The following is a 72,089-nucleotide window of genomic DNA, read 5'->3' on the forward strand; positions in this document are numbered from 1 at the left end:
ATAGGACAAATTGAGCCGTTAAAAGCCCTGGGAATAATCAATCCTTCACTAACTACGCTTCCTCTATAAGTTTTCAATCCTTCAAGGCCCTGGGTGATTTATATTGGGCCATATTAACTACTTTATTTGGGTGCTAAGGTCCCTGGGTCCCAATTTGTCAAGCCAATTTGTAAGTGGCAGAGACTTCATTTAATTTTAACTCTGATCACTTAGCTCTGATCATTGGTTCAGAACTCCTCAGCTCACTATGGGATATTTTATGAGGATGGGTGTTATGACCATGGAGAATTTAGGCAGGAACACAGTTCTGATGGCTAAAGATGAAATACTTGTCCTATTTGTCCTCCATATTATATTCTTTAACACCCCTAAGATGATCAGGGGCACCTCCCTTAAATTTAGTGGGATCCCAGGTGGAACTGTAATATGACACCTAGCACCACCAGGGTTGGGAGACTCCCCTATAACAACTGAGCTTAAGTCAGGTTTGAACTAATCCCTTGTGTCACAGGGGTGCCATGGGTGTTGTCCCCTGCAACCCTGAAGGTCAGGATCCTTGTGGCAGTAGAGGCAGGGGCAGCAGCAGAGGTACTGAAGCGGCCCGGGGAGCCCTCTGGTGTCAGGAGTGTGGACTCAGCCTGCCACCTACTGCCTGCCTTTCCCCTCACTTCTCTTTTTCTTTAAGTGACAGCTCTTTCAAGAGTGAACATGTGATGGACCCACCTCTTGCAAAAGGTATAGTCCCTGTCTACCCCCATCCCTGGAGTATGTCAGGGTCCACCCAGCCTGTCACAGCTTCACTCTAACACACAGAAAGATCCCACCAGAAACACGACCCAGGACTCATTTAAGGAGGCCCCAATCCATAGTCCTCTAACCGAAAGTTCGGTCTCTGAACCCGATGCCAATGCAAATAATGAGAACAGAGTCTTGAGTGGAAGAGGAAAGGTTTTTACTATGCCAGGCACAGGGAGCAAAGCAAGGGCTCATGCCTCAAAAGTTGCTAGCTCCCGGATGAGGAATGGGTAGGGATTTTTATTTGGGGTTTTGGGTAGGGGAGGGGGGAACATGTAGCTTGTGCAGCTCGGTGCTTTCCCACCAGCCTGCTTTTGGCCTTGAAAGGCTGCTTGCAGCAAGGCATGGGGGGAGGGTGAGATAGGAGGATGGCAAGTGGGCGACCTTCGCCGTTGTCTCCTCTTCTTGATTGAGGCGGGTTCGAGCACTGGGAGTCGAGGAGTTGAGGTCTGGGAAGCCTCTGCTCCTTGATACTCTTGAGACAGCAGCTTTCCTGGCAAACTCAAGGACTTTAGCTAAACTTTAGTTTAGTCCTTTAGCTAAACTTTAGTGTGCCTCCAACTCCAGCCCACCTGGGCTTGTAACAATGTGTAACTCCCATTTAGTTGTAAACTCAAAGAGTCCAAGTTTAAAGAAACAAGTATTTACATATGAGTGGAGCTAGAGAAGCAGCAAAAGGGGTGGGGGGTTTTAGTTTTCACCCCATATACGCTGGGTTCAATGTGGGGAACTGATATCAGGGCTGACATTAAGAGCCTGTAACAGTCCTGCTCCCAACAGCCTATAAATTCTTCAAACTGCCAGCACTGGGCAGCTGAACCTAGAACTGTGGCTTAGAGCTATAGGGTCAGCAATGCAACATGGGGCCACTGAGCTCACAGCACGAGCTCCCCAGCAAGCTGCACCCACAGTGCCTGTCACCACAAGGCGGCAGAGCCGGTAAGCAAGTCAGAGCAGAAGACAGACCCATGGGTGGGGTCATGTCTGGACATGCTGCGCAGGGTGCCAACTCTTATGGTCACCTGCAGAGGGCTGGTTCCCTTGTTGACACTGATGCCAGGGTGGCACACACACACACAGACAGGATAGGAAAAGGCTCAGGACTCACATAAGAGAGGTCTGAGGGGAGGGCAGGGCCAGCCTCTCAAGCAGCTCTCACAGGGCTCAGAAAGCAAGGAATGGAGTCTGGCCTGGGGGTTCACTGGCCCTGGGGGTGGGGCCGGGGCAAGAGCTCTGCACACAGGCAGGGGCTGGGGTGGTCGGAATCTCCTGCCTGCTCTAGAGGAGAGAGCACCCAGCCTTCCTCCTCAGCTTGTGCAGGTCGGGGCACAAGGGGAAGAGGGTGGGTGATGCTTCAGCTGTGAGCAGTCACCCAAAATGTAGAGTCTGACTGCTCATTACAAGGACAAATGTGGTTAAGAAAAATATGCATTCCCATTGACCTATCTAAAGAAACACTGACAGCAGTCTCTAGAAATGATCAAGGGTCGGCCCCGTGGTCGAGTGCTTAAGTTCGTGCACTCTGCTTTGGTGGCCCAGGGTTTCGCTGGTTCCGATCCTGGGCACGGACATGGCACCACTCATCAAGCCATGCTGAGGCGGCATCCCACATGCCACAGCTAGAAGGACCCACAACTAAAAATACACAACATGTACTGGGGGCGTTGGGGAGAAAAAGGAAAAATAAAATCTTTTTTTTAAAAAAGGGAAATGATCAGAACTGTATTTGGGGGTGGCTAGATTAACAGCCATGGAGGGGACAAGGCTATATTGACAGTGAGTCTTCTAGAGTTTGACTTTGCTATCTTACAGATTCATCTCAACTAAGCAAATGTATGTATATGTAGGGGAGGAAGACATTTCCACTACCCACTCTAGGTCCTTCTGCCTGGACAATGAATTAAATTCACATGAGACAGAATAACAGGAGACAATCAAACAAAGCTTTATAACACGTAGACACGGGAGAGAGCCAGAAAAACTGAGTAGCTCCCCAAAATGGCAGAGTTTCTCACCTTAAATACCCTCCTCAGCTGAAGACAAAGGAGGATGCTGGGGGTGGGGAGAGTGAGTTTTGGGAGGTTCCCAGAAAAGCACAATAAAAAAGAGTAACGTCATTATGCAGATTTGAGTCCTTGTCTTCTACACTGAGAAGAGTTTCTAGAGAGAAGGTCATCCCCCCTTCTTCCTGGTACAGAGAGGGAGATACCTTTACAGATGGAGATTTCCTTTACAAATGGACATGTCTCTTACAAAGGCTAAATTCTACTTTTCAGAGTTTCTGAAAAGTAACTCTGATGTGACAGCATTTGTATGTTCTGAAATGTGAGTGACCATAATTGTGACTGGTGCCTGGAGAATGTCCCTCCAAATCGATGCTCTCCAAATTGTATGGCCTTGAACGTGAAAATTGTCCCACTTCCATTGGCCCAACCAAACCACTAGCCTGTTAGCAACCACAAATGGGTCAGTAAATATGTGGACAAGAGGCTTGTCATGGGCAATGGCACTCTGCACAGCCATTTGTACTGCCACCAGCTCAGCAAGCTGAGCCAACCTTGACTTGCCATTTTTTATGACTGACACCACTGGCAGGAAGGTACACTACTGCTCTCCATCAGGCTCCACCATGTCCAGGTGTAGCCCATTCCTGAAGGTACCATTTCCATTTTAACAAAGAGGCATTGGTGGCCATGCCAAGCCACTGTTGGGAGGCATCCCTTATCCATGATGTGACAGGAATGTGGGCATGCAGAGACCAGGCCCCTGTCCTGTGAAGTCCTCTGTTTCTAACAAAGCCCAATGAGTGGCCAGAATTTGATGTTCCAATGGGGTATAGCAGGCAGCTGGGGGAGGCAGCCCTCTGTCCTAGAAGCCCATAGGCAACCAGGAGGAGGCATGTTTAGTCCAAGGGTCCAGGACGCATAGTCCATGGTGGCCAGGGCCTCCATCTGAAGGAGGAGCCAACAGCCCGCAAGGGGAGAGCTTGATGAACTGACCTTTACACCAGCTGTGAGTCTTGCTGTTGAGATTCTCCCTGATGAATTGTGGGGGATTGTGTGACTGTGTGAATGAGTCTGAGAGTGATGGCTAAGTGCTGTGTGTGTTCCTCCAAATTGTGAAGAGACCTAAGATGTGTTGGGTTTGTAGCTTGATGGGAGGCTGAATAGTTGAGAATTGATGTTCATTTGCAAGTGAAATTTCCCAGCCTTGAGAGGACCCATGAAGTCCCAGAAATTTAACAGTTGTGGCTGCCTTTGAATTTTAAGTGGGGCCATAGCTCATCCTCTACATTGTAGGTGGGTCACCAGCTATGCTAGGCTCTCATGCACCACATCCTCTGAAGGGCCCTGACTTACAATGTCATCAATATAGTGTCTGACAGTGGGAGGGGACACTGTAAGGGCATCCAGGTTTTGCCAGCAAAGATTGTGGGCAATAGCCTGGCTGTTAAGATCACCCATAGGCAGCCGGGTAAAGGTATGTTGGGTCCCTTCAAATGTGCAAACAATTTGACTGGGACTCCTTGGTGATCGATACTGAAGAGAACACATTAGCTAGATTGATCATGGCACAGTAGTCCCCTGGAGCCCTTTGGATGTCTTCTACTAATTGGACAATGTAGGGAATGGGAGCCTTAATACGGGGCACCTGAGCATTTAAATTTCCATCGTGGACTGTGAGGCCCCACTCCACAGTAGCAGGCTTCTAGCCCAGCCAAATGGGAGAATTGAAAGGAGACGCAGTGTTTCATAAATCTTGAATTGTGGGCCATAATTCCTCAGTCCCCTATTGGAAATGATACTGGGGGTATTTACTATCCTTAATCAGGAATGGTAGTTTACTGGCTCCCAATGGGCAGCTCCCACCAGGAAGGCCAGGAATGTGGGTTTGTTCCAGATGGTTTGGTGGCACCTTGAGGCGTCCATACTATAACAAGAAAGGGTATGGCCAGAGAGGTCGCCACCACTAAAAGATTTTTTTTCTTTTTTAGGAAGATTAGCCCTGAGCTAACATCTGTGCCCATCTTCCTCCACTTTTTTTTAATATATGTGGGACGCCAACCACTGCATGACTTGCCAAGCAGTGCCATGTCTGCACTCAGGATCTGAACCCGCGAACCCTGGGCCACTGAAGCAGAATGTGCGAACCTAACCGCTGTGCCACTGGGCCGACCCCAAAGGTTTTTCATGCAGATTGTTTGGACAGTAACATCCAATGGAAGTTGAATGCCGTCTCCTGTCCCACCTGTTACCCCTGGTAATTAAAAGGGCGCCCCTGGCTTAGGTTTGGAGGGGTTCCCAGGAAGCACTGTAACTGGCACTCCAGGGTCAATGAGAGCAGTACAAGGTTGTTTCTTACGTGTGTCCCAATAGATAATTAAAGAAGTCTGCGGGTGATTGTCCCGCAGGTGAGAGACACTCTCTGGGGAATGGCCAGGTTCCTAGCACAGGGGCCTCGATTGCTGCCACTGTCAGAGATCAGGGGACGGATCCCGGATCCTGCTGCCAGGGCTGGGGCATTCTGAGAGTTGACGGCATCTATCCTTGGGTTGGGGGGTCGGCAGTATCTTGCAGAGCCCGCAGTGCCTGAGCAAATGCTTCTAACTCGTGGCCGGGCTGTCCTGAAATTAGGTCATTCGGGACCCATGATCTCCATAGCTGCCAGTGCAGGGAGACCTGGTGGTCATCTCATGAGACAGATGGGACAAGGTGCCACCCCTCTGTGGTACCAATAAGGAGTCTGGAAGCCCCCATATTCCCCAGGGACCCTCTGTGGTGTTTCTGGGGAGGGGGCAGTGGGGCCCATTCACCTTTACTGGCAAACAAGATCTGGAAAGTTCTCTGTTCTGTGTCCAGCTACAGCATCGATGCAGTCTACTGCCTGTTGTACTGTAGCTGTCATTTCTATGAATTGTGACAGCATGGCCTTAAGAATAGCAGACCCCCTTTAAGAAGTACTCCTGAGATGCTGGCCTCAAGGGTGTCTCCTCTGGGGTGGAAATGGTCAGGGGCTCTGTGGGGGCCTGGCTCTCAACAGAACGATACACCCATTGAACCATCCAATTTGATGTAACAGGAGGTGCGTGTCAGGCAGGGTGTTCCATGCACAGTGAGCCTTCGCTGTGACAACCGTGATGGAAGGCTGGGCTTGGCGCCAAGCCATAAAAGTCCAAGTCAGGAGAGCCACCGTGTCTCCCCCTCATCCCTGTGGGCTCCAGAGCTTGGGGGGTCTCTTCTGCAGAGTCCATTTCCTCCTTTCTTTTGTCTGCATCTTCTGCCCTGGTGGCTCACGTCTTTTGGGAGTGTCCTCGCTGTGCTGACAAGTTCGTGGTGTCCCCTAGGGTATCTGTAATAAAACGGGTCCTCAATACCTTGAGGTTTTTTTTTTTTTCTTAACAAATTGTGAATTCTGCGATCCTTGACCAGTCCAGCCAGCTGGCATGACTCAGTCTCAGTGAGCAACAGCTCGGAGCTGGCTCCAAAGACCTGTAAGAGCCAACAAGTGCCCCTCTACCCCTCCCTTTGGACAATTTTTTCTAAAAAACCTTGCACTTCTCTCAGGATAATTATTATAGTTACGTGTCTCTGTCTCTCATTTCTGCTGGATAGTGACGGGGAAGACCTGAGCATGTTGCCTCTTCCCGACTCACATGCTTCCGCCTCCCATTCTAGTGTGTCCGCGTCATCCCCCGGGGGCTGGAGCCCACCTCTACCAGTGCAGTTTAGCTGATGCACTCAGGAAAGCTCCCAAGCCCCGAGAACGGAGCAATGGTGATTTGGCCTTTTGACGCACCACCACACTCAGTGGAGCCCAGGCCATTGGAGCAGGGGTCTTACAAGCATCTGGTAGTTTTCCAACCTCCTCTGGGGCCTTGGGAGGACCTGGTACCATGTGCTCAGGGGCTTTGCTTTTGGGGAGAATTCATTCTGCTGCACCATGTTAGGGGTAGGCCTCCTGATGTCCCCTGGGGTCAGGGATGATTTGTGACAGCCGAAGGAATGCAGCACCATAAGAAGCACTTGCCCCAGCAGCGTACACCCGGGAAGCCTACCAGGATACCCCTGGGAGAGTTCCCTCTGTTATGGTGTAGTTCTGGCTGGCCAAGCTCAACACCCTGATACTGACCACTGACACCGTGGACCCAGCAGCCGCCTCCCCTCCCAGCACCGATCTAGGTGAACTCTCCTCAGCTCCAGAACCTGATGGCCCTGGCCCCTGGTCCCTGCCTGGGGCAACGGGGCAGAGCCTTACCTTCCCAGTCAGCTCTCCTGGGCTCAAAGCCAGGGCTTCCTAATGTGATTACAACCCATCACCTCCAGCCCTGACACCCAGGAGGTCTCTCAGAAAGGAGTGGGAGACACACCCACCTCAGACTGAGGCCTGCAGGCCGGTCTCTGCAGGGCGCTCTGACCTACAGCACTGACACTGTAGGGCGGGAATCCGAGGCTTCACCCGGCAGCAGTTTATGCAGCAGTGGAAATCCCCACCGCAGATCCCAGCAAGCGGTAGTTCCTCCCAGAGAGACTGAGCGGTCCAGGAGAGGAGGTTAGTAAGTCCTTCACAGCTCCAAGGCATCGAGTGCATACAAGCAGCCCAAAGCCCCATCCCCATGGCCAATTGTGTGCAGGAGCTGGAGCTGGTGTACTGAATTGATAGGCAGATTATGACGTGGTGAATGACGGGGCACAGGCCACCCACACAGGGTCAGCAGGGAGCTCCCTCAGCATGCGAGCTCCCACTGTGGGGAAGTGAAACCCACAGGCTCATTTTGATTGAAGGGGCAGTTTCAATGCACCCACCGAAAGGGACAGAGTCACAGGATTTATTACTCACAGGTCACAGAAGCGGGGGCTGAGGGTGCAGTGAGCCGGGGGAAGGGTCGTCCTCTGTCCAGGTCAGGAGCGAGCAGGAGACAGAGAGCAGGGAGCAAGCACCCGGTACCTTGAAGTGCGTTGTGGCTGAGGTCACTAACTATTCCCGGGCTGAACTCTAAGTGCTTAATTTAAAAGGCGCCCTGGGAAAGTAAAGCGGGAACTTAGGGCAGAATCCTAAACTCAGGTCCTTTTCTAACTGTTCAGATTCTGGGTGTGAACAGGGGCCTCAGACTGTAACACTCTGAGGCAGCAACTCAGAACAAAAGTTGTTTCTCACCAGCCGCCATACAGAGTGAAACCTCTTCCCCAGCTCCTCAGGTGGGCCCTGCTCTGGGTGCGCCCACTGCTGTCCTGGGGGACAGTGGTATTGCCAGGGCTCTCTTCCTCCTTTAGGGGCCACACGCGGTGGTTCCATTCAGTTAACTGCTGCCTGATTGCTCTCCTGTTTTCATCAGGGTCCTGGGGGCATCATTGGCTCTACCAGTTAGTCCAATAACAGTCTGCTCCTTAGTAGAAACACTTCCTGAAGTCACTGTTGCATATTTGTTCCGACCCCTGCAAGCCCATTCCGAGCAGTCTAATTCTCTGGTTCTTTCCAGAAAACCAGTCAGCCCACAGTCTAACCTGTATCTTTATGAAATACACAAATCTACTCCTAGTTGCCTTTTACCTCAACTCCACTTCTTTGAGAGCGTCCTTTCACTTGCACTTTTCATGATCTCCTGCCAGCCATCTTAATACTTTGGAAAGGGATGAAGAGCTATGTGTTTGATGGCTTGCTTCACCCCCACATTCAGGAAAAATCTCTGTGCCAGGACCCTGGAGTTGTCTGGAGGACAACGGGAAGCCAGTTTCTGAGTGACAATCCCACTTCAGGAGTTGAGTGCTCAGGGGAGGGGAGAGACAGCAGCCAGAGTTCTTCTTCATTGTGTCTCCTGGCATCTCATGGATGACTTATGTTCCAGCCACCTCAGCAGCTGGGACAGGGTTACCGGTGCCCCAGGATTGTCAGGTCACCGCCCCATAGATGTCACCTCATTTCCATGTGGAGGGAGTGAAACGGTGTCCCAACTTTTCGAGCCAATTCGCCCCGCACTTGGTCACTTTCAGCAACAGGCCATGGGGGCAGGCTTTGACAATTTGAAGTCCTCTCCTTTCCAGGAGGAAAGCCCTTGGAGTGGCAGCTGGGGTGACAGGGCTTGAGTTTGTTTTTGCTTTATACTCCACATGAGGAAAACATACGGCATTTTTCTTTCTCCTTCGGACTTATTTCACTTAGCATAACACCCTCCACATCCATCCATGTTGTCACAAATGGCAAGATTTCATCTGTGACAACACTGACTCAGTAGTTGTTCAGCAGCCTGTTGTTTTCTCTCCACAGATTTGTGATTTCTCCAGCTTTCTTCCTGTAGTTGACCTCTGGTTTCATACCATTGTGGTCAGAACAGATTCTTGCTGTGATTTCAGTCTTCTTAAATTTGAGACTTGCTTTGTGTCCCAACACAAATGTTCTGCGTGCACTTGAGGAGGATGGTATTCTGCTGCCTTTGGATGGAACGGTCTGTATATATCTAGGAAGTGTGTCTGTTAATGTGTTTCATTTAAGGCCAATGTTTGCTTGTTGACTTTCTGCCTGGGTGACCTACCCACTGATGTATGTGGGGAGTTAAAATCCCCTACTATCATCGCATTGCTGTCAATCTCTCCCTTGAGGTCTGCTAATGGGTGCTGTATATATTTGAGTGTTCCCGTGTTGGGTGCACATATATTATTAACTGTTATGTCTTCCTGATGGGTTAGCCCCTTTATCACTATATAACGTCCATCTCTGCTGTTACTGTTTTGGGGTTGGAGTCTATTTGTCTGATGTCAGCATGGCCACACCCCCTTTCTTTTGGCTGCCATTTGCCTGGAGGCTCCTCTTCTGCCCCTTCACTTTGAGCCCGTGTTTGTCTTTAGAGCTGAGCTGAGTGTCCTGGAGGCAGCGGAGAGTTGGGTCATGTCTTTTACTCCACGTGGCCACTCTGGGCCTTTTGACTGGTGATGTCAATCCATTTACATTTAGGCTGATTATTGATCTAGGAGGACTTACCGGTGCCATCCTGTCTTTTGTTTCCTAATTGATCTATATCTCCATTTTTCCTTTTCTCTTGTGCTTCTGTCTGCCATTTTACTTTGTGGTTTCCAATGATGTTTTTCTCAGTTTCCTCTTTTTTAATGCTTGGTTCCTCTGCTCTAAATTTTTGTTTTGTGGTTACCATGAGATTTGTATAAAACGTCTCATAGATACAATAGTCCTTTTTCTGCTGATACTTTCTTGTCTTCATTTGCCTATACTGCTTCTAAAAATTCCCTACACTGAGCTCCTGTGCATTATGAGAAAGAAATTTTCCACGAGTTACCTTCTGTATTGCGGTTTTGCAGGCAGGATTAATACTCTACCTTCAGATCAGACGTCAGGACTATGTTGCCACATGCAGTAAATTAATACAAAAGTTTACTAATCCAAAATACTTTCTAAAGAGAACAGGCAAAGGGGGAGCTTGTTCATGTGCCTTGTGCAAAGGACCACAGGCTGGACATTTAACATGTGTAGGTTTAGAGGCTTCAGGATTTACAGCTCTTATACTCCCATCTGCAGACACAAAAAGCAAAGGGGCACGTGTCAACCTTCATAACTTGTTTACCATCTTGATCCTGACAGGGTGAGCAGGTGTCTACAGCTGACTGAGAGTCAAATGTCGAAAATGAGGTCAGTGTCTTTATTAGTGTTCACTCCTGAGGTTGGTTGACTGAATGATGCCACTATTCAAATAAATTTGATTTGAATATTAATTAAACAGCTATGTGAAAACTGCAAACATATTATATTTAAGATGACAAAGCCTCAAAAAAAATTTGAAGAGTCATTCAATGTGTGGAGGGATCCAGGAACGTGTAAGTACGGTTCCAGAACCCTGTTCAAATGTTTAAGTGATATTATCCTTTTAATCTCTTGTCTCATTTGTTGTGTTATTGGTGGCACCTTCTTACCCACATACCACAGGCAGCCCTCGTAGGGGAAGAGAGCTCTCCCTGGATGGGTAATAAGTACTTTAAAGCCAACTGGTCAGCAGCTACCACGGATGCCAGGCGGTTTTCCTTCAGGGAAAACATCTCAAACACTAGCTGTCTCCTACACGAATTTTGAGTGTTTTGGACATTTCCTGATTGGCAGGAAGGATGTTTGTTGAATGACGTCATGTGTGCCCAGGTCAGTAACAGTAACTCCCATGACAATGAGCACGTGAGTACAAATGGTAGGAAAACAGCACATCTGTATGTGATGAGCCACAGGGGTTTTGAAGGAGGTGCCCCAAATGAAGTATTGACACGCAGGGCACACAGACCACAGGCGATGTGAGGGGAAGACTTGGCAGTGGGATACGACAGTGGTGGCCAGGGAGCACTGTTACAATAAACCAGAGACCTGTAGGAGTAACCGTTCTGGCAGGAATGTCCAGCAGGGAAAGGCCTCTATTTATCAGTTGCCACTGAGCCGGACGATAACAACAAAGCAATGAGCCCCGAAGACTGGGATTGAGTCTAATCAATGCCTCCAACAGCAGGAAGGCCCATTGAGAAGAAAGCAAATTGGCCTGAGGAGGCCATTAGACCATCCTAGGAGGGGTGTAGCCTGCGGTGGTAGAAGAGGGAAAATGTCCACTGAACAACTTATTTGAGAGCCCAGTGTTTCCTCTTTTCAGAATTGAGATGATAATGTCAATAATTGAGAGCATCTTGGCGACTCCTTGCATTTTGGCTTCAGCAGGGTAATGTATGATGGCATGAGTAATTTGTCATATCAAGTTCTACCATGGTCTGAGCACAGCAAGGAGTCCAGGGGAGGGGGTGACAGACCTACCAAGTCTACTTGCCATCAGCTGGAGGGACCCCTTCCTCATCCTGCCAGGTGTGTCCATTGATGATATTACCAGTGACTTGCTTTTTCACATCAGGTTCACTGGTCCATCACTGGGTTAACCATGGCAGAGGAGGGAAATCACTTGAATTTTGCCTAGACTCTTAAGATAGAGGTCTGTAAGTGGTTTCACATTATGTGGGACCATAAGGCCAAGGTTAATACCATCTGGTCTGAGGTGTTGATATGTCTCTCAGAAATTCAAGTCAATTTATCACCCTGAGCAATAAATATCACCCACTGCAGTCTGAGGTTTAATACGGGCAGAGTAAGGAGCGGCCAGATTTGTAGTTGGGCATTTGAGAGGCAAGATAGTCCCGGAATTCTTAAGACATAGTGGGCAACACTGGATAAGCAGTTGGTGCTATTCGTGGCACCACACAGCTAGATCATGGGTAACGGCCCAGGATCTGTAAAAATGTACAGACGGGTTGGATTCTGGGCTAAGAAAGTTTCTATTCCTAACATGACTGCTGTTTGCCTTATCACTCTGAGGCTTCAGTCCATTCTTTGATCAAGGATGGCCTGTGTGATGTAGCGACAGAAGGCAGCATCTCTGCAGTGCACTCTGGCCGGTGTGGTGGTGCACACTGTCTGTAAAGTTTATGAACACCCTAGTCACGCATGAGCTCCTAAGTGACTCTCCAAGCGGCCAATGTATCTAAAATGGAAATGATCTCCTCAGAATGGATCACATCAGAGTACGGAACACTCCTGACTGCTCATGGGATACTCCACAGGAGCAATGTTTGACTCCATGCTGTAAATACCCATCTCTTCAATAAGGAGGCTTTTGTTAGAAAGCCTGCGAGGGCCTGCATTCAGGACCCAAGGCAAAATGGGAAGCTGGCTTGGAGCATCATCCACTCAGGCCATGGAAGGGCCTCCATTTTCATAAAGACTCTGTCAGTTGCCAGCAGTAGCATCTCTAATTGTGTGCAGCACCCGGTGAAGAGAATAGTTCTGGTACAAGAATGTCTTGGGTAATTTATGTCCACCATGGGGGTCTATAGACGCTTGGATGCTCAATGAGAGGCTGCTAAGGCATCTTTGAGAAGGACTGTGGGGAGGGGGACACTAATGGAATGTTATTTCAAAGATTCCACAGCCTTTTGTTTCCCAATTCAACGTACCTCAATTTCTAAGTGTCGAGTGAATAACTAAGCAAGCAGATCTGATAAATTTGAGATGGCTGAGTCACTGTGGGTAACAGAATGTGCCCATGACATGGTTTCTACCACTGCTTCTGTCACGCTCTCAGCTCAGTCCCCTCCTGTTGCCTCAGAGAAAATGTACAGTGAGACATGTGTGGATCTCTAAAGATTTTTCCAAGTCAGCAGGCACAGAGTAGGCTTGAGTTGGGAAATGAAGAGCTGGCAATGGCCTATGGATGGCACCAAAAACAACTGATGCTAATGCACATGGACGAGGATGTCCCCAGGCAGATTCTGCTTGGGATACTTTGTTTATGTTTCTGACCTCAGAATTTCCAAAGATCTGTCCACGAACCTGATTTAAACTCAAAGACAAAGTCTGGGAGCCCTCTCACTTCACTCTTAGTTAAGAGCCTGAGCTGAGGGCAGGTGCAACCCTAGAAGGTGTTTTTTAAAATTGAGACAGGGGTGCAAGAAAGGCCCGTTGAGGACTGAGTCCTTCATCTCAGTCCTGCAATCTTCCTAGGAAGGATCCCACAGTGGTGCCAACGTTTGACGACATAAAAATCAAGGTTCAGGAGACCTTGACATTCTTCTGGCATATGAAAGCAATTATATTTTTCATTTTCTATATATAAAACACATATATAAAATACTTAACTGCCCTCATGAGTTTTCAGAAATGTTAGGAATATTGCCATTAAAGATGAAAAGATCCCATCACCTCAAAAAAACAATCCTGTGGTGTCCATTTGAATGAAACCCAATTCATAATTTACTTTTAAAAAAAAAGGGAAAACATTCTGTTCCCTTTGCTGTTTTACACCTTGAAGCTATTATTGCTCTTCCCCAATTTTCCACGCCATGTGCTGGACGTCTAAGCATGTAGAAAGGAAACCTGTGATCAGCCACCTGGGCTCTGGGGCTTTCTGGATCATTGAAATTAAAGACTCCCAGCCACTCCTGTGATGAAAAGATGTTGAAAATTTCCCATTTCTCCTCTTACACTCGATTAGGATGTTACTAAAAATCATACCTTCGCTCTCCAGCTCACTCAATTATTCCTGGGATGGTTGCCTCTAACGACCCAGAGCTCTTTGTGCTGTTTCCATGGGGAGATGACAGTGGACTCACAGAGATGTCACTCTACTCATAGAACTCACTCAGGATGAGCTAGAACAGGGCAGGTGAAGGCAACTGTCTCTCTAAGTGGGAGGAACTCCATGGTTTACTGGGGTGTATGTTGCACACTCCAGTCTGTAGAGCAGCAAAATGGAAAGGCCAAATACGCTAACATGTTAAATATTTAATGGTAATGTAAAAATCCTCTCAAATGACATTAAAAACAAAGACACCACAAATACCTGTGGCTTAGATCAATAGGAAGTCTCAAGTCCCAGATAATAATGACATCCTCCCTCACTCCTACCCTCATAGAAAAGATATAAACAGACCTCAGCCTATTAGCTCAATGCTATTTTTCACTTTTCTTCAAAGGACTTATTTGTATTCTATAAAACAAAGCTTCACTGTGTCCATCACTTCTGCTTTTCCACAAACATGGGGGAACCAGGACTGCCAGACCGCCAGAACTTGTGTGTTTCATGCTCTGTATGCAGATCCTACTGTGTCTCAGCTCTGCTACAGTGTGTACACTGACTCCACACTGCATGGCTTGTGGGGGACGCTGAAACGCTACCAGCAAGAGCACAGTCTTGGAGAAGGAAAGGCTTCAGATTCGCACAGTGGTCCTATTTCCCTGCCTGGGTTTCACTGTCTCACAATTTACCTAAACTAAAAGGCCTCAGCTGAGTCTAAAGGAGATATTGAAAATATTATGTAGGATTCTAAGAAGAGAAGTTATGTATTTCAATGAGGTACTTCACAGTAAACAGGGTCTAATTCACCATAGGAAATACATCGGTGTTTTGACTATAAGTAGGGAAGGCAAAGCTGTTCCAGAGGACCAGGAGCTGGCTGCATCCACTGCAAGGCCAAGTCTTACTCTGCTGAAGAGAAAAGTGTCCGACAGCTTGTTCATTATAAGTACAGTTTCCAAGATGAAACTAACAGTATTTTGTGACCACAGGGGTAAAAATGATAAAGGATAAAACTCTAGATCATAAAAATGGCCATTTTCCTCCTTCTTACAAAAACGACTGACTGGAACTTCTTAAAAATTAACCTACCTTCACTACGTTGTTTTTGCCTTCTGGAAAACAATGATTCGGTTCACAGAAAAAAAGTTTACAGAAGTTAGAATTAAGTACACCTCCTCACATCATAGAATACAGAAAATAACCTGCCTCCTTGAATAGCAGTCAAATCCACAAATGCAGGCCAAATCTTGTAAGAAGTCCTTTGAGCACCATTACTGTTACACCTCAAGGTCCTTTAGGTCTGTGGTCATTCTTACTAGAATTCCTTACACCCCTCTCTGACTGCAGGTGCAATCCTGAAGGTCATCAGAAGAGGGTACTGAAGGAAAACATGGTGGTTAATTTTTGGGTTAAAAATGAATGAGAAATTATTTTCATGACAAAAGTTACACTGTAAAAGAATAAGAAATACAGTTTGCCTCATGAAGAAACACCTGAATTGTTCCACACACGATAAAACTGACTCAAAACGTTTAATGATTACATGAAGAACCTTGCAAAGTACATCTGAAAATCCATAATCAAAAATCGCTATTAACATAGTCTGTAAAAATGAAATCCACAATAATATTAACATAGGATGCACTGGAACAGTTGATAAAATATATCAATGAAACAACTACAGAAGTGTTCATTTCCCAAACAGATGGACATACTTTTATTGCCATACACTCAAAGGTCGTTGACAACACATTGGGGGAATACGTTCAAGCTACGAGTAACAAGAAACACACACAGTCTTCCCAACATGAGAAAGGTGATTGTTCTCACATGGGAGAACTGGGTCAAGGCAGCTGCTGCACAAGGCAGCAGAGAAACAAACTAGCAGGTGCTTCTTTTTACATCCCATTGTAGATGCCATAGTGAAGCAGGAAAACGTGCTCACTAGCACTACGAACAGCAAAGGTGTTTCCTATACACACTGGACTTTACTCAATTATCATCTGGAGAACAGGGGAATCAGAGAATACTCCCAGCACAAAGGTCTGAATTGGCTTCCTGGTTGACACGAGGCCTTCCAGAAAGATCCTACCTTGAATGGATCTTTGATGTGAAACTGGTGGAGAATGCATCTCTAACAAAATGGAAATCAACTAATTCTTGGTGGTTTCCACAATACTCTTGACAAGAAGGGCAAAGAATCCAGAAAAAGGGATGGAAGATGGTGTCCTTGAAGCTCCTATGTAACTATCTCCCTCCCTGGGTGATGGCTCGAAAATCGGCCTAAGGCCTTGTGTGCTTCTGCCTTCCAAATGTCATGCAAGTAAGGCCATTGTGGAATTCCAACAAGCAACCATCAAGGGGACACATTCTTAAAGATCTAGCTCTTCAGATTACCCTCACTGACATAATGCAGTACAGGGGTGATGTGTCCAGCTCTAGATTTTGTTGCCCTGCCACAGGCCTCTACTTAATTCAAAGTCTATTCACCAAATACCAGTCAGAAGGAAGGACAAACAGCAAAGGCACAAAAGGGAAAATAAGAATTCACAGGAAGTACACTCTTGGATAAACTGGCCACACATAAATTTTTTCCCAACTGTTTAACAGTACAGAAAATAAAAACAGGCTCCTCCACCCACCACCCCCAAAAAGAAGCTTTCTCTGAAACATGTACAATATGTACAATGGATGAGGCACATGCAGCAACTGTAATACAAGGCCAGTAAGAAAATCACAACAAATACAAACTGTCATGTTTCAATACCGCCTTCACACAGAACAATTAAAACATTATTTAAAAAACTAAAGATAAAAAATTAACTGACTTAAGGGAAATGCACTACCTATGAATCTTATTTACTATTTATGAAGGATGACTAGCAGAATCATCTCACCTCAATATTCATTTCTGAAGTAATTAATAGAAATCCACAGTCTAATGTTGCACTTTAAGAAAGGCTTGACAAATACAATATATTTACCACTTGGATAGCGACTCTTTCCTGTTGAAAGTTTTCTAGAATCTCATGTACAAATTAATTTCCATGAAGCTTTCTCATATGACTTATGTTTACATTTCTTTTTGGTGGGAGTTTCACATAGAAGGGTGTAGGCCAACTGAAGTCTTTCTCATGCTCTGAACATTCAAGACGTTTTGATCCAATGAATCCTTTCTGCCTTCAAGAAAGAACTGGGATGAGAAAAGTCCCAACTTGTTTATATCTACCTGGTTTTACCTCTAGTGTGCGTTCGTGCATATCCTCAAACGTTTGCATGGGAAGTAAAGCCTTTCTCACGTTCCTCACATTCATAGGCTTTCTCTCCAGTGTGACTTCTTAAAAGCACTCAAAGATATTTGGAAGCAGTGAAGGCTTTGCTGCATTCTTTACATTCATAGGGCTTCTCTCCAGTGTGAGTTCTTTCATGTTTTCGAAGAGAACTGGAACAAGTGAATGCTTTACTGCAGTTTTTACATTCATAGGGTTTCTCTCCTGTATGAGCTCTGTCATGTACTGAAAGAGAACTGGTAGAACTGAAGGCTTTATGACATATTTTACATTCAAAGGGTTTCTCTCCAGTGTGAGTTCTTCCATGTCTTTGAAGAGAAGTGGAAGAAGAGAATGCTTTACTGCAGATTTTACATTCATAGGATTTCCCTCTTGTGTGTGTTCTTTCATGTTTTGAAAGAGAACTGGTAGAAATGCAGGCTTTACCACATATTTTACATTCAAAAGGTTTTTCTCAACTATGACTTCTTTCATGGACTCGAAGATAACTGGAACAAGCGAATGCTTTACTGCATTTTTTACATTCAAAGGGTTTCTCTCCAGTATGAGTTCTTTCATGAACTCGAAGATAACGGGAACAAGTGAATGCTTTAATGCATCTTTTACATTTGTAGGGTTTCTCTCCAGTATGAGTTCTTTCATGTCTGTGAAGAGAACTGGAAGAAGTGAATGCTTTACTGCACGTCTTACATTCATAGGGTTTCTCTCCAGTATGAATTCTCTCATGTCTGTGAAGATAACGGGAACAAGTGAATGCTTTACTGCATTTTTTACATTCAAAGGGTTTCTCTCCAGTATGACTTCTTTCATGAACTTGAAGATAACGGGAACAAGTGAATGCTTTAGTGCATCTTTTACATTTGTAGGGTTTCTCTCCAGTATGAGTTCTTTCATGTCTGTGAAGACAACTGGAAAAAGTGAATGCTTTACTGCATGTTTTACATTCATAGGGTTTCTCTCCAGTATGAATTCTTTCATGTCTGTGAAGAGAACCGGAAGAAGTGAATGCTTTACTGCATTTTTTACATTCATAGGATTTCTCTCCAGTATGAATTATTTTATGGATGTGAAGAGAACTGGAAGAAGTGAATGCTTTACTGCATTTCTTACATTCATACAGTTTCTCTCCAGTATGAATTCTTTCATGTCTTTGAAGATAACGGGAATAAGCGAATGCTTTACTGCATTTTTTACATTCATAGGGTTTCTCTCCAGTATGAATTCTTTCATGTCTGTGAAGAGAACTGGAAAAAGTGAATGCTTTACTGCATTTTTTACATTCATAGGATTTCTGTCCAGTATGAATTCTTTTATGTATGTGAAGAGAACTGGAAGAAGAGAATGCTTTACTGCATTTTTTACATTCATAGGATTTCTGTCCAGTATGAATTCTTTTATGTATGTGAAGAGAACTGGAAGAAGAGAATGCTTTACTGCATTTCTTACATTCATACGGTTTCTCTCCAGTATGAATTCTTTCATGTCTGTGAAGATAACGCGAACAAGTGAATGCTTTACTGCATTTTTTACATTCATAGGGTTTCTCTCCACTATGAGTTCTTTCATGGATTCGAAGATGACCGGAAGAAGTGAATGCTTTACTGCACTTCTTACATTCATAGGGTTTGTCTCCAGTATGAATTCTTTCATGAAGTCGAAGATGACTGGAAGAAGTAAATGCTTTACTGCATGTTTTACATTCATAGGGTTTCTCTCCAGTATGAGTTCTTTCATGAACTTGAAGAGAACTGGAAGAAGTGAATGCTTTACTGCACTTCTTACATTCATAGGGTTTCTCTCCAGTATGAGTTCTTTCATGAACTTGAAGAGAACTGGAAGAAGTGAATGCTTTACTGCACTTCTTACATTCATAGGGTTTCTCTCCAGTATGAATTCTTTCATGAAGTCGAAGATGACTGGAACAAGTAAATGCTTTACTGCATTTGTTACATTCATACGGTTTCTCTCCAGTATGAATTCTTTCATGTACTTGTAGAGAACTGGAAGAAGTGAATGCTTTACTGCATTTTTTACATTCATAGGGTTTCTCTCCACTATGAGTTCTTTCATGTGGTCGAAGCAAAGCAAGATAAGTGAAGGCTTTCCCACATTTCTTACATTTATATGGCTTCTCTCCATATTTTTGATACTCATATGTTTTATGTTCAGTGTGACATCTAATGTGTGTTTTGAGGGATGAATGATGCATGAAGACTCTTCCACATGCACTGCATCCCCATGGTTTAGCTCCTGTAGTTTTCTTGTTCTCACTGAGATTTGGAAGAAGGCTGAAGTTTTCTCCACATTGACTACCTTCTTCACTTTCACAGAGTCTCCCTACCCTGTGCTTTCTGTAAAAATGAGAAGCATATTTTTAATGATTTCTCTATTAATGATTTTATACTTCTTATGTTTATTATGATTGATAGGAAATGTTTATGCTTTCTTCCTTCTGTGAATTCTCTGAAATTAAATATACTGAATTTTCTGAAAGAGGACTTCACCCTTGTTATTTTCCAAACAGCGATATTGATAGATAAGGTTCACTAATACTATTTCTAAGTGAAATATTTTGCAAAAATTGAACCTCTACATCACATTTCAGAAAGTATATTTGGTGAAAATTTTCTAAGAATAGCTAAATTTGAAGCAAGAGTTATCTGTTTTGTTTGTTCTATTTTTAAACAATTTCTTAACATACAAGAATTCTCACATGAGACAGAGCTTTCTATTGTGTGACTCACCTTACTTTTCTCCCCTGGTCTTTGCAGTGATCTTCAAGATCACAATCTTCCCATGTTATTCCTGAAATGCAGATCCAGAAAGTTTATTCCAAATATTAGAAATTAGACAAAAATTTCTAGATTCTAAGTCTATGATAATCTATGGCCATTTCTACTTTATTTACTAACAACCTCCCCTTTCCACATTCTACATCTTAGAACACTGATGATGGGCAAGAACCACTTGTTCTTTCATTGATGATGTGAAGGAATGTCCTCATTCTTACCTACTGAGGCCAGGTGTCTGAAGGTTTCCCACATCACATCTCTGTAGAGTTTCTTCTGTGAGGGATCCAGTAAAGCCCACTCCTCTGGGGTGAAGTTCACAGCCACGTCCTCAATGGTCACTGAGTCCTAAAACACCACAAATGTGTGTAGAGTAGCATACATGAGCCTGACAGCACTGGGGATCTACACTGCAATTCTAGGAAGGTTAGACGGGATTCTATTCTCTCCAAACATTTATTCTATGTGTGATCATCACAAGCTCCCTCTTTTCTGTACACAATGCTCATCAATTTAACAATATTGTGAACACATGGAAATACACATTTTCACTGTGATCACATTCCATCCGATTTCTCTCTAAGAACAAGTTCCAGAACATGTTGGGAAATGACTCAAATGCTATACAAATGAAACAAATATCACTTGTGGACCAATGATTCTTCATAAGAAAAGTTCTTTCATCTTCTTCCATATTACCCACAGGTTACAGCACTCCATGAGGCAGAGGGTGAAATCTATGGGATGTTTCAGTGAATAAAAACATAGTGAACGGAGCCGGCCCGGTGGTGCAGCAGTTAAGTTCATATGTTCTGCTTCTCGCGGCCCGGGGTTCACCAGTTCGGATCCAGGGTGCAGACATGGCACCACTTGGCACGCACAGCTGTGGTAGGCATCCCACATATAAAGTAGAGGAAGATGGGCACGGATGTTAGCTCAGGGCCAGGCTTCCTCAGCAAAAAGAGGAGGACTGGCAGTAGTTAGCTCAGGGCTAATATGCCTCTAAAAAAAAAAAAAGAAAAAAAAACAGTGAAGAACTGAAAGCTTTTTGATCTGATCCAATCAGCAAACTGAGAGTCCAGGAGACCTGTGAAATCACACTTTGACCAAGCCCAGCTGCCAACATTGTCCTAAACTACTCCAGGCCATTACAGGTAAGCAGATACAGCTGCCTGAATGTAAATATTCTCGTGGTGAAACACTGCTTTTCACTTGTGTAATATGTATCATAGACTCAGTTCTACCTTTCTCACTCTGGAAGATTTGATAGGGCTGGAATTATTATGAACTGATGGCTCAGGCACAAAGAAGAAGCCATGAAAACTTAGACCATAAGATCACTATGCTTATGGGCCTCCTAGCTACTTCTCACCAATTTTAGCACACATTGTGAGATAATAATGTGCCACAAGAGTTCTTTCTGGTCAAATGCTAACAGTGTACCAGAGCTTGGCTCCCCTTGAGGAGTAGGTAAAGAGCTGCAGATTGGGGCTAGCCCCGTGGCTGAGTGGTTAAGTTCGCGCACTCCACTTTGGAAACCCAGGGTTTCACTGGTTTGGATCCTGGGTGCGGACATGGCACCGCTCATTAGGCCATACTGAGGCGGCATCCCACATAGCACAACCAAAGGCACTCACAACTACAATATACCACTATGTCCTGGGGGATCTGGGGAGAAAAAGCAGAAAGAAACCCACAGGTGGATTGGCAACCATTGTTAGCTCAGGTGGCAATCTTTAGGAATAAAACAAAATAGCTGCAGATTGCAAGGGAGTTCCTTGAAGTCCACAAGGGTTTGATGTTAAATTTGCCCATGATTATAAAATACATGAAGGATTTAACAGTGGGTTCCCCCCAAAGAACATAAAATTTCCTTTGTCCAACATCAAGAGGAAGTGTTTCCTGAACAGTCACTCTGGATGATGCCCTGCTGACTTCTGATCCTGCGCCTAAGGAGCTTAGAAGCTGTCATTCTTGATCTCACAGGAAGAAAATGAACAACCCTTCTTAGATCCAGGAGAGCCTTGAGGTCCCAGGACAAACCAGAGTCTCCAAACTTGGGAAAGACAAAAAAAAAAAGATGGCATTTTGAAATATGCCCCACATATTCTGTTCTTAATAAGGCCTGTTCTAAAGAAAAAAAAAAATCTATTTCCCCAGAGTCTAATGCAAGGGCAAAAATAACAAAAAAGACAGAACACAATTTCCACAAAGCCTAGGACAAGCCTTTGTAAATGAAGGCTTAAAATACAGATAGTGGGAAAACCTGAAGGAAAAGAGAGAGACAGAAGAAAACATCAAGTAATAATCACCAAATTACTCTAAAATTAATGATAGCCAGCACACTGTCCATCCAGGAAGCTCATGGAACACTAAACACGATAAAGTACAAAAGTGCACACCCAAGGGTATCACACTGAAACTAGAGAAACATCACAGACAGAGAATGTGTGGAAAAGTGCCAGAGAAGAAACACACCTTCAACAGAAAGAAACAAAGATTTGAATTAAATTGGACCACTTCTCAAAAACCATGCAACAACAGCAGAGGAGACTGAAAGAATTAGAGTGTTCAAAATAAAACTCACTTGCCTAGAATTCGGTCAAGGAAAATTATCCTTCAGTACAAAGAAGAAATAAGGACTTTCTGAGACAAAATTTGAGGAAATTTGTCCCAAGTACACATACTTAGAATGAAATTGTTGGAAAGTTTATCAGAAAGAATGTAAATGATAAAGGTAGGGGATTAGAAGAAGAAAAGATGAGGGGACATATCTTTTATGTTTCTTATAATTAATACAACAGACGACACTTTATTTAAACTACTGTCAGGAAGAATGAACTTGGTAATGAGAAGCTAATGGACAAGTGACATAAATGACAGCAATGTCACAAGACATAGGGAAAGGAAAATTGGGGACAGTGTGTTAAGAGGTACTTGCACACAGTGAAGTGGCACAGTGTTACTTGGCAGAGGGGTGGGTTAGTTGTAAATGTATGCTGAAATCTCAAGGGCAACAACAAAAATGTGTCTTTTAAAAAATGTGTAAGTGATATGTTAAGAGAGGGGAAAAAAAGAATTACAGGAAATGCTCAATTTTAACCAGAGAAGGTCTCAAAAAGGTAGAAGACAAAAACAAACAAGGGTAGAAATGGAAAAACTAAAATTTTGGTAAATATTAATCCAACTGAATCATTAACCACTTTAATCATCAATGGTCTCATTACAACGGAAAGACACAGTAACAGAGTTCAAAAAATTCCACTGTATGCTGTCTACAAGAAACCCACTCTATGTATAAAGTCAGAGGGAGATGAAGGGTAAAGGGATGGAGAAAAACAGACCATGCCAACACGAATCCAAAGGAAGCGGCCAGAGGAATAGACATCATAGACAATGCAGATTTCAAACTGAGGAAGATGCAGAGATAGAGGGGCAGTAGGTACTGCTAAAGGGGCCTATTCTCTGAGAAGGCACAGCAACGCTGCAAGCATGTACCTTAGCAAAGAATAAAAAGAAGAGCAAGTTAAACCCAAAGCAAGCACAATAAAAGAAATAATAAAATAAGAAAGGAAATGAATGTCATTGTGCGAAATCAATGGAGAAAATGAAAAGAAAGCAGCTGCTTGTTTCACAAGACCAATAAAATTGAGAAACATGCACTCAAGATAAAGGGAAGAAGGACGACAGAAATTACTAACATCGGAAAGGAGGGGAAATGAACATAAAATAAGATTTGAGAAAATGTAACATCTATTTATGATAAACCAGTAATAGAGGAGAACTTCCACTTCTTAAGAAAGAACATCTTCACAAATCCTGTAGCTGAATTTTTGGTGTTTGTTCCATATGATATGACTGTCCCTATGCAACAACTGGAAGAACTCACAATGACAGAAACGACTCCTGGGATTAATAAGAGAGTACAGCAAGTTTGCTTTCCTTCTAGACCCACACGAATAGAGTCAACTGAGCTTTGACAAAGAAGGAAAGGAGATTCAAATGAAAAAGCAAGTATTTTAAACAAACAGTAGGAGAACTAATGGATATCCACGTGCAAATACACACACACAAAACAAATGGAGACAGGCCTCACACTTTTCATGAAAATTAAGTCAAAACACATCACAGATCTAAATGTAAATTGCCAAAGGAATAAGCTCCTACAAGATAACACAGAAGAAAATCTGGATGACCTTGTGTTTGTTGATGAATTTTCAGAGAGAAAACCAAAAAGCAAGGGCCACAAAAGAAAAAACCAAAAATTTTACAATTTTAAGTCAAATGAAAAACTCCTCCTCTGAAAAAGATGGTGTAAAGAGAAGATCAACACAATTCAGAGTAAGAGAGAATCTCTGTAAAACATTTATTGGATGAATGATTGGTATCTGAAATATGCAAAGAATTCTTAAACTGTAATAGAGGAAAAACATGCAATTAAAAAATGGGCAAAAGATCTGCAGACAGCTCACTGAAGGAGAGATCTAGATGGGAAATAAGCAATATGAAACATGCTCCACATCAAATGTCATTAGGAAACTGCAAAGAAAACAACAGTGGGCAGCAGTAAACACTTATGAAATGGGTAAAAGTCAAAATATTCAGAACAGCAAATATCAGTGAAGATGCAAAGCTACAGGGAATCCTAGTTCATCGCAGGGGAAACGGGATTTGGAACACCGGGATTTGCAAGACCGGAACCTCCTTTCAGAATAAGATACACTGTCACTACATAGAGTAAGAGCCAGCAATCACGCTCCGTGGTATTTTTCCAAATGAGCTGAAACCTTATGTTCGCATAAAACCTACGTAAGAATGTTTAGAAGCACTTTATTCATAATTGGCAAGAGTTAGAATTTTCAACAAGATGTCCTTCAAGTATCAAACAGTCAACCAGTGGTGCATCCAAACAATGAAACGTCGTCCAATGATAAAAAGAAATGAGGTATCAAGCCATGGAAACACATGGAGGAACCTTAAAAGACGTTTATTAAGTAAACAAGCCAATGTGACAAGGCTATGTAGTGTATGATTCCAAGTATATGACATTCTGGAAAAGACAACAGTATGAGGCACTAGAAACATCTTTACGTGGGAAGGATTTGGAGGTTGGAGGGAGGGATGAGTCAATAGGTGGAGAACAGAGGAGTTTCACGGAAGCAAAACTACACTCCATGATACAGAAATGATGGGGACACGTCATTACACATTTGCGAAAACCCACAGAGCGTGTAACACACAGAGTCAATGCTAATGTGCACCGTGCACTGTAATGTGTCCACATGGGCTTGGAAATTCTAAGAAATGTACCACAGTGATACCCGATGTGAAAAAGTGCAAACTGTGCGGATGCAGAGAGAGGGGTTATGTGGAAATGCTAAATTCTAACCAATTTTCCTGTGAACCTAAAACTGCTCTAAAAAAATGCAGTCTTTTAAAAAAAGGATGAAGACAGACATTACAAGTCAGCCCTTTTTTACTGAAACAGGACACCTCTCATTCAACTGACTTCAAGTTACGTTTTTTTCAAGATTGGCCCTGAGCTAACATCTGTTGCCAATCTTTTCTTCTTCTTCTTCTGCCAAAAGCCCCCAATACACGGTTGTATATTCTAGTCGTAGGTCATTCTAGTTGTGCAACAACTTCAACATATTTCAATAAGCCAGTCTGTGCTCTAGGAGCCTGAGACCCACAGGGGAGGGGAAACTTCCATCGGATGCCTTGTTGGGGAGCACAGCACTGGATCCTCTGAGAAGTGCCATGGTCACTGTCAGTAGTGGCAGAAGCCCAAGGTGGATGACGAGTGTCCTGGTGTTGTAGAACTATTAGTGTACATACAAGTGTGACTCTGACTTCTATTTTGGGGATCTCTGAGTCAAGAGGCTGCCAGAATTCTTTTACAACAAAGGGGCAAGACACTGGTTGCTTTATAGAGTTTCAGGTGCCTGGGCTTAAGTTGGGTTGAATGAATCTCTTCACTGGGCCAAACTCAGACTGTGGTTGGTCCACTATAACCCAGAGGGTTGCGATCTTTGCTGCAACAGGTACAGGTCTGGGAGCAGTGGCAGAGTGACTTAGGGGCCCTGGGGAGCCCTCTGGAATCTTGCTTCCTACTGGCTGCACTCTCCTGGCCCTTCTTTCTCTCTGAAATAATTGCTCTTGAAGGAGTGACCATCGGATGGGCTCAGCTCAGTGACAGGGTACAATCATCCTCATAACCACAGACTCCCCCTAATGTCAAGGTGACTCCAGCCTCAGTCTCTCCTTCACTCTCAACACACAGACAGATGCCACCCAAGACACTGACAGAACATCACATTAAGGAGGGCCGGGTTCCCAGACTCCTGCCCACAGAGGACAGGAATTTCCAAAACTGCCAACTCAGTGTCCTCTGCAGTTAAAACCTGGGCTTGGTGGGGTCAACAGTGCAACACAGGGCAGCACGGCGCCCAGGAGGAGCTGCCCAGCAAACAGCAGCCCACAGTGCAGGAGCCTCCAGGCTTTCTCATCAGCCCATCCAGGGAAGAAGGCCCAGGGGAAATGGAGGGCGAGGCTTAAGTGTTCAGTCATCAAACATCATCAGTACCAAACCCTGGCCACTCATTAGACGAACAAACCTGAGGGACAAAAATAGGCATTCACACTAGCTGCTTTTTATATAAAGAAACACTAACAGGATGATGAAGCAGTGAGCAAAACTGATCATTGAAGAGTGGCTGGAGTAAGAGCAGGAGTGGGGCAAGACATGTGGGCAGGAAGTTGTCTTAAGTTACTGCCCTCTCTTACAAATTTTTTAAACATTCCCATGCAGGGAGCAGCCCGGTGGCCCAGTGCTTAAGAGCTCACGTTCCGCTACAGTGGCCCGGGGTTCGCCGCTTCAGAACCCGGATGCAGACATGGCACCGCCTGGCACGGCATGCTTTTGTAGGCGTCCCACATATAAAGTGGAAGGAGATGGGCACGGATGTTAGATCAGGGCCAGCCTTTCTCAGCGAAAAGAGGAGGATTGGCAGTAGGTAGCTCAGGGCTAATCTTCCTCAAAAAAAAGAAAAAACATTCCCATGTATTCTTCACTTGAAATAAGGGGAGAGCAGGGCAGGCCCAGTGGCACAGCAGTTGAGTCCACATGCTCCGCTTTGGCAGCCTGGGATTTGCCAGTTTGGATCCTGATCATGGACCTATGCACTGCTTGTCAAGCCATGCTGTGGCAGGTAACCCACATATAAAATGGAGGAAGATGGGCACGGATATTAGCTCAGGGCCAATTTTCCTCAAAAATAAAATCAAATAAGTAGAGGCATTTAAATATGCCATATTTTCCTATGTTTGATCATTACTTTTAAATAACTTTTAGTTTTAACATTTCTACATAGGAAACCATTTCAAGATTTAATTCTTTAAACACTAATGGTCATAAAACTGTACACCACAAAAAATTTACCAATCTCTTTCTAACAAAAAAGACAACGGGCATTCTTGTTTCTGCCTCCACTATATCTACCCTGGGAATATTTTTAGGAAGGAGTAGCATATTACCCTACCTTAGGGGTTTGCAATTAAGTCCTGAAATAAACTAGGAATTCCAAAGTTTTACACAAGCTCTGACCTGATTCCTCATATCAATGAAAAGAGAAATTAAAGTGCCTTTTCCCACATCCATTAAAATAGAATTCAGGGACTGGCCCAGTGGCATAGTGGTTAAGTTCAATTTGCTCTGCTTCAGTGCTCTGGGGTTCGTGTGTTTGGATCTCAGGTGTGGACCCAGCACCCCTCATCAAGCCAGGCTGTGGCAGCATCCCACATAAAATGGAGGAAGATGGGCACAGACGGTACCTCAGCGACAATCTTCCTCTCACACACACACACAAACAATAAGAAAATAAATAAAATTCATTTGCCTTAGGAATAGTATAGTCTTTTAAATGTCAAAGCTCTCTAGGGACATGGACACACAAAACTGATGTAAACATGGAAAATGCACCTGACAAATAAAAATGGCAAGTAATAGGGGATATTGGAGTACACAAGGAAGCCATTTTGGGTAAACCTAATTCGGCCTGACCTCCTCTTTCCAAAAGGGCCTGACTGTGGCCGTTGAGCATGCATTGTACATCTGCTTTAGATATTCCCCATGGCAAGAACAAAGGCCCTTGAGATAAAGGTGCAACTTCTCTTCCCCTCCCAACATTGGCATTTCTTTAAGGATTAAGCATCTTTCCTTAGACTAGGAACTGATTGCTTGTGGTGCCCGCCTGTGACTGCCCAGCTCAAGACAATAGACTTGCCTCGTGCTACACCCTCCGAAGATAGCAGACCACTACCTGCTGTGTCCATCAAGTGCTGTGCCAGACAGGGCAATCTTGTGACTGTTGTGGGAGGGACATTTCAATCATATGTGAAACACCCTCTTTGAGGGTATATAATCACCCTGTGTTCCCCCACTTCTTTGCAGTACTCTGTTCCTTTGTGGAAAGACTCTCCCGGGTTATAATCCTCAGATTTCAGCTCAGAATAAACTCACCCAAATTTTCATTTATAGATTGGTTATTTTCGTCAACACACCTGAGAACTGAAATACACCCATCTCACCTCTTGAGGTTCTCTTGTCTAAATGGAAGAAAATTGTTTCCACAATTGTCTTGCCTTGCTCACATCGTATCTCTGACATTAATTTCCAAAGCCAGGTGCAAATGGAAACTAGAATCAGAGGATCTCAATCTTCAACTAATCAAGGTATCCGAGGACAGAAACAGGAATATTCCAATCAGCTCATAGAAGCAGGCTGCTGGCCTGCAGTTCACAAGGAAAACCACACTCAGAAAGGGACCATATTCCCAGACTGGAGGTGTAGACTCTCGCCACTGAGACAGAACCCCTGGAGAGGGTCAGTCCCTGGGGAAGGATGGGGGGGGGGACACCTGAGCAGCAACAGGGATGAACTCTGGGAGCCCCGCAAACCCTCCCTCTCCTGTGAGCATGGAAGCACTGCCTCCCTCAGACTTCCACTCTCACACGTGAGGAAACTCTCAGCCGCATTCAGTTCAAGCTTCTGACACACATCAACTCCAAATTCATGAACTCTTTGTCCACAGGACAGAACACCCGATCTTCACAGATTTCCTCACTGTGCAGATTACACTCTCAGTGCACCTACAGTGTGGGTGCAAAACTCAAACGATGTCTAAAATGTCCAGGCATAAGAACCACAACCACAACCTCAGACAGGGCATCACTCCCCACCCCATGAGCACGTGCACCCCCAGCTGTCCAGGGCTCTGCAGCTCCTCTCAGGAGAAAGGCTCCTTCCATGGGGGTGTGAGCAGTAGGACACCTGCAGGGGGAGGCTCCCCAGGAAGGACAACTGGGCCTGCAAGGCCTTCCCTCTGCAGGGTCAAGGGGGCCTTAGCTTGAGTCTTGGACTGAGGGCCTCTGCTCCCCACTGGAGATGCTTTGGAACAGCATTGTTATTTTAAATCAAACAAGCCCAGTGTTGGAATAATCCAGCAAAATCACTTAAACCCAGTCCTTCCATGGAAAATAGGGAAGAAAAGTACAAGGTGTTTCTACCACTTCAACTAGAAACCCTCAAATATCTATTCCATTCAGCAAAATAATGTCAGTTGATTATTAGTGTTACTGAGCGAGGGGTCGCCACCTGATGCGCACAGAAGCTGAGACCACGGCACACCAGGCTTTGAAAGAAGGAACAGTTGATCCATTGGCAAGGAGACAGGAGGACAGGCTCTCGACTCCGTCTCCCTCATCCAAAGCATGGGCTGAGGCTTAAGGGAGCAGGGAGGGCCGGCTGGGATGCAAAGACCTGACAGGGTGAGGTTAGACTCGCAGATCAAAACTTTCTCTTGCGCACAGGCTCCTGGCTGGCCCCCTCCTGTGGCAAAGAGTTTTAAGGTCCTGTTGTTAAGATGGGCTTAGCGATGGGAGGCTGGGAGGAAACGCACCATAAACAAGGGTGAAGTTGTCATGCAGATTCAACTCCTTGCCTTCTCCACTGGTAAGAGTTTCTAGAGATCTAGAGTCATCCTGCCCTTCCTGGCACAGAGAGAGGAAGTCACCCTTACAAAGGGACCTTTCTCTTAGAATGTAAATTTCCCTTACAAAAGAGTAACTTCTAGGTTTCTGAGATTTGCGTGTGTCTGCTGCTTTTTTAACAATCACCAGCTCAAAATAGCACTTATGCCAAAGACGCACGCTTTGGGATGACAACTCTGTTCCTGGTCCTGTGGTGACATTATTTCCATCACAAGACATCACACTTGAACGCTTGTGGTCAGCATGTCTAAGCCCTGGAATTTCATTTGAAAACATCCACAAGTAAAGAACAGATCTCAGAAACTTACTACACATGCTCAGGTGAAGACAGAGTGAAACAAGTATTCTTAACAAATGGAATGTAACAAACGAATACTATATTTTGCCTGAAATTCACCTCTTTGTTGCCTGTTTAGAACTATTTTATAGTGTCTTCCAAGGTCTGTTCAGTAAATGTATTTACCCTTATTGAAAAACCGAGACTTAAATAAGTGAATAATTTTTTCTCATTCACAAATGGGGGGTGGGCGGATGCCAATGGGACCGATCACCCACGACATTTTTTCAACAGGAACCTCCACCCAAAGCACTTCCCATAGGATGTCTGGGCACAGATGATCCCTGGGGAGAGGCACAAGGATTTCCTGCAATGAGGTTCCAGATGATTATTCTCTGCTTTCCTCTCATGTACAATATCTACATGATGAGGATCCAGGCTGCCCCAGGGAAAGAAGCCCAAGGCGTCCTGCCCTGCATACCAATCTGTATCATCCTCCGGGAAGCACAGGACATCGTGACCTGATCCGATCTGATTCTTATCTAAAGGTACAGGACCACCCAATAACCAAACCCACCTGCACTAGCCTTTTTAATGACTTTTTTGTTTTGGAAGATTAGCCCTGAGCTAACATCTGCTGCCAATCCTCCTCTTTTTTGCTGAGGAACACTGGCCCTGAGCTAACATCTGTGCCCATCATCCTCTATATGTGGGATGCTGCCACAGCATGTCTTGCCAAGTGGTGCCATGTCTGCACCTGGATCCAAACAGGGAAACCCCAGGCCCCAGAAGCAGAACGTGAGAACTTAACTGCTGTACCATGGGCCGGCCCCACAACTTTTTTACATGATCTTTCCTTTGTCTTCTAAAGAAATAACTCACATACCTAGGCCTTATAAGTTTAGCCCTGCCCTCAATCCATTGCAGCTCTTACTGCCAATGGGTCCTGTCCCCACCCTATTCTCTGAATAAAGGAGCACTACTGCCAGACCTTGAGAGTCCAAGGAATCTTTCTTTCGACTTCTCTGCTCCTGGAGACCGCATCACACAGACAAATCTAATCTGTAACATAGAGCCATCCTGGGCTCCCGGGTGGCCCTGTGGTTAAATTCGCGTGCTCCGCTTCAGTGGCCCAGGGTTTCCAGAGTTCGAATCCTGGCACCACTCATCAGGCCATGCTGAGGCGGCGTCCCACATGCCACAACTACAAGTACTCACAACTAAAATATACAACTATGGGGGGGGTGGAGCTTTGGGTAGAAAAAGGAAAAATAAAATCTTACAAAAAAAAAAATAGAGCCATCCATGGCTCTGGGGGATAATGATAAACGGTTAACATATTGGGTCTGGTTGAAACGCGCCATGGAGGACCAAGTGTTGATAAGCATCCTGTGAATGAAAGAGGGGAAGTGGCTTTGGGAGGGCAGGCAGGCATATGAAAATTTACGGATTTACTGTCAGTCCCAGGAAGAGCAGCCCGTGGGGACAGGACTGCGGATTTGAGACCCGGCTCCCCAAATATATGGAAAATTCAGAGAAAACAGGTGCCCCCTGCGAAGAAAGGAGGCCCTGGGGACCCAGAGACCACAGTCCCTCCGCGCACGGACCCCGGAGACCGAGGTCCCACTGTCCTGCGGGCCCACGCGCGGGCCCCGCACCGACTGGGACACGCGGGGCTGCGGGCGCACAGCGGCCCAGAGACGCTCCGGCCCCAGTCGCCGCGCGCAGGGACCACAGGACGCCCGGGGCCCGGCTGCCGGCCCCGCCACCACTCTGCGGCCTGAGGGGCCTGAGGGCCAAGCGGCGCCACCGCGGACTCAGGGCAGCAGACCCCGGAAGGGACCGCGAGAGGCCGGGCCCGCCCCGCCGCTTCCCACCAGCCCCGCCTGCCGTGTCCTCGCCCCGGGGCCGCACACTCACCATTTCCAGGGCTCCTGGGTCCCCCGAGTCCTTCCTACGATCCCCAGAGCCAGTGCAGGTCACAGTGCGACAGAGGTTCTGCTACAGCCACCAGAACCCTTAAGGCAGACAACAGCTCACCTGCAGCGCGGCAGCAGCGGAAGCCACCTTCACAGGAAGTCCAGTGCATGGCCCCACCCTCCTGCCCCAGAGCCTCCCCTCATTGGACAATCCCAAATGACCCGCCCCCTCATGCCAGAGTGACAGCAGGTGGGAGGCTGCAGGATTCAGCCAAACCCGCCTAGGCTGCGGGCTGGAGCCAGACTCACCTGGCACATTTGCGTTGAAACGGAACTTTTTCCTGGCCTGGGGCTGCCTCTATTGTTTCCACCCAGCTCTTTGTGAACTCAGGAGTCCAGGTGTGCAGGGGGAAGTACTGACTGAGTTTCAAATGGCCCAAGTACAGACTGATGCAGGTTCGGCGAGCAGAGGAGTCCGAAGAAGGATTTCTTGTACTCTCAAGGTCTAGCAGTAGTGCTCTTTTATTCAGAGAATAGTATGGAATAGCATGGGGACAGGACCCATGGCCAGTAAAGAGCTGCTGCCTGGGGACAGGACCCACGGGCAGCAAGAGCTGCTGCAGAATGTTGAGGGTTGGAGCTAAACTTAAGGTATAGGTATGTGAGTTGTCTCTTTACAAGACAAAGGAAAGAACGTGTAAAAAAAAGTCATTAAAATGATGTCAGTGCAGGTGGGGTCTGGTTATTGGGTCCTATAACTTTAGATAAGAATCAGACCGGATTAAGTTAGGATGTCCTGTGCTTCCCAGAGGATGTTGATGGTGGGGGGAGTCAGCTACATGAGGTTACCAGACAAGCACAATAAACAATGCTTAGGTCCTTGCCATCCCCATTAAGAGTTTCTAGAGGTAAGGTCATCCCCGCTTCCTCCTGGTGCAGAGAGGGAGACACCCACACTGATGGAGACTTCCTTCACGAATGCAAATATCTTCATCAAAGGGCAAGCAAATTCCACTCCTCAGAGCCTCCTTCCCTTCTGCAGTGTTTTTAAAAGTAACCAGCCTGAAATAATCCTCATCACAGACCATGAGGGTGACCCAGGCCAGGCCACGTGGAAATAATATGATCTTATGTTCTCTAGGGGCCATGGGCTTGTGATAAGGCTGCAAGGCCAAACGTGGAACTCTGACCCTTGTTGAGAAACACTGACACTTAAATGTGACCTCACCATCTGTGATAAAGGGTCAGGCTCCCTTTTATTCAGTGATCCTTGTCAGCAATGAGCCTTCCACCCATGCCTCCCACCCCACTCACTTGCTCCTTAAGATAAAGATTCCATGGGGACTGGCCTAGTGTGTAGTGGTTAAGTTCACATGCTCTGCTTCAGGTGGTCTAGGGTTCACAGGGTCAGATCCCGGGTGTGGACCTACACACCGCTCATGAAAGCCACCCTCTGGCGGTCTCCCACATACAAAATAGAGGAAGAAAGGCAACAGATAGCTTAGGGCCCATCTTCCTCACCAAAAAAGAAAAAAAAAAAGATAAAATATCCCAGTACACTTGGCTCTGGTGGGAAGTTTGAATCCCACAGCCTAGGCTGGGTGCGAGGACTCTCCTCAGTGTAACCACAGCGTGTGACATGTGTTCATTAAAGTCTCAGGTGTACATCTGACACTGGAAGGAAATTTATTTTAGATCAGTTTTTGCCCTTGTCCCTAGAGACCTCTCAAATGTTAACGGCTATAACATCCAGATCTAAGGCCGTTGACTTACCTTCCCTGATATAAGAAAAAGGACGTCTTTTCGAATGAATGTCGGATGCACCTGGAAACTCTTCCCACACCCCTTAGCTTTATCAAGGGATAACTGAACAACACAACTGTCCATATTTAGAGATCACAGTGCGATGACTTGATATATGTATACAATTTGTATACTTGAAATTTGCTAAGACAGCGGATGAAGTCTTCTCACCACCACACACACACACACACACACACACACACAAGGTGCCTAAGTACCCAGGAGTGGAATTGATGGGTCACATGGTAATTTTACTTTTTATATTTGAGGAACTCCCAGAGCCTTTTCCACAGTAACTACACCATTTTGCATTCTCACCACCCACGTGTGGGAGTTCCAATTTCTAAATACATCCTCAACAACACTTCTTACCTCACATCTTGATTCCAGCCATCCAAGTGGGGGTGAAGTGGTATCTCATTGGGGTTTTGATTTGCGTTTCCTTCCTCATTAAGGATGCCCAGCATCTTTACATATGTTCTTGAGCATTTCCCTGTCTTCCTTGGAAAACAGTGTATTCAGATCCTTTACCATATTTCAATAGAGTTTTTTGACTTTTTCTAATTAAGATTGAAGAGGTCTTGAGGTATTTTTGATACAACTTCCTTAACAGAATTACGATTTGCAGAATTTTCTTCCATTCTATAGGTTGTGGTTTCACTCTCTTGCCTTAAAATTTCTGCTTTTGATTGTGGTACCATACGCATACCATACAATTTACATTTTCAACCGTTTTTAAGTGTGCAGTTCAGCTGTAGCCCATGTCAGAACTGGCTTTCTTTTTCAAGCTGAATGATACACCATTGTATGTATGTGCCAGATTTTCTTGATCCATTCATCCGTTGAAGGGCACCTGGGTTACTTCCACCTTGTGGCAAATGTGTAAAATGCTAGTATAAACAGCAGTGGATGTATATCTGTTTAAGTCCCTGCTTTGACATCTACTGCCATTCCCAGAAGCGGCAGTGCTAGTTCAGGCAGTAACTCAGTTTGTAATTTTTAGAAAAATTGCCATGTTGCATTCATACCATCAAAATAATTTTTCATTCATAGCAGTAGTGCACAAGAGTTCCAAAGGGTGTGTTCACCGTCTCGATGGGGTCCTTTGAAGCACAAAAGTGATTGATTGGATCAAGTGCAAAAAACGTATTTTTTCCTGTTTTGGCTCTCGGCTTCTTATCTAATAGTTCTTTGCCAAACCCAAGGTGCTTAAGTTTTTTCCTATATTTTATCTGATTGTGTTATTGTTTACTCTAAGTTTTAGGTCTTCATCCTTTATGGTAAATTATTGTATGTGATTTCATATAAGGATAAAACCTCTTTTTGGGCATATGGCCATCCACTTGCCCAGCACCCATTTATGAAAAGAATATGCTTACCCCATTCTTGGCAATTTAAAAAAATATCAGTGGACCACAGAGGTATGGGTTTAGTTCTCAAATCTCAATCTAGTCCGTAGATCTGTATGTCTGTCCTTGTGTTAGTACCACACACTCTTGATTACCATTGCATATGACAAAGTTGGAAATCAGGAAATGTTAGTCCTACCATTTTGTTTTTCTGTTTCCAAGATTGCTTTGACTACTCTGACTCCCTTGAAATTCCCATAATTTTATGAGTGAGCCTGCCACTTTGTGTAGAGGAATCACTTGGCATCAATGACAGGTATGTGCTGAATCTCAGGTCATCTGGGGAATAGTGCCATTTCAACAATGTTAAGTCTCCTGATTCATGAAATTGGGAGGTTTTGCCATTTGTTTATACCTTTTTAATTTCTTCTGCCCATATTTTGCACTTTTGTGGGCATCCACTTTGTACTTCTTTGGCTAAGCTTATTCCAAAGATGTTCTTCTTTTGAACTTACTGTCAATGCATTTCTTCATTTCATTATCAGATTGTTCATTGCAGGTGTATAGAAATACAATTGATTTTTATATCTTGATCCTGTGTCCTACCATGTTGCTAACTGTAATTATCAGTTCTAATAAACTTTGTAGTGGATTCCTGACAGTTTTCTAAAACCAAGATAGCTCAGCTGGAAGTAGAGATAGGTTTACATCTTTCTAACCCTTCTTTATGCATTTTCTTTTCTTTTGCTGCATAAAGATTCCACCTAAAATCTCCAGTACATTCTGGAATAGAAGTCGCAAGAGCAGACATGCTTCGTTGGTTCCTTTCTTTAGGGGAAAGCATCCAGTCTTTTCCAATTAAATATTATACTAGCTGTGACTTTTCCATAGATGCTCATTATGACGTTAGGAAATTTCCTTAATTCCTGGTAATCTGAAAGCTTTCACCATGGAAGGGTGCTGGATTTTGTCAGTTATTTTCCCTGGGTTCTGTTGAAATGATGTGACGCCATCGTTATTTTTTAGTCTGTTGATATCCTTGATGACATCAATGGATTTTGGATATTAACCCAACCTTTCATCCCTTGAATAGATCCTTCTTGATCATGGTGCGTAATTCTTTTATATCTTCCTGGATTGGGTTTGCTGGTATTTGCTGCAACTGGCCTCAAAAAATGAGTGCAAATTATTTTCTCCATTCTGATTTTTAGGAGAGTGTGTGAGGAATTGGTATTAAGGGTCTCTGAAGGTTTCAGAGATTTCTGTGCTGAAACAATCTGGGCCTGGCCTTCCTTTGTGGGTGGTCACTTGTTTACCAATTCAACCCCTTCACTTGTTACTTCTATTCCGATTTTCCAGTTATTCTTGATTTAGGTTCTGTAGTTTCTGTCTTTTAGGAATTTGTCCATTTCATCTCAGTTCTCGAATTTGTTTCCTTTTCTTCTTGCTTTTGGGTTTGGTACCTCATCTTTTCAAGCTGGTTAAAGCAAAGGTTAGTTTACTGATTTAAGATCTCTCTTGCTTGTTAGTATAGGCATTAATGGCTGTAAATTTATTTCTTTGTACTGTGTTAGTTGCAGGCCATAAACTTTCACCCCGCAGGTACAATACAATGTTCCTTATTAGCTCTAGTAATATTTTTTATTTTAAAGTCTATTTTGCTAGATATTTGTGTCATCTCTCCAGCTGAATTTGGGGGGCTGAATCCAGATGTACATTTTCCCCTGCGTTTCCTTGCAATCTGTATCTTTGAATCTATAGTACGCTTCCTGTACAGACCATGTATTTAGATCATGGTTTCTTTGTTTTAATCTGAGGTGACAATCACTTCCTCCTGCCTGGATCGTGTAATGCAATCGCATTTAGTATTCCTGACCTAGTTGCAATGACACCTGCCTTTTTAGTTTTAATTTATACAATTGTCATGTTCTTTTTAGTTTCTCCACTCCTTCATTTTTTTTTTAAAGGTTTTATTTTTCCTTTTTCTCCCCAAAGCCCCCCGGTACATAGTTGTATAATTTTAGTTGTGAGTCCTTTTAGTTGTGGCATGTGGGACGCCGCCTCAGCATGGCCTGATGAGTGGTGCCGTGTCCGCACCCAGGATCTGAACCGACACCCTGGGCCACTGAAGCAGAGCGCGCGAACTTAACCACTCGGCCATGGGGCTGCCCCTCTCCTCTTCTTCTTTATGGCTTTCTATTGCATTAACTGAATATCTTCTAATGGAGCATTGCAATTTTTAAATGACTTCTTCACTCTATTGTTGAAGTTCTTTCTTCTTTAGGGGTTGCTCTACTATTCAACACATGCTTCTTAATCTATAAGAAGGAGCTTCAGATTACACCAACTTCATTCCAGTGATGCACAGAATCTTTACTCATGTAGAGCTCTATTCTATTTTGCCATTTTTGTGGTATTATTCTGATGCAGATTACATCTACTAATGTTAGAACCAATAATATCTTGTTACATTTATTTCTTTACTGTCTATAGTCACTTCCTTAGCACAACACAGCTTTGCTCCCACCCAGGACCTTCGTGCTTTTAATGAGAAACAAATTACACATATATTTCAGCTCTATATGGAATAAGGACAACAGCACATTAAATACATACTATTTTATACAGTTTCCTTGATATCGGCTAAAAGAAAGAAAAAATAGGTATTTATCCTGTCTTCAATATGCATGCATAATTACGTGGACTGCTGTTCTTCTCTCTTTAGGTTGATATCAGCTACCATCCTGGCTCACTTGATTTCAACCTGAAGAACTCCATCAATAACCTCATAAGGCAGTTGCCTATTAATATACTTTCTCAGTTTTTGTTAATCCGGGAAAGCCTTTATTTCATCTTTATATTCTATAAAGTAGTTTTGGTGAATGTGGAATTCTTGGCTGACAGGTGTTTTCTTTGTGCACTTGCAACATGTTGTCCCTCTGCCTCCTAACCTCCCTTTTCTCTGCTGAGACATCGCTTGTTAATTTTACTGCGGTTTCCTCTAATTGTTGGGTTATTTGTTCAACTGCTGTTTTTTCCCCAGTGTACAGTTCCTACTTTCTGGAATCTTTGCATGTTTCATATCTTTGATACAATCCACACATTATAGGTAATACATGGTAGAACTGGGTACTGGTCCCCTTCCTACTGGGACTCTTTATTATTATTAGCTTGTTTCTTTGTTCAGTGACTGGGCAGAGTATTCTAGCTAAGTCCGGGTCCTGCACACAGAGGGAAACTTCTGACTTAGCCCCTGGAATCGGGCATGGCTTTGCCTGTGTCTGCTGTCCTGACACAGTGGCATGGGGGCTCTCCTCCTCTTCCATGGACACAACCGGTGCTTAAACCAGATTAACTGCTGGCTGTTGCTCTACTGTTTTCACCAATGTCCCGGGGGCATAACTTGCTCTACCAAATACTCCAGTGAAATGCTGGCTCCTTTGAAGAAATACTTCCTGAAGCCCCTGTTTGATATCTGTTCTTATCGTCCACGTGTCCTTCCAGCAGTCTGATTCCCTGGTTCTCTCAGGAAACCTAGACAGCCTACAGTCTAAGCTGCGTCTTCATTAAATATACAGATCTACTAATTGTCTTTCACCTCATTCTCCACTTTTTATTTTATTGAGGTCATATAGTTTATAACATTGTGAAGTGTCAGGTGTACATTATTATTGTCAGTCACCACATATATGTGCCCCTTTACCCCTTATGCCCACTGCCCCACCCTCTTCCCATCTGGGAACCACTAATCTGTCCTCTTTGTCCATGTGTTTGTTTATCTTCCACATATCAGTGAAATCCTGTGATGTCTGTCTTTCTCTGTCTGCCTTATTTAGCTTAACATAATACCCTCAAGGTCCATCCATGTTGTTGGAGATGGGATGATTTTCTCTTTTTTCATGACTGAGTAGTATTCCATTGTATATATGTCCCACCTCTTCTTTACCCAATCATCAGTTGATGGGCACTTGGATTGCTTCCACATCTTAGCTATTGTGAATCATGCTGCAATGAACATAGGGGTGCATAAGTCTCTTTGAATTGTTGTTTTCAAGTTCTTTGGATAAACAGACAGTAGCAGGATAGCTGGGCCACATGGTATTTCTATTTTTACTTTTTGAGAAATCTTCATACTGTTTTCCATAGTGGCTGCACCAGTTTGCATTCCTATCAGCAGCATATGAGGGTTCCCTTTCTCCACATCTTTTCCAACAGTTGTTGTTTTTTGTCTTGGTAATTGTACACAGTCTAACAGGTGTAAGGTGACAGCTCACTGTAGTTTTGATTTGTATTTCCCTAATGATTAGTGGTGTTCAAAAATCTTTTCATGTGCCTGTTGGCCAACTGTCTGTCTTCTTCAGAAAAGTGTCTGTTCATATCCTCTGCACATTTTTTGATTGAGTCATTTCTTTTTAGGTTGTTGAGTTGAATGAGATCTTTATATATCTTGGAGAAAACCCATTATCAGATATATGATTTGCAAATATTTTCTCCAAGTTGGTGGGTTGTCTTTTCACTTTGTGCTTGTTTCTTTGGTTTTGCAGAAGCTCTTTAGTCTGACATAATTCCACTTGTTTATCTTTTCTTTTGTTTCCCCAGCCTGACTGGACATGGGATTCAAAAACAAGCTGCTAAGACTGATGTCCAAGAGTGTACTGCCTATATTTTATTCTAGGAGACTTATGGTTTCACATCTTACCTTCAAGTCTTTAATCCATTTTGAGTTAATTTTGGTGTTTTGTGAAAGATAATGGTCTACTTTCAGTCTTTTGCTCATGGCTGTCCAGTTTTCCCTACACCGTACATTGAGACTTTCCTTTCTGTGTGGTATGTGCTTGGCTCCTTTGTCGAAGATTAGCTGCCAGTACATGTGTGGTTTTACTTCTGGGCTTTCAATTCTGTTCCACTGATCTGTGTACCTGTTTTTGTACCAGTACCATGCTATTTTGATTGCTATAGCTTTGTAATATAGTTTGAAGTCAGTGGTTGTGATGTCTCCAGCTTTGCTCTCTTTTCTCAAGATGGCTTTAGTTATTCGGAATCTTTTGTTGCCCCATGTGAATTTTAGGATTCTTGGTTCTATTTCCCTGAATAATGTCACTGGGATTGCATTGAATCTGTAGATTGCTTTAGGTAGTATAGACATATTCACTATATTTATTCTTCCAATACACTTACATGGAATATCTTTTCATCTCTTTATATCATCATTGATTTCTTTTAATAATGTCTTATAGTTTTCGTTGTATGAGGCTTTCACCTCCTTGGTTAAATTTATTACTAGATATTTTATTCTTTTAGTTGCAATTGTAAATGGGATTGTATTCTTGAGTTCTCTTTCTGGTAGTTTGTTATTAGAGCAAGGAAACACAACTGATGTTTGTAAGTTGATTTTCTGCGCTGCCACTTTGCTGTAATTGTTGATTATTTCTAATAGTTTTCTGATGGATTCTTTAGGGTTTTCTTAAGTAGAATCATGTCATAGGCCAGCAGTGAGAGTTTCACTTCTGCCTTGGCAACTTGGATTCCTTTTATTTCATTTTCTTGCCTGATTTCTCTGGACAAAACCTCCAGTACTCTATTGAATAAGAGTGGCAAAAGTGAGCACTGTTTTCTTTTTCCTGTTCTCAGAGGGATGGCATTCAGTTTTGCTCCAAGAGTATGACGTTGGCTGTAGGTTTGTCATAGATGCCCTTTATTATACTGAAGAGCTTTCCTTCTATACCCATTGTATAGATAGTTTTTTAAATCAAGAATGCATGTTGGATGTTGTCAAATGCTTTCCCTCCATCTGTTCAGATGATCATGTGATTTTCATTCCTCATTTATTAAAGTGGTATATCACATTGATTCGTGGTTGTTGAACCATCTCTGCATCCCTGGCATAAATTCCAGTTGATCATGATGTATGATCCTTTTAATGTCTTGCTGTACTCAGTTGGCCAATATTTTGTTGAGCATTTTTGCATGTATGTTCATCAGCAATATTGTAATTTTCCTTCTTTGTTTTGTCCTTGTCTGGCTTTAGGATCAGGGTGATGTTGGCCTCATAAAATGAGTTAGCAAGTATTCCATCTTCTTAAATTTTTTGGAACAGTTTGAGAAGAGTAGATATTCTTCTTCTTTGAATGTTTGGTGGAAGTCTTCAGAGAAGCCGTCTGGTCCTGGAGTTTTTTTCTTTTTTCTCTTTCTTTTTCATTTGAGGAAGATCAGCTCTGAGCTAACATCTGCTGCCAATCCTCCTCTTTTTGCTGAGGAAGACTGGCCTTGAGCTAACATCCGTGCCCATCTTCCTCTACTTTATATGTGGGACACCTACCACAACATGGCTTGCTAAGTGGTGCCATGTTGGCACCTAGGATCCGAACCAGCGAACTGCAGGCTGCCAAAGCGGAACACACGCACCTAACTGCTGCGCCACCAGGCTGGCCCCTGGACTTTTATTTTTAGGGAGGTTTTTGAGTTGTATGATGTATTTTCATTTTCATTTGTCTCCAGGTACTTTTTGATTTCTCCTTTAATTTCTTCAATGATCCACTGGGCGTTCAGTAGCATGTTGTTTAGTCTCCATATATTTGTCGCTTTCTCAGCTATTTTCTTGTTGTTGACTTCTAATTTCACAGCATTATGGTCTGCAAAGATGCTTGATATGATTTCAATCTTCTTGAATTTATTAAGGTCTGCCTTGTTTCCCAACATATGGTCTCTCTTTGAGAATGTTGCCTGTGAACTTAAGAAGAATGTGTACTCATCTGGTTTTTAATGGAGTCTTCTGTATATATATCTATTAAGTCCTTCTGGTCTAGTTTTTCATTTAATTCCACTATTTGCTTGTTGACTTTCAGTCTGGATGATCTATCCATTGATGTCAGAGGGGATTTGAGGTCCCCTACTACGACTGTGTACCTGTTAATTTCTCCCTTTAGTTCTGTTAATGGTTGCCCTATGTACTTTGGTGCTACTGCGTTAGGTGCATATATATTCATAAGCGTTATGTGCTCTTGGGGGAGTGTCCCTTTTATCAGTGTATGCTGCCCCTCGTTGTCTCTGTCTTTTCATCTTGAAGTCTCTTTTGTCTGATATAAGTATTGCGACACCTGCTTTCTTTCGTGGGCCATGAGCTTGGAGTATCATCTTCCATCCCTTCACTCTGAGTCTGTGTTTGTCTTTAGAGCTGAGATATGTTTCCTGGAGACAGCATATTGTTGGGTCTTGCTTTTCAATCCATCTTGCCACTCTGTGTCTTTCCATTGGAGAATTCAATCCATTTACATTTAGAGGGATTATTGATATACAAGGGCTTCATACTGCCATTTTAACACCTGTTTTATGGTTGTTCTGTCTTTCTGTGTTTCTTGTCCTGTGTATTTCCGACTGCCAATTCAGTTTGGTGATTCTCTAGGATGGTTTTCCCAGTTTTCTGTTTCTCATTTGTGTGTCTGTTCTGATTTTTGTTTAGTGCTTACCATGTGGTTTGTATAAAAGATTTCATAAATGACATAGTCCATTTTCTCATAGCCTCTGAATTCCTTACTATAAGCAGGTGCCATCCCTTATTTAAATTTTTGTTTAAATTCAAATTATTGTTGTCAAAACTTACTCCATTTTGTGTTGTGAGTCTGTGATTAAAATGAAGTAACTATACTCATTCTTGATGCTTTCCTTCCGTCTATCTTTAATGTTATAATTAAGTGTTTAGTAACCTGTTCTGATAGAGAGCTGCAATTTTCTGATTTTGTCTATTTATCTCTTTGCTCAAGGCTTTCTAAATCCTTTTTCTCATGTCTGAGGGCCTCCTTGATCACTTCTTGTAGGGGTGGTCTTGTGGAAATGAACCCCCTCAGCTTTTCTCTTTTAATATGGGAAAGTTCTATTTCTCTATCTTATCTGAAGGATAGTTTCACCAGATAGAATATTCTTTGCTCAAAACTTTTCTCTTCCAAAATTTTGAATATATTATTCCTCTCTCCTAGCCTGTACGGTTTCTGCTGAGGAATCTGCTGAAAGCCTGATCGAAGTTCCTTTTAGGTTATTTTCTTCTGCCTTACTGCCCTTACTGTTTTTTCTTTGTCATTCAATTTTGCCAGTTGTACAAATATATGCCTTGGAGAAGGTCTTTTTACTATGATGTTATTAGCGGTTCTATTAGCTTCATTTACATGTAATTTCAGCTCCTTCCCCAGGTTGGGAAGTTTTCAGGGATTATTTCTTTGAACAAGCTCACTGCTCCCTTCTCCCCCTGGAATGTCTACAATCCTTATGTTGCATTTCCTGATTGAGTGAGGTATTTCTCAAGGGTTTTGTCATTTGAGTCTTAGTCCTCTCACCTCCTCCATCAGAAACATTTCTATATTTGCATCCTCTAAATTATTGATTCTGTTCTCCATAATATTAGCTCTGTTCATTAAGTATTCCAGATTTTTCTTTATCTCATTAATTGCTTTTCATGTCTAACACTTCTGATTGGACTTTTTTGGTACTTTCAAGCTCTTTTGTGAAAAATTCCCTGTGCTCATTAATTTTATTCCAGATTTTATTGAACTGTCTTTCTGAATTTTCTTGTAACTCACTGAGGTTATTTATGATAACTATTTTGAGTTTTCTGTCATTTGGATTTTACATTTCTGTGACTTCTTGATTGATTTCTGGGTACTTGTCATTTTCCTTCTGCTCTGGAGTGTTAATATACTTCTTTATGCTGTTCGATGGGGTGGACTTTTCCCACCAAATAGTGGCACTAGGTGGTTGCAGAGTCCACCGGCCACCCCTGGGGAAGGCGGGAGCTGTGTTTTCTGAGCCCACCATGACCCCTGGCAGTTGTTCCCATTATTGGTAGCTGTGCCACCAGGTCCCATCTCTGCCTGCTGGCTGCTGCTGCTTTACACACATAGGCACAGGCACTCTGTCAGGGATCCCCTGCTCTGAGGGGCTGGGAGAGCCTATGCACCAGGTAAGAGGGGTCCTTTCTTTCCTGCATGTAGTCCTGCACACTTCTGCTCTCCACTCACTTTCTGCCTGCCTGGGCTGTTTGGCTTGGTGGGGACACCCTCACAATTGCTTAGCTGCCTTGGTGTGGAGCATTCCCACAGGCTGAGGCAACTCCAAGAGTGAGAGTATTCCCGTGGATGGCTGCCTTTCTCCCATTCTTCTCCAAGTCATGTGCCAGGCACCACATGAAGTCCCACACCCAAATGGCTGCCACTCAGCAGGGAGAAGAGATCTGCTTACCTCCTTCCACTGCCTGCTGGTGGCGGGGGTCTGCACGCTCACCTTCAGACATGTGGCGCCTTGGATCTCTCAGACATCTATTGTCTCTTGTGAATGTCTTCTCTTCGTTTGCGACTATCCTTTTCATTGTATCTTAGGGGGACAGACTATGGGAAGATCTCACTCTGCCATGATGCTGACGTCACCTCACTTTTGATATTTGACTCTCAATAAGCTTTAGCTATCTGCTCACCCTGTCTGGCCCACAATGGATAAATAAGTCAGGAGGGTTGACACATGTATCTTTTCTTTTTGTGTGAACTCTTAGGAGGGTCAAAGCTTGGAAACCTGCAGCCTCTACACAAATGCACCTTAAAGTTCAAGCTATTCTCCCTCACAAAGCCGCTCCAGCCTGCTTAGCCTTGCCCTCCTCGCCTTAGAAAGTACCTGTGAGCAATGAACATATTCTTATTCACTTGATTCGTGTGGCAACAAAGTCGTGGCACCTAATCCCATTTTATATAGGGTGTTAATCCTGACCTTCAAAAGGCCAGTGATACAACAGAAGATAACCAATGGAAAATGTCTTTTGGGTAACAAATGGGTATTCAGGTAATGGAATTTTTAGAAGATGAGAAAAAGAAATCCAAAACCAGAGAAAACATAATCTTTTTAGATGCATTAGATAAAAAAGAAAACTTTGAAACCACCCACATTGCTCTAATTGTATAATTCACACATGCAAATAGGATAGTCTCACAAGAGGAAACACAGCAACAGAGGTGAATGGATGGTTTCTGTTCTGATGTATAAAGAGCTCTGAGTGATCTCATCTTCACAAAAAAGAAAAAAACAACCACCTGAAAAGCAACACTTCTTCTTAGATCCAAGCGAGATTTGAGATGACACGGCAAACCAATGCTTCCCATATGAGAAAATGAGAAGTATGGAGAATTACTGCTTACCTGGAGGAGAAGCAACTGCAGCCAGCAACCCCTGGAAACACATATCCTGTTAACAATGAATTTGCTGGAGATACATTTTGGCGTAGTTTGAGAGTTAAAAGCATCAGGGAGTCCAGTCTTAGGGAACCCGCAAAATGTATGTATATTTCCACTAGTAACCCAAGGACGTTCTCATTTTGAAGACTGGAAAAAATTGTCTCATGCTTCATGCAGGAAAGCAGGGTAAAACTTTTTCCTATATGCCCAAAGCTTTCCGTGCTCTGTTAACTTAGGCCATCACTCCAAGGAATCTAATTGGCCAAAACCTTGTCTGATCGAGGAAAGAGCTATAAGACAACTCCCAGATTCTTCAGAATTTCTCTGACAATAGGGGAGGAATGAATGCTAAGAACCTGTTCTGAATCTCACAGTCCAGCGATTCTGTCTCATCAAAACATTACAATGTCTTTTTTCTGAGCAAGAGTCACCCTGAACTAACAAGTGTTGCCAATCTTCCTCTATTTTTGCTTGAGGAGAATTAGCCCTGAGCTTACATCTTTTCCAATCATCCTCGATTTTCTATGTGAGTAACTGCCAGAGCATGGCTGAACAGTGGTGTAGCTCTGCACCCAGGATCTGAACCTGCAAACCTGAGCCACTGAGGACGTCAGCATCAGGCAGAGTGAACTTTCCTGGTAATCATCCCCCTCCAATACACAACGAAAAAACATTCATACTCAGAGGACATCCAAACACAACACAAACAACATCAGAGAGACACAAGCAGCCCTACTACGGAGGGTGGAGAGGCTGGAGACCCCCTCGGAGGAGGTGGAATGGGGTAAGAGAAAACTTCACCCCACCCAAAGGCCATGATCGGGGAATGAGGGAGGCCTCTGAGAGGGAAGGAACGGGGGAGAGGACGTTCATTTGTGGGAGCACCAAGCATCCCAGAGGGCCCATGCAGCCTAGAGGGAAGACCTCTACTGGAGCAAGAGCTTTTGCAGGAGGTGACCTCATCAAGCCAACACCCCAGGGGAGCAGATGGTGAGAGCAGAGGGGGAAAACAACAAGAGCATGCAGGAGAAAGAACCTCTCCCCAAACCTACCCAGCATTGCTTCAGACCCTGGGATTTCAGCTGAGGGCTGATGGCTCAGCATACATGGCTCTTGACCCCCACCCAGTTCCGTTGGGAGGTAACTGCAACCCAATAATACCAGGATGCAGAAAAACAGAGCGACCCCTTCTAGCAATATCAAAACCTAGGTCAAATTTCCAGACCAGAGAGAAAAATGAGAAGTACCCAGAAATCAGTCCTGAGGACACAGAAGTATGTCGTGTAAATGACAGTGAATTCAAAATAGCTATCATCACAAAACTCAACGAGGTAAAAGACAATGTAGAGAAACAACTCAGGGAGTTCAGCAGCTACTTCATAAAAGAAATCAAAACTATAAAGGAGAATCAAACAGAAATATTAGAGATGGAAGACACAATGGAAGAAAGAAAAGAAAAATGGAGTCCCTGAACCCTCGAGCAGACATCATAGAGGAGTGTATCAAGAGCTGGCCCAGTGGCACGGCAGTTAAGTGCGCAGGTTCCACTTTGGCAGCCCGGGGTTCACCGGTTCAGATGCCGGGTGCGGTCATGTCAAGCCCTGCTGTGGCAGGAGTCCCACATATAAAGTAGAGGAAGATGGGCACAGATGTTAGCTCAGGCCTAATCTTCCTTCAAAAAGAAAAAAAAGAAATAATGTACAACTGACATCTCACAGTGATCTAAACTATTATTAACTCAATAATAAAAGGAAATTGCAAATAAAGCAACAATGATGCGTCAACAAACACTTGTTAAATGAGTAAAACTCAAAACACTCAGAACACCAAATACTGGTGAAGATGCAAAGCTACAGGTAAGCCTCATTCATTGCTGGTGGAAATGGAATTAGGTCCACCTACAGTGAAAGACAGGAACGTTCTTTCAAATCAAAATGCACTGTTACTATGTAGAGTGAGATCCAACAATCACGTTGTTGGTATTTTTCCAAATGAGTTGAAAACACACAAAACCTACACATGAATGTTTGTTGGCACTTTATTCACAATTGGCAAGAGTTAGCATTTTAAGCAAGATGTCCTTCAAGAGTTGAACAGAAAACACAAACAGTGGTGAATGCATACAAAGAAATACTGTTTAGTGACACAAGGGAGGATGGGGATCCCTGAGCAGCCACAGGAATGAAGTCTGGGAGCTCTAGAGGACAAATAGGTTTAATAGGACAAATTGGGTTGTCAAAAGCCCTGGAATAATCAATCCTTCACTAACTAGGCTTCCTCTATAAGTTTTCAATCCTTCAAGGCCCTGGGTGATTTATATTGGGCCATATTAACTACTTTCTTTGGGTGCTAAGGTCCCTGGGTCCCAATTTGTCAAGCCAATTTGTAAGTGGCAGAGACTTCATTTAATTTTAACTCTGATCACTTAGCTCTGATCATTGGTTCAGAACTCCTCAGCTCACTATGGGATATTATATGAGGATGGGTGTTATGACCATGGAGAATTTAGGCAGGAACACGGTTCTGATGGCTAAAGATGAAATACTTGTCCTATTTGTCCTCCATATTATATTCTTTAACACCCCTAAGATCATCAGGGGCACCTTAAATTTAGTGGGTTCCCAGGTGGAACTGTAATATGACACCTAGCACCACCTGGGTTGGGAGCCTCCCCTATAACAACTGGGCTTAAGTCAGGTTTGAACTAATCCCTTGTGTCACAGGGGTGCCATGGGTGTTGTCCCCTGCAACCCTGAAGGTCAGGATCGTTGTGGCAGTAGAGGCAGGGGCAGCAGCAGAGGAACTGAAGCGGCCTGGGGAGCCCTCTGGTGTCAGGAGTGTGGACTCAGCCTGCCACCTACTGCCTGCCTTTCCCCTCGCTTCTCTTTTTCTTTAAGTGACAGCTCTTTCAAGAGTGACCATGTGATGGACCCACCTCTTGCAAAGGGTATAGTCCCTGTCTACCCCCATCCCTGGAGTATGTCAGGATCCACCCAGCCTGTCACAGCTTCACTCTAACACACGTGTTTCTAACCACCAGAAATACGACCCAGGACTCATTTAAGGAGGCCCCAATCCATAGTCCTGTAACCGAAAGTTCAGTCTCTGAACCCGATGCCAATGCAAATAATGAGAACAGAGTCTTGAGTGGAAGAGGAAAGGTTTTTACTATGCCAGGCACAGGGAGCAAAGCAAGGGCTCATGCCTCAAAAATTGCTAGCTCCCGGATGGGGAATGGGTAGGGATTTTTATTTGGGGTTTTGGGTAGGGGAGGGGGGAACATGTAGCTTGTGCAGCTCGGTGCTTTCCCACCAGCCTGCGTTTGGCCTTGAAAGGCTGCTTGCAGCAAGGCACGGGGGGTGGGTGAGATAGGAGGATGGCAAGTGGGCGTCCTTCACCGTTGTCGCCTCTTCTTGTTTGAGGCGGGTTCGAGCGCCGGGAGTCGAGGAGTTGAGGTCTGAGAAGCCTCCGCTCCTTGATACTCTTGAGACAGCAGCTTTCCTGGCAAACTCAAGGACACATGATTAGCTAAACTTTAGTGTGCCTCCAACTCCAGGCCACCCGGGCTTGTAACAATGTGTAACTCCCATTTAGCTGTAAAGCTCAAAGAGTCCAAGTTTAAAGAAACAAGTACTTACATATGAGTGGAGCTAGAGAAGCAGCAAAGGGGGTGGGGGGTTTTAGTTTTCACCCCATATACGCTGGGTTCATTGTGGGGAACTGATATCAGTGCTGACGTTAAGAGCCTGTAACAGTCCTGCTCCCAACTGCCTATAAATTCTTCAAACTGCCAGCACTGGGCAGCTGAACCTACAACTATGGCTTAGAACTATAGGGTCAGCAATGCAACATGGGGCCACTGAGCTCACAGCACGAGCTCCCCAGCAAGCTGCACCCACAGTGCCTGTCACCACAAGGCGGCAGAGCCGGTAAGCAAGTCAGAGCAGAAGACAGACCCATGGGTGGGGTCATGTCTGGACATGCTGCGCAGGGTGCCAACTCTTATGGTCACCTGCAGAGGGGTGGTTCCTTTGTTGACACTGATGCCAGGGTGGCACACACACACACAGACAGGATAGGAAAAGGCTCAGGACTCACATAATACAGGTCTGAGGGGAGGGCAGGGGCAGTTTCTCAAGCAGCTCTGACAGGGCTCAGAAAGCAAGGAATGGAGCCCGGACTGGGGGTTCACTGGGCCTGGGGGTGGGGCCGGGGCAAGAGCTCTGCACACAGGCAGGGGCTGGGGTGGTCGGAATCTCCTGCCTGCTCTAGAGGAGAGAGCACCCAGGCTTCCTCCTCAGCTTGTCCAGGTCAGGGCACAAGTGGAAGAGGGTGGGTGGGGCTTCAGCTGTGAGCAGTCACCCAAAATGTAGAGTCTGACTGCTCATTACAAGGACAAATGTGGTTAACAAAAATATGCATTCCCATTGACCTATCTAAAGAAACACTGACAGCAGTCTCAAGAAATGACCAAGGGCCGGCCCCGTGGTCGAGTGCTTAAGTTCGTGCACTCTGCTTTGGCGGCCCAGGGTTTCGCTGGTTCCGATCCTGGGCACAGACATGGGACCACTCATCAAGCCATGCTGAGGCGGCATCCCACATGCCACAACTAGAAGGACCCACAACTAAAAATACACAACATGTACTGGGGGCGTTGGGGAGAAAAAGGAAAAATAAAATCTTTAAAAAAAAAAAAAGAAATGATCAGAACTATATTGGGGGTGGCTAGATTAACAGCACTGGAGGGGACAAGGCTATATTGGCAGTGAGTCTTCTAGAGTTCGACTTTGCTATCTTATAGATTCATTTCAACTAAACAAATGTATGTATATGTAGGGGAGGAAGACATTTCCACTACCCACTCTAGGTCCTTCTGCCTGGACAATGAATTAAGTTCACATGAGACAGAATAATAGGAGAAAATCAAAGAAAGCTTTATAACATGTATACACGGGAGAGACCCAGAAAAACTGAGTAACTCACCAAAATGGCAGAGGTTCTCACCTTCAATACCCTCCTCAGCTGAAGACAAAGGAGGATGCTGGGGGTGGGGGAAGTCAGTTATGGGAGGTTCCCAGAAAAGCACAGGAACCAAGAGTAAGGTCATTATGCAGATTTCAGTCCTTGCCTTCTACACTGAGAAGAGTTTCTAGAGAGAAGGTCATCCCCCTTTCTTCCTGGTACAGAGAGGGAGACACCTTTACAGATGGAGATTTCCTTTACAAATGGACTTGTCTCTTACAAAGGCTAAATTCTACTTTTCAGAGTTTCTGAAAAGTAACTCTGATGTGACAGCATTTGTATGTTCTGAAATGTGAGTGACCATAATTATGACTGGTGCCTGGAGAATGTCCCTCCAAATTGGTGCTCTCCGAATACCAAGGCCTTGAATGTGAAAATTGTCCCACTCCCATTGGCCCAACCAAACCACTAGCCTGTTAGCAACTGCCCATGAGTCAGTAAAAATGTGGACAAGAGGCTTGTCATGGGCAACGGGACTCTGCACAGCCATTTGTACTGCCACCAGCTCAGCAAGCTGAGCCAACCGACTTGCCATCTTTGATGAGTGGCACCACTGGCAGGAAGGCACACTCTGCTCTCCATCAGGCTCCACCATGTCCAGTGGTGGCATTGCTGTCTGTGAAGTACAAGGACTCTTAGTAGCTCCATCAGCTCTTCCCAGGGTCCACCCAGGCTACCAGAGGCTTAGGCAATGGGGGTGCTGTCACCAGTTCCTCAAGGTCCATGGGGTGAGGCTCAGGGAAGTCACATCCTCCTGTAATTTAGAAAGATCTGCCATGTCAGGAGTAGCCCATTCCTGAAGGTACCATTTCCAGTTTAGCAAAGAGGCATTGGTGGCCATGCTGAGCCACTGTTGGGAGGCATCCCTTATCCATGATGTGACAGGAATGTGGGCATGCAGAGACCAGGCCCCTGTCCTGTGAAGGCCTCTGTTTCTAACAAAGCCCAAGGAGTGGCCAGAATTTGATATTCAAAGGGGTATAGCAGGCAGCTGGGGGAGGCAGCCCTCTGTTCCAGAAGCCCATAGGCAACCAGGAGGAGGCATGTTTAGTCCAAGGGTCCAGGACGCATAGTCCATGGTGGCCAGGGCCTCCATCTGAAGGAGGAGCCAACAGCCCGCAAGGGGAGAGCTTGATGAACTGACCTTTACACCAGCTGTGAGTCTTGCTGTTGAGATTCTCCCTGATGAATTGTGGGGGACTGTGTGACTGTGTGAATGAGTCTGAGAGTGATGGCTAAGTGCTGTGTGTGTTCCTCCAAAATGTGAAGAGACCTAAGATGTGTTGGGCTTGTAGCTTGATGGGAGGCTGAATAGTTGAGAATTGATGTTCATTTGCAAGTGAAATTTCCCAGCCTTGAGAGGACCCATGAAGTCCCAGAAATTTAACAGTTGTGGCTGCCTTTGAATTTTAAGTGGGGCCATAGCTCATCCTCTACATTGTAGGTGGGTCACCAGCTATGCTAGGCTCTCATGCACCACATCCTCTGAAGGGCCCTGACTTACAATGTCATCAATATAGTGTCTGACAGTGGGAGGGGACACTGTAAGGGCATCCAGGTTTTGCCAGCAAAGATTGTGGGCAATAGCCTGGCTGTTAAGATCACCCATAGGCAGCCGGGTAAAGGTATGTTGGGTCCCTTCAAATGTGCAAACAATTTGACTGGGACTCCTTGGTGATCGATACTGAAGAGAACACATTAGCTAGATTGATCATGGCACAGTAGTCCCCTGGAGCCCTTTGGATGTCTTCTACTAATTGGACAATGTAGGGAATGGGAGCCTTAATACGGGGCACCTGAGCATTTAAATTTCCATCGTGGACTGTGAGGCCCCACTCCACAGTAGCAGGCTTCTAGCCCAGCCAAATGGGAGAATTGAAAGGAGACGCAGTGTTTCATAAATCTTGAATTGTGGGCCATAATTCCTCAGTCCCCTATTGGAAATGATACTGGGGGTATTTACTGTCCTTAATCAGGAATGGTAGTTTACTGGCTCCCAATGGGCAGCTCCCACCAGGAAGGCCAGGAATGTGGGTTTGTTCCAGATGGTTTGGTGGCACCTTGAGGCGTCCATACTATAACAAGAAAGGGTATGGCCAGAGAGGTCGCCACCACTAAAAGATTTTTTTTCTTTTTTAGGAAGATTAGCCCTGAGCTAACATCTGTGCCCATCTTCCTCCACTTTTTTTTAATATATGTGGGACGCCAACCACTGCATGACTTGCCAAGCAGTGCCATGTCTGCACTCAGGATCTGAACCCGCGAACCCTGGGCCACTGAAGCAGAATGTGCGAACCTAACCGCTGTGCCACTGGGCCGACCCCAAAGGTTTTTCATGCAGATTGTTTGGACAGTAACATCCAATGGAAGTTGAATGCCGTCTCCTGTCCCACCTGTTACCCCTGGTAATTAAAAGGGCGCCCCTGGCTTAGGTTTGGAGGGGTTCCCAGGAAGCACTGTAACTGGCACTCCAGGGTCAATGAGAGCAGTACAAGGTTGTTTCTTACGTGTGTCCCAATAGATAATTAAAGAAGTCTGCGGGTGATTGTCCCGCAGGTGAGAGACACTCTCTGGGGAATGGCCAGGTTCCTAGCACAGGGGCCTCGATTGCTGCCACTGTCAGAGATCAGGGGACGGATCCCGGATCCTGCTGCCAGGGCTGGGGCATTCTGAGAGTTGACGGCATCTATCCTTGGGTTGGGGGTCAGCAGTATCTTGCAGAGCCCGCAGTGCCTGAGCAAATGCTTCTAACTCGTGGCCGGGCTGTCCTGAAATTAGGTCATTCGGGACCCATGATCTCCATAGCTGCCAGTGCAGGGAGACCTGGTGGTCATCTCATGAGACAGATGGGACAAGGTGCCACCCCTCTGTGGTACCAATAAGGAGTCTGGAAGCCCCCATATTCCCCAGGGACCCTCTGTGGTGTTTCTGGGGAGGGGGCAGTGGGGCCCATTCACCTTTACTGGCAAACAAGATCTGGAAAATTCTCTGTTCTGTGTCCAGCTACAGCATCGATGCAGTCTACTGCCTGTTGTACTGTAGCTGTCATTTCTATGAATTGTGACAGCATGGCCTTAAGAATAGCAGACCCCCTTTAAGAAGTACTCCTGAGATGCTGGCCTCAAGGGTGTCTCCTCTGGGGTGGAAATGGTCAGGGGCTCTGTGGGGGCCTGGCTCTCAACAGAACGATACACCCATTGAACCATCCAATTTGATGTAACAGGAGGTGCGTGTCAGGCAGGGTGTTCCATGCACAGTGAGCCTTCGCTGTGACAACCGTGATGGAAGGCTGGGCTTGGCGCCAAGCCATAAAAGTCCAAGTCAGGAGAGCCACCGTGTCTCCCCCTCATCCCTGTGGGCTCCAGAGCTTGGGGGGTCTCTTCTGCAGAGTCCATTTCCTCCTTTCTTTTGTCTGCATCTTCTGCCCTGGTGGCTCACGTCTTTTGGGAGTGTCCTCGCTGTGCTGACAAGTTCGTGGTGTCCCCTAGGGTATCTGTAATAAAACGGGTCCTCAATACCTTGAGGTTTTTTTTTTTTTCTTAACAAATTGTGAATTCTGCGATCCTTGACCAGTCCAGCCAGCTGGCATGACTCAGTCTCAGTGAGCAACAGCTCGGAGCTGGCTCCAAAGACCTGTAAGAGCCAACAAGTGCCCCTCTACCCCTCCCTTTGGACAATTTTTTCTAAAAAACCTTGCACTTCTCTCAGGATAATTATTATAGTTACGTGTCTCTGTCTCTCATTTCTGCTGGATAGTGACGGGGAAGACCTGAGCATGTTGCCTCTTCCCGACTCACATGCTTCCGCCTCCCATTCTAGTGTGTCCGCGTCATCCCCCGGGGGCTGGAGCCCACCTCTACCAGTGCAGTTTAGCTGATGCACTCAGGAAAGCTCCCAAGCCCCGAGAACGGAGCAATGGTGATTTGGCCTTTTGACGCACCACCACACTCAGTGGAGCCCAGGCCATTGGAGCAGGGATCTTACAAGCATCTGGTAGTTTTCCAACCTCCTCTGGGGCCTTGGGAGGACCTGGTACCATGTGCTCAGGGGCTTTGCTTTTGGGGAGAATTCATTCTGCTGCACCATGTTAGGGGTAGGCCTCCTGATGTCCCCTGGGGTCAGGGATGATTTGTGACAGCCGAAGGAATGCAGCACCATAAGAAGCACTTGCCCCAGCAGCGTACACCCGGGAAGCCTACCAGGATACCCCTGGGAGAGTTCCCTCTGTTATGGTGTAGTTCTGGCTGGCCAAGCTCAACACCCTGATACTGACCACTGACACCGTGGACCCAGCAGCCGCCTCCCCTCCCAGCACCGATCTAGGTGAACTCTCCTCAGCTCCAGAACCTGATGGCCCTGGCCCCTGGTCCCTGCCTGGGGCAACGGGGCAGAGCCCTACCTTCCCAGTCAGCTCTCCTGGGCTCAAAGCCAGGGCTTCCTAATGTGATTACAACCCATCACCTCCAGCCCTGACACCCAGGAGGTCTCTCAGAAAGGAGTGGGAGACACACCCACCTCAGACTGAGGCCTGCAGGCCGGTCTCTGCAGGGCGCTCTGACCTACAGCACTGACACTGTAGGGCGGGAATCCGAGGCTTCACCCGGCAGCAGTTTATGCAGCAGTGGAAATCCCCACCGCAGATCCCAGCAAGCGGTAGTTCCTCCCAGAGAGACTGAGCGGTCCAGGAGAGGAGGTTAGTAAGTCCTTCACAGCTCCAAGGCATCGAGTGCATACAAGCAGCCCAAAGCCCCATCCCCATGGCCAATTGTGTGCAGGAGCTGGAGCTGGTGTACTGAATTGATAGGCAGATTATGACGTGGTGAATGACGGGGCACAGGCCACCCACACAGGGTCAGCAGGGAGCTCCCTCAGCATGCGAGCTCCCACTGTGGGGAAGTGAAACCCACAGGCTCATTTTGATTGAAGGGGCAGTTTCAATGCACCCACCGAAAGGGACAGAGTCACAGGATTTATTACTCACAGGTCACAGAAGCGGGGGCTGAGGGTGCAGTGAGCCGGGGGAAGGGTCGTCCTCTGTCCAGGTCAGGAGCGAGCAGGAGACAGAGAGCAGGGAGCAAGCACCCGGTACCTTGAAGTGCGTTGTGGCTGAGGTCACTAACTATTCCCGGGCTGAACTCTAAGTGCTTAATTTAAAAGGCGCCCTGGGAAAGTAAAGCGGGAACTTAGGGCAGAATCCTAAACTCAGGTCCTTTTCTAACTGTTCAGATTCTGGGTGTGAACAGGGGCCTCAGACTGTAACACTCTGAGGCAGCAACTCAGAACAAAAGTTGTTTCTCACCAGCCGCCATACAGAGTGAAACCTCTTCCCCAGCTCCTCAGGTGGGCCCTGCTCTGGGTGCGCCCACTGCTGTCCTGGGGGACAGTGGTATTGCCAGGGCTCTCTTCCTCCTTTAGGGGCCACACGCGGTGGTTCCATTCAGTTAACTGCTGCCTGATTGCTCTCCTGTTTTCATCAGGGTCCTGGGGGCATCATTGGCTCTACCAGTTAGTCCAATAACAGTCTGCTCCTTAGTAGAAACACTTCCTGAAGTCACTGTTGCATATTTGTTCCGACCCCTGCAAGCCCATTCCGAGCAGTCTAATTCTCTGGTTCTTTCCAGAAAACCAGTCAGCCCACAGTCTAACCTGTATCTTTATGAAATACACAAATCTACTCCTAGTTGCCTTTTACCTCAACTCCACTTCTTTGAGAGCGTCCTTTCACTTGCACTTTTCATGATCTCCTGCCAGCCATCTTAATACTTTGGAAAGGGATGAAGAGCTATGTGTTTGATGGCTTGCTTCACCCCCACATTCAGGAAAAATCTCTGTGCCAGGACCCTGGAGTTGTCTGGAGGACAACGGGAAGCCAGTTTCTGAGTGACAATCCCACTTCAGGAGTTGAGTGCTCAGGGGAGGGGAGAGACAGCAGCCAGAGTTCTTCTTCATTGTGTCTCCTGGCATCTCATGGATGACTTATGTTCCAGCCACCTCAGCAGCTGGGACAGGGTTACCGGTGCCCCAGGATTGTCAGGTCACCGCCCCATAGATGTCACCTCATTTCCATGTGGAGGGAGTGAAACGGTGTCCCAACTTTTTGAGCCAATTCGCCCCGCACTTGGTCACTTTCAGCAACAGGCCATGGGGGCAGGCTTTGACAATTTGAAGTCCTCTCCTTTCCAGGAGGAAAGCCCTTGGAGTGGCAGCTGGGGTGACAGGGCTTGAGTTTGTTTTTGCTTTATACTCCACATGAGGAAAACATACGGCATTTTTCTTTCTCCTTCGGACTTATTTCACTTAGCATAACACCCTCCACATCCATCCATGTTGTCACAAATGGCAAGATTTCATCTGTGACAACACTGACTCAGTAGTTGTTCAGCAGCCTGTTGTTTTCTCTCCACAGATTTGTGATTTCTCCAGCTTTCTTCCTGTAGTTGACCTCTGGTTTCATACCATTGTGGTCAGAACAGATTCTTGCTGTGATTTCAGTCTTCTTAAATTTGAGACTTGCTTTGTGTCCCAACACAAATGTTCTGCGTGCACTTTGAGGAGGATGGTATTCTGCTGCCTTTGGATGGAACGGTCTGTATATATCTAGGAAGTGTGTCTGTTAATGTGTTTCATTTAAGGCCAATGTTTGCTTGTTGACTTTCTGCCTGGGTGACCTACCCACTGATGTATGTGGGGAGTTAAAATCCCCTACTATCATCGCATTGCTGTCAATCTCTCCCTTGAGGTCTGCTAATGGGTGCTGTATATATTTGAGTGTTCCCGTGTTGGGTGCACATATATTATTAACTGTTATGTCTTCCTGATGGGTTAGCCCCTTTATCACTATATAACGTCCATCTCTGCTGTTACTGTTTTGGGGTTGGAGTCTATTTGTCTGATGTCAGCATGGCCACACCCCCTTTCTTTTGGCTGCCATTTGCCTGGAGGCTCCTCTTCTGCCCCTTCGTTTTGAGCCCGTGTTTGTCTTTAGAGCTCAGCTGAGTGTCCTGGAGGCAGTGGAGAGTTGGGTCATGTCTTTTACTCCATGCGGCCACTCTGGGCCTTTTGACTGGTGATTTCAATCCATTTACATTTAGGTTGATTACTGATCGGGGAGGAGTTACCAGTGCCATTCTGCCTTTTGTTTTCTAATTGGTCTATATCTCCATTTTTCCTTTTCCCTTGTGTTTCTGTCTGCCATTTTACTTTGCGGTTTCCAATGATGTTTTTCTCAGTTTCCTCTTTTTTAATGCTTGGTTCCTCTGCTCTAAATTTTTGTTTTGTGTTTACCATGAGATTTGTATAAAACGTCTCATAGATAAAATAGTCCTTTTTCTGCTGATACTTTAGCTTCATTTTCCTATACTGCTTCTAAGAATTCCCTACACTGAGCTCCTGTGCATTATGAGAAAGACATTTTCCATGAGTTACCTTCTGTTTCATCATTGCCATTTTGGGGGCAGGATTAATACTCTACCTTCAGAGAAGATGTCAGGACTATGTTGCCACATGCAATAAGTTCATACAAAAGTTTATTACTCCAAAATACTTTCTAAAGAGAATAGGCCAAGGGAAAGCTTTTTCATGTGGCTTGTGCAAAGGACCACAGGCTGGCTATTTAAGATGTGTAGGTTTAGAGGCTTCACATTTTAAAGGTCTGAGCCTCCCATCTGCAGACACAAAAAGCAAACGGGCACGTGTCACCCTTCATAACTTGTTTACCATCTTGATCCTGACAGGGTGAGCAGGCGTCTACAGCTGATTGAGAGTCAAATGTGGAAAATCAAGTCAGTGTCTTTATTAGTGTTCACTCCTGAGGTTGGTTGACTGAATCATGCCACTATTCAAATAAATTTGCTTTGAATACTACTTAAACAGCTATGTGAAAACTGCAAACATATTTAAGATGACAAAGCCCCAAAAACCATTTGAATCAAGTCATCCAAATGTGTGGAGGGATCCAGAAACGTGTAAGTATGTTTCCAGAACTCTGTTCAAATATTTAAGTGATATTATTTTAATCTGTTGTCTCATTTGTTGTGTTACTGGTGTCAGCTTCCTACCCACAAACCACAGGCAGGCCTATTAGAGGAAGAGAGCTCTCCCCAGATGGGTAATAAATACTTTAAAGCCAAATGGTCAGCAGCTACCATGGCTGCCAGGGAGTTTTCCTTCAGGGAAACATCTCAAACACTAGCTGTCTGCTACATGTATTTTGAGTGTTTTGGACATTTCTTGATTGTCAGGAAAGATGTTTGTTGAATGACGTCATGTGTGCCCGGGTCAGTAGCAGTGACTCCCATGACAATGTGCACATTAGTGTAAATGGTAGGAAAACAGAACATCGGTATGTGATGAGCCAGAGGGGTTTTGAAGGAGGTGCCCCAAATGAAGTATCGACACGCAGGGAACATAGACCACAGGCGATGTGAGGGGAAGACCTGGCAGCGGGATACGACAGTGGTGGCCAGGGTGCATTGTTACAATAAACCAGAGACCTGCAGGAGTGACAGTTCTGGCTGGAATGTCCAGCAGGGAAAGGCCTCTATTTATCAGTTGCCACTGAGCCGGACGATGACAACAAAGCAATGAGCCCCGAAGACTGGGATTGAGTCTAATCACTGCCTCCAACAGCAGGAAGGCCCACTGAGAAAAAAGCAAATTGGCCTGAGGAGGCCATTAGACCATCCTAGGAGGGGGGTAGCCTGCGGTGGTACAAGAGGGAAAATGTCCACTGAACAACATATTCGAGAGCCCCGTGTTTCCTCTTTTCAGGATTGAGCTGATAATATCAATAAATTTAGAGCATCTTGGCAAGTCCTTGCATTTTGGCTTCAGCAGGGCAATGTATGACGGCATGAGTAATTTGTCCATATCAAGTTCTACCATGGTATGAGCACAGCAAGGAGCCCAAGGGGGGGGGGATGGGCCTACCAAGCCTATTTGCCATCAGCTGTAGGGACCCCTTCCTCACCCTGGAAGGTGTGTCCACTGATATCACCAGTGACTTGCTTTTTCACATCAGGTTCACTGGTCCATCACTGGGTTAACCATGGCAGAGGAGGGAAATCGCTTGAATTTGGCCTAGATTCTTAAGATAGAGGTCTGTAAGTGGTTTCACGTTATGTGGGACAACAAGGCCAAGGTTAATACCATCAGGTCTGAGGTGCTGATATGTGTCTCAGAAATTCAAGTCAGTTTATCACCCTGAGCAATACAAATCAGCCTCTGCAGATTGAGGTCTAATATGGGCAGAGTAAGGAGTGGCCAGACTTGTACTTGGATATTTGCGAGGCAAGATATTCCCAGAATTCTTTAAGACACAGTGGGCAACCTTGGATAAGGGGTTGGTGCTATTGGTGGGACCAACAGCTAGATTATCGGTAACGGCCCAGGATCTGTAAAAATGTACAGACGGGTTGGATTTTGGGCTAAGAAACTTTCTATTTCCTAACATGACTGCTGTTTGACTGATCACTCTGAGGCTTCAGTCCATTGTTTGATCAAGGATGGCCTGTCTCATGTAGTGACAGAAGGCAGCATCTCTGCAGTGGACTCTGTCGGGTGTGGTGGTGCACACTGTCCATAAAGTTTATGAACACCCTGGTCACCCATGTGCTCCTAAGTGACTCTCCAAATGGCCAGTGTGTCTAAAATGGAAATTATCTCCTCAGAATGGATCACATCAGACAAGAACAAAAACACTTCTCACTTGTTCATGGGATATTCCAGAGGAGCAATGTTTGGCTCCATGCTGTAAATACCCATCTCTTCAATGAGGAGGCTTCTGATTAGACAGCCTGGGATGTCCTGCATTCAGGACCCAAGGCAAAATGGGAAGCTGGCTTGGAGCATCATCCACTCAGGCCCTGGAAGGCACTCCATTTACATAAAGACTCCGTCAGTTGACAGCAGTGGCTTCTCTAATTGTGTGCAGCACCCAATGAAGACAATAGTTCTGTAACAAGAATGCCGTGGGTAATTTATGTCCACCACGGGGGTTTAGAGACTCTTGGTTGCTCAGTGAGAGGCTGCTAAGGCATCTTTGAGAAGGACTGTGGGGAGGGGACACTAATGGAATGTTGTATCAAAGATTCCAGAGCTTTCGTTTCCCAATTCAAAGTCAGTCCATTTTAAGTCTCCTGTGAATGAGTAAGCAAGCAGATCTGATAAATTTGAAATGGTTGTCACTGTGGCTGACAGAATCTGCCCATGACATGGTTTCTACCATTGCTTGTGTCACCCTCTCAGCTCACAGCCCCCTCCTTTTGCCTCAGAGAAAATGCACAGTGGGACACATGTGGATTTCTAAAGATGTTCCAAGTAAGCAGGCACAGAGTAGGCCTGGGTTGGGGAATGAGCAGCTGAAAATGGTCTGTGGATGGCAGTGAGATGTGATGCTGACACACATGAATGAGGATGTCCCCAGGCAGATTCTGTTTGAGATACACGTTTACGTTTCAGACCATGGTATTTCCAAAGACGTCTCCATGAACCTGACTTAAACTCAAAGACAGAGTCTGGAAGCCCTCTCACTTCACTCCTAGTTTTGAGTATGAGCTGAGAGCAGGCGCAACCCTAGAAGGTGTTTTTTGAAATTGAGACAGGGGTGTAAGAAAAGCCTGTTGAGGACTCAGTCCTTCTTCTCAGTCCTGCAATCTTCCTAAGAAGGATCCCACAGTGGTTGAAAATTTGAACACGTAAAAATCCAGGTACAGGAGACCTTGACATTCTTCCAGCATATGAAAGCAAGTACACTATTCACTTTCTAATAATTACCTATATAACATATATAAAATATACTTAAGTGCTCTCATGAGTTTTCAGAAATGTTAGGAATACTGCCATCAAAAGATCAAAAAATTCCATCACCTCAAAAGAACAATCCTATGGTGTCCATTTGAAAGAAACCCCTCCAATTCATAAGTTCATACTAAAAAAACAGGAAAACATTCTGTTCCCTTCGCTGTTTTAAACCTTGAAGCTGTTGTTCCTGTTTCACAATTTTCCACACCATATGCTGGACGTCTAAGCATACGGAAATGAAACCTGTGATCAGCTACCTGGGCTCCGGGGCTTTCTGGATCATTGAAATTAAAGACTTCCAGCCACTCCTGTGATGAAAAGTTGTTGAAAATTTCCCATTTCTCCTCTTACACTCAATTAGGATGTCACTCACAATGACACCCTCTCTCTCCAGCTCAGTCACTTATTCCTTGGCTGGTTGCCTCTAACCAGCCAGAGCTCTTTGTGCTGTTTCCACGGGGAGATCACAGTGGACTCACAGAGATGTCACTCTACTCACAGAATTCACACAGGATGAGCCAGAACAGTGCAGATGAAGGCTACTGTCTCTCTAAGTGGGAGGAACTCCATGGTTTACTGGGGTGCATGTCGCACACTCCAGTCTGTAGAGCAGCAAAACGAAAATGCCAAAAATGATAACATGTTAAATATTTAATGGTAATATAAAAATCCTCTCAAATGACATTAAAAACAAAAGACAATACAAACATCTGTGGCTTAGATCAATAGGAAGTCTCAAGTCCCAGATAACAATAATAATGACATCCTCGCTCACTCCTACACTCATAGAAAAGATATATACACACCTCAGCCTAATAGCTCAATGCTATTTTTTACTTTTCTTCAAAGGCTTTATTTCTATTATATAAAACAAAGCTTCACTGTGACCACTTCCGCTTTTCCACAAACATAGAAGCACCAGGACTGCCAGGACTTGTCTGTTTCATGCTCTGTATCCAGATCCTACTGTGTCTCAGCTCTGCTACAGTGTGTACACAGACTCCACACTGCATGGCTTGTGAGGGACGCTGAGACGGTACCAGGAACAGCAGAGTTTTGGAGAAGGAAAGGCTTCAGAGTGGGACAGCGGTCCTATTTTGTCGGCTGGGTTTGCATTGTCTCACAATTTACCTAAACTCAAAGGCCTCAGCTGAGTCTAAAGGACATAGTGAAAATATTATGTAGAATACTAAGGAGAGAATTTATGTATTTCAACGAGGTACTTCACAGTAAACAGGGTCTAATTCACCATAGGACATACATCGGTGTTTTGACTGTAAGTAGGAAAAGCAAAGATGTTCCAGTTGACCATGAGCTGGCTGCATCCACTGCAAGGCCAGGTCTTACCCTGCTGAAGAGAAAAGTGTCCGATGGCTTGTTCATTGAAAGTACAGTTTCCAAGACAAAACTAACAGTATTTTGTGACCATAGAGGTAAAAATGATAAAGGATAAAAGTCCAAATTCTAAAAATCATTCTTTTCCTTCTTCTTACTAAAATGACTGACTGGAACTTCTTAAAAATTAACTTACCTTCACTACATTGTTTTTCCGTTCTACAAAACAATGATTTGGTTCACGAAAAAAAGGTTTACAAAAGGTAGAATTAAGTTGACCTCCTCACACCAACGAATACAGAAAATAACCTGCCTCCTTGAATTGCAGTCAAATCCACAAACCCAGGTCAAAATCTTGTAAGAAGTCCTTTGAGCAACGTTACCGCTACACCTCAAGGTCCTTCAGGTCTGTGGTCATTCTTACTAGAATTCCTTACACCCCTCTCTGACTGCAAGTGTAATCCTGCAGGTCACTGGAAGAGGGCACTGAAAAAAAACATGATGGTTAATTTTTGGCTTAAAAATGCATGAGAAATTATTTTCATGTCAAAAATTGTAACTGTAAATGAATAAGAAATACACTTTGCCCAAGGGAGAAATCCCTGAATTGGTCTGCACATGATAAAATTGACTCACAATGTATAACGATTAAATGAAGAACCTTGCAAAGTATATCTGAAAATCCATAATCAAAAATGGATATTAATATAGTCTGTAAAAATGAAATCCACAGGGGCTGGCCCCGTGGCCGAGTGGTTAAGTTCGCGCGCTCTGCTGCAGGCGGCCCAGTGTTTCGTTGGTTCGAATCCTGGGCGCGGACATGGCACTGCTCATCAGACCACGCTGAGGCAGCATCCCACATGCCACAACTAGAAGGATCCACAACGAAGAATATACAACTGTGTACTGGGGGGCTTTGGGGAGAAATAGGAAAAAATAAAATCTTAAAAAAAAAAAATGAAATCCACAATAATATGTATTAACATAGGATGGACTGGAACAGTTGATAAAATATATCAATGAAACAACTACAGAAGTGTTCATTTCACAAACAAATGGACATAGTTTTATTGACATACAGTCAAATGTTACTGAGAACACATCAAGGGAATCCATTCAAGCTACAAGTAACAGGAAACACACAGTCTTCCCAGCACACGCAAGGTGATTGTTCTCACATGGAACAACTGGGTCAAGCCAGCCACTGCACAACGCAGCAGGGAAACAAACTCGCAGGTGCTTCTTTTTATGTCCCATTGTAGATGCCATGGTGAAGCAGGAAAATGTGCTCACTAGCACTATCAACAGCACAAGGTGTTTCCTATACACATCAGACCTTATTCCATTATCATCTAGAGAAAAGAGGAATCAGACAATATTCCCACCCACAAAGGTCTGAATTAGCTTCCTGGTGGACACAAGAGGCCTTACAGAAAGACCCTAACTCGAATGGATCTTTGATGTAAAACTGGTGGAAAATGCATCTCTAACAATATGGAAATCAACTAGCTATTGGTGGTTTTCAAGATACTCTCGACAAGAAGGGCAAAGAATCCAGAAAAAGGGACGGAAGGTGGTGTCCTTGAAGCTCCTATGGAACTGTCTCCCTCCCTGTGTGGTGGCTCGAAAATCTGCCTAAGGCCTTGTGTGCTTCTGCCTTCCGAATCTCATGTAAGTGAGGCCATTGGGCAATTCCAACACGGCACATAAAGGGGATGGATTCTTAAAGATCTAGCTCTTCAGATTACCCTCACTGACATGATGCAGTACAGGGGTGATGTGTCCAGCTCTAGATTTTGTTGCCCTGCCACAGGCCTCTACTTAATTCAAAGTCTATTCACCAAATGCCAGTCAGAAGGAAGGACAAACAGCAAAGGCCCAAATAGGAAAATAATTCACAGGAAGTACACTACTGGATAAACTTGCCATACATAATTTTTTCCAACTGTTTAATAGTACAGAAAATAAAAACAGGCTCCTCCACCCACCAACCCCAAAAAGGAGCTTTCTCTGAAACATGTACAATATGTACAATGGATGAGGCACATGCAGGAACTGTAAATACAAGGCCACTAAGAAAATCACAACAAATACAAACTGTCATGTTTCAATACCCCCTTAACAGAGAAAAATTAAAACATTATAAAAAAAAGTAAAGATAAAAAATTATTAACTGATTTAAGGGAAAAGCACTACCTATGAATCTTATTTGCTATTTATGAAGGATGACTAGCAGAATCATCACAATATTCATTTCTGAAGTAATTAATAGAAATCCACAGTCCAATGTTGCACTTTAAGAAAGAAGTTTGATAAATACAATCTACTTACTACTTTTATAACAATTCTTTCCTGCTGAAAGTTTTCTAGAAGCTCACATACAAATTAAATTCCATGCAGCTTTTTCATAGGACTTACCTTTACATTTCTTTTTGGTGGGAGTTTCACACAGAAAGATGTAGGCCAACTGAAGTCTTTCTCATGCTGTTTACATTCAAGACATTTTTATCAAGTGAGTCCTTTCATGCCTTCAGGAAGAACTGGGATGACAAAATCTGTTTATGTCTACATGGTTTATCCTCTCGTGTGCATTTGTGCATATCCTCAAAAGTCTGCATGAGAAATAAAGCCTATCTCACTTTCCTGACGTTCATGACGTTTTCTCTCCAGTATGAGTTCTTTCATGTTTTTCAAGAGAACTGGAAAAGGTGAATACTCTACTGCATGTTTTAAATTCATAGGGTTTCTCTCTTGTATGAATTCTTTCATGCCTTGAAAGAAAACTGTTATAACTGAAGGCTTTACCACAGATTTTACATTCAAAGGGTTTCTCTCCAGTGCAACTTCTTTCATGGACTCGATTACTGGAACAAATAAATACTTTACTGCATTTTTTACATTCATAGGGTTTCTCTCCATTATGAATTCTTTCATGTATTCGAAGATAACTGGAAGAAGCAAATGCTTTACCACATTTTTTACATTCGTAAGGTTTCCCTCCAGTGTGAGTTTTTCCATGTGTTGCGAGATAAATGGTAGAAATGAAGGCTTTACCACACATTTTACATTTAAAGGGCTTCTCTCCAGTGTGAGTTCTTTCATGTATTCAAAGATAACTGGACGAAGCGAATGCTTTACTGCACTTCTTACATCCATACGGTTTCTCTCCCGTATGAATTCTTTCATGTACTCGAAGATAACTGTAACAAGTGAATGCTTTACTGCATTGTTTACATTCATAGGGTTTCTCTCCAGTATGAGTTCTTTCATGTGATTGAACTAAAGTGAGGTAAGTGAAGGCTTTCCCACATTCCTTACATTGATATGGCTTCTCTCCATATTTTTGATACTCATATGTTTTATGTTCAGTGTGGCATCTAATGTGCATTTTCAGCAATGAATGATGCATGAAGACTCTTCCACATGCACTGCATCCCCATGGTTTAGCTCCTGTAGTTTTCTTGTTCAGACTGAGATTTGGAAGAAGGCTGACGTTTTCTCCACATTGACTACCCACTTCGCTTTCACAGAGTCTCCCTACCCTATGCTTTCTGTAAAAATGAGAAGCACATTGTTAGTCATTTCTCTATTGATGATTTTATATTTCTTATGTTTATTATGATTTATAGGGAATGTTTACGTTTTCTTCCTTCTGTGAATTCTCTGAAGTTAAATATACTGAATGTTCTGCAAGAGGACTTCCCCCTTGCTATTATCCAATCAGTGATATTCATAGATAGGGTTCATTAATACTATTTCTAAGTGAAATATTTTGCAAAAAGTGAACCTCTCCATCACATTTCACCAAGTATACTGGGTGAAAATTATCTAAGAATACCTAAATTTGAAGGAAGCGTTGTTTTCTGTTTTTTAAAAAAATTTCTTACCATACAAAGAATCTTACATGAAACAAAAATTTCTACTGTGTCACTCACCATAGTTTTGTCCCCTCGTCTTTGCACTAATCTTTAATATCATGATCTTCCCAAGTTATTCCTGAAATGCAGACCCAGAAAGTTTATTCCAAATATTAAAAATTATAGAAAAAGCTGTAGATTCTAAGTATTTGATAATCTATGGCCATGTCTACCTTATTTACTAACCTCCCCTTTCCACCTTCTACATCTCAGAACATTCTTTTTGTATTTTTTGAGGAAGATTAGCCCTGAGCTAACATCTGCCGTCAATGCTCCTCTTTTTACTGAGGAAGAGTGGCCCTGAGCTAACATCCATGCCCATCTCCCTCTACTTTATATGTGGGACGGCTACCACAGCATGGCTTGCCACACGGTGCCATGTCCACACCCAGGATCTGAACTGGCGAATCCCAGGCTGCCGAAGCGGAATGTGCGAACTTAACCACCTTGCCACCGGGCCAGCCCCTTAGAACACTCCTGATGGTCAAGCAGCACTTGTTCTTTCATTGAGGTAGTGAAGGAATGTCCTCGTTCTTACCTACTGAGGCCAGGTGCCTGAAGGTTTCCCACATCACATCTCTGTAGAGTTTCTTCCGTGAAGGATCCAGTAAAGCCCACTCCTCTGGGGTGAAGTTCACAACCACGTCCTTAATGACCACTGACTCCTAAAACACCACAATGTGTATAGGGCAGGATGCATAAGACTGACAGCACTGGGGATCTATATGCCAATTCTACGAAGGTAACATGGGATTCTATTATCTCCAACCATTCATTCTATGTTGTGATCAGCACAAACTCACTTTTTTCTGTACACAGTGCTCATCGATTTAACAATATTATGAACACATGGAAATATTTACACAGTTTTACTGTGATGACATTACATCCCGTTTCTCTCTAATAACAAGTTCCAGAATAGGTTGGGAAATGACAGAAGTGCTATACCAATGAAACAAATATTATCATTTGTGGACCAATCATCCCTCGTAAAAAAAGCTCTTTCATCTTCTTCCATATTACCCACTGGTTGCCGCGCTCCATGAGGCAGAGGGTGAAACCTACAGCATGTGCCAGTGAGTAGAAACATAGTGAACAACTGGAAGCTTTTTGGTCTGCTCCAATCATCAAACTGAGAGTTTAGGAGGCCTGTGAAAATCTAAATTTCACCAAGCCCAGCTGCCCACATTGTCCTAAAGGACTCCAGGCCATTACAGGTAATCAAATGCCGCTGGCTGAATGTAAATATTCTTGCGGTGAAACACTGTTTTTAACTTGTGAAATATTGATCATGGACTCAGTTCTACCTTTGTCATGCTGTATGCTTTGATGGGGCTGGAATTATTATGAACTGAGAGCTCAGGCACAAGGAAGAAGCTATGAAAATTTAGACCACAAGATCGCTAGACTCATGGGCCTCAAAGCTACTTCTGACCATTTTTAGAACACACTCTGAGACAATGTGTCATAAGAGCTCTTTCTGGTCACATGCAAACTGTACCCTGACCTTTGTTCACCTTGACAGGTAGGTTAGGAGCTGCAGATTGCGGCTGGCCCCGTGGCTGAGTGGTTAAGTTCATGCACTCCACTTAGGACACAGCACCGCTCATTAGGCGATGCTGAGGCAGTGTCCCACATAGCAAAACCAGAGGCACTCACAACTACAATATACAACTATGTACTGGGGGGTTGGGGGAGAAAAAGCAGAGGAAAAAAAAACAAGAAGATTGGCAACAGTTGTTAGCTCAGGTAGCAATCTTTTCTTTTTTTTAAAGATTTTACTTTTCCATTTTCTCTCCAAAGCCCCCCCGTACATAGTTGTGTATTTTTAGTTGTGGGTCCTTCCAGTTGTGACATGTGGGATGCCGCCCCAGCATGGCCTGATGAGTGGTGCCAAGTCTGCGCCCAGGATTTGAACCGGGGAGCCCTGGGCCGCCGAAGTGGAGCACGTGAACTTAACCACTCGGCCACGGGGTCGGCCCCTCAGGTAGCAATCTTTAAAGAACACAAAAAATAGAGAGCTGCAGATTGCAAGGGAGCTCCTTGCAGTCCACAATAGTTTGATGTTAAATTTGCCCATGATTATAAAATACATGAAGGATTTAACAGTGGTTTCCTCCAAAACAACATAAAATTTCCTTTCTCCCACTTCAAGAGGAAGTCTTTCCCGACCACCCACTCTAGATGATGCCCTGCTGACTTCTGATCCTGCACTTAAGGAGCTTAGAAGCTGTCGTTCTTGATCTCATAAGAAGAAAATGAACAAACTTGACATGAACAACCCTTCTTAGATCCAGGAGAGCCTTGAGGTCATCAGACAAACTAGTGTCTGCAAAGTTGGGAAAGACAAAAAAAGAGATGGCATTTTGAAATATGTCCCGCATGTTCTGTTCTTAATAAGGCCTGTACTAAAAAAGAAACTATTTCCCCAGAATCTAATGCAAGGGCAAAAATAAAAAAGACAGCACCCAATTTCCATGAAGCCTAGGACAGCCTCTTTAATGGAAGGTTTAAAAACCACATAATGGGAAAACATGAAGCAAAAGAAGGGAAGAGAGAGACAGAGGAAAATCTGAAGTAGTAATGACCAAAATAACATAAAATTAATGATAGCCAGCACACCGTCCATCCAGGAAGCTCACAGAACACTAACTACAATAAAGTACAAAGTGCACAACTAAGGGTATCACGCTGAAACTAGAGACACATCACAGACAGAGAATGTCCTGAAAAATGCCACAGAAGAAACACACCTTCAACAGAAAGAAACAAAATTTGACTTAAATTGCACTTCTTCTGAAAACCCATGCAATAAGAACAGAGGAGACTGAAAGATTTGAAGTGTTGAATATGAAACCCACTTTCCCAGAATTCGGTCAAGCAAAATTATCCTTCAGGACAAGGAAGAAATAAAGACTTTCTGAGACACAATTTGAGGAAATTCATCCCGAGTACACATACTTTGAAGGAACTCGTTCGGAAGTTTACCAGAAAGAATGTAAATGATAAAAGCAGGGGATTAGAAGGAGGAAAAAGGAGGGGAAACATCTTTTATGTTTCTTATAATTAATACAACAGATGACACTTTGTTTAAACTAATGTTAGCAACAACGTTATTTGGTAATGAGAAGCTTATGGACAAGTGAAATAGATCACAGCAATGTGACAAGACACAGGGAAAGGAAAATTGGGGACAGTGTGTTAAGGGGTACTTGGACACAGTGAAGTGGCATAGTGTTACTTGGCAGAGGGGTGGGTTAGTTGTAAATGTATGCTGAAAATTCAAGGGCAGCCACTAAAGTGTGTTTTTTAAAAAGCGTGTAACTGATATTCTAAGAGAGGGGAAAAAAAGAATTACAATAAATGCTCAATTTTAGCCAGAGAAGGTAGCAAAAAGACAAAAACAAACAAGGGAAAAAATGCAGAAAGTACAAATTTTCGTAAATATCAATCCAACTGAATCAACAACCACACTTTAATCATCAATTGTGTCATTGTAACTGAAAGAGACAGCAACAGATTTGAAAAAAATACCATTATAGGGGACGGTCACGTGGCCGAATGGTTAAGTTCGTGCACTCTGCTTCAGTGGCCTGGGGTTCCGATCCTGGGCACGGAAATGGCACCACACATCAGGCCATGTTGAGGCGGCGTCCCATGTACCACAACTAGAAGGACCACAACTAAAATATACAACTATATACTGGGGGGATTTGGGGAGAAAAAGCAGGAAAAAAGAAAAAAAGATTGGCAACGGTTGTTAGCTCAGGTGCCATCTTTAAAAAAAACAACAAAAACCATTATATGTTGTCTACAAGAAACCCACTCTAGGTATAAAGTCAGACAGACGAAGGGTAAAAGGATGGAGAAAAACAGACCATGCCAACACGAATCCAAAGGAAGCTGCCAAAGGAATAGACATTATAGACAATGCGGATTTCAAACTGAGGAAGATGCAGAGATAGAGGGGCAGTAGGTACTGATAAAGGGGCCTATTCTCTGAGAAGGCACAGCAACGCTGCATGTGTACCTGCCTAACAACAGAGGGGCAACACACCTCAGGGAGGAACTGACCGAATGCAGGAGAAAGAGACAAATCCAGTACCACAGCTGTAGAAGTCAACACCCCCTCATCCGGAATTAGACATTTCAGTAGGCAGGAAGTGAGGAAGGACAGACGTGCAATGAACAGCCCTGCGAAACTGCTGGGTTTCACTGTAATCTGCGGAATACTTCACAGAACAGCAGAATATACATTCTTCTCAGGTTCACATGGAACATTCACCAGAACAAACCACATTCTGAGACATAAAGCACACCTTAACAAATTTGAAAGAACAGAAATCATACAAAATAGGCTCTCACACCACATAAGCATTCCTCTAGAAGGCAATACCAGCAATAGTTGGAAAACTACCTCATATGTGCTTCTTCAAAAACACATTTCTAAATAATACATAGTATCAAACTAGAAGTCTCAAGAAAAAAGAAAAATAACTTTGAATTAAAAACATGAAAACACAGCATAGCAAAGGTTCTTGGATGTAGCAAAAGCAGTATCTAGGCGGCAATTTATGCCTTCAAACAAACAGACTGGAAAAAATCAAAGATCTCTAATCACTAATGCAAGCATGTACCTTAGCAAAGAATAAAAAGAAGAGCAAGTTAAACCCAAAGCAAGCACAATAAAAGAAATAATAAAATAAGAAAGGAAATAAATGTCATTGTGCGAAATCAATGGAGAAAATTAGAAGAAAAAAGCTGCTTGTTTGTCAAGACCAATAAAATTGATAAATATCTAGTCAAGATAAAGAGAAAAGACAGAAATTACTAATATCAGAAAGGAAAGGAGGGGAAAGGAATATAAAACAAGACCTGAGAAAATGCAACATCCATTTATGATAAACTAGTAATAGAGGTGAACTTCCACTTCTTGAGAAAGAACATCTTCACAAATCCTGTAGCTGAATTCATGGTGTTTGTTCCATATGATATGACTGTCTCTACACAACAACTGGAAGAACTCACAATGACAGAAACGACTCCTGGCATTAATAAGAGAGTACAGCAAGTTTGCTCTCCTTCTAGACCCATACGAATAGAGTCAACTGAACTTTGACAAAGAAGGAAAAGTGATTCAAACGAAAAAGTATTTTAAACAAACAGTGGTAGAAATAATGGATATCCACGTACACACACACAAAACAAATGCAGACACGGCCTCACACTTTTCATGAAAATTAAGTTAAAACACATCATAAATTTAAATGTAAAATGCCAAAGGAATAAACTCCTACAAGATAACACAGAAGAAAGTCTGGATGATCTTGTGTTTGTTGATGAATTTTCACAAAGAAAGCCAACAAGCACGGTCCACAAAAGAAAAAACCAAAAATTTTACAATTTTAAGTCAAACGAAAAACTCCTCCTCTGAAAACG

General features: G+C 44.2%; 2 protein-coding genes across 3 annotated transcripts; both read right to left on the reverse strand.

Moving 5' to 3' along the window:
- Positions 1-15,399: 15,399 nt before the first annotated feature.
- On the reverse strand, positions 15,400-32,392 carry LOC100146395 (zinc finger protein 709). Of its 2 annotated transcripts, none has more exons than XM_070274055.1 (4): positions 32,218-32,392; positions 20,192-20,318; positions 19,926-19,986; positions 15,400-19,532 (listed from the first exon to the last, which is right to left on the reverse strand). In XM_070274055.1, the coding sequence occupies exons 1-4, from the start codon at positions 32,218-32,220 to the stop codon at positions 17,636-17,638; spliced, it is 2,088 nt and encodes a 695-aa protein (XP_070130156.1). In that variant the 5' UTR covers positions 32,221-32,392; the 3' UTR covers positions 15,400-17,635. The 2 variants fall into 2 exon arrangements, with proteins under 2 accessions (XP_070130156.1, XP_070130157.1); XM_070274056.1 differs by having other exon boundaries at positions 20,192-20,972.
- Positions 32,393-63,770: 31,378 nt separating this feature from the next.
- On the reverse strand, positions 63,771-67,296 carry LOC100147036 (zinc finger protein 14-like). The gene is given in 2 exon segments (XM_070274071.1): positions 63,771-66,284; positions 67,189-67,296. A coding segment is annotated over 1 exon segment (759 nt). The 5' UTR covers positions 66,143-66,284; positions 67,189-67,296; the 3' UTR covers positions 63,771-65,383.
- Between the last annotated feature and the right edge of the window lie 4,793 nt (positions 67,297-72,089).

This window comes from Equus caballus, chromosome 7, assembly GCF_041296265.1.
Source record: "Equus caballus isolate H_3958 breed thoroughbred chromosome 7, TB-T2T, whole genome shotgun sequence".
NCBI classification, from domain to species: Eukaryota; Metazoa; Chordata; class Mammalia; order Perissodactyla; family Equidae; genus Equus; species Equus caballus.

Bases quoted from the DNA above. Each gene is read 5' to 3' on its own strand.
- LOC100146395 (XM_070274055.1), bottom strand. The intron at 19,987-20,191 runs GTAAGAATGAGG...TCTGCATTTCAG, and splicing joins CAGACACCTGGCCTCAGTAG to GAATAACATGGGAAGATTGT. The intron at 19,533-19,925 runs GTGAGTCACACA...TCATTTTTACAG, and splicing joins GACCAGGGGAGAAAAGTAAG to AAAGCACAGGGTAGGGAGAC.